Below are 71499 nucleotides of genomic sequence, written 5' to 3'. Positions count from 1 at the left end.
AAAGTGGGCATTGACAGCTGCCAGCATCCATCACCATGGGGAAACACACTCATCCATGGCCATGGGGAAACACACTCATCCATGGCCATGGGGAAACACATTCATTTCGTGATGAGATTAAGATGCATTCAGAGCTGTGATAAGGTATATATTTCAACCACAGCTACATCGCCAGCCACATGGCCCACCCTCAATACTGCACCACCTCCACCTGGACATGCTCCTGTACGAAACCAGAGTCCATCTTACACATGTAAACAGTAAATGTGCATGTGGGAAACAGTGGAACTACTGTACACAATATCTCAGCAGACAATATTTTATATTGACCGCTACATACACAAATATACAACAAAGAAATTCTGAACATGGTTAGAGGTAGGGATGCACAGATACCCAGAGTTCATCAGAATTGCCCAATAATATATCGGTATTTACATCTAAAAGACTCTTATTAAATGGATCAATATTAGCCAACATTACCATTCCACATCTGATACAGTTATATATTTCTAGCCACTGTACACCTTTCTATGGTATAATATTGTAGTTTATTTCTTACTAAGGGAGTTTACTGCTTACTAAGCTTTATACTGCAGACTACCAGCAGAACAGTCAACACTTCGTTGGGTAGAAGCAGCAGGGTAAAATATCTTATCAAAAATTTTAATCAGGAACCTTCAGAGGCATCACATGAAAGAACATGAGAAGCTTGTAAAAGTCAAGCAAAAAAGATTAGTTAAAGCAGCACGGATATACGCATTTCAAATACACAACAACATTCTAAAAAGGTAGAGAGAACATAAAAGCTACTCAACAAAACATGGGATTTTACCGCCTGATTACACATCTGCTGCTACAAGACACCAGATGCTTTAACTCTACAAACTACAGATTGAGTATATGCACTCACATTGCAAAGGAGTTAAAAAGCTGCAGATTTATTACAAATTGCAAGAAAATGTTTAGCTGAACAAAATGCATGTAACTGTGAAGGCACAATGCAAGAAAAAAAATAATGTGAGAGTCACACATTCACTGTAGCTTGTGGTCGCCGCAGGCCTGTTACAAAGCAGTGTGAGTGATGCCATTTTAAGTGGAAGAAACATTGTTGGGAATTTCAGTAATTCAAGTGCATGAGCTGCCATAAAAGATAATGACATTTAATACCAATAGGCTCATGATAATGCATCCATGAAAGAATGAACCCCATAAATTCTAAATATTTACGTACACAGATTTTAAATAGCCACTGGTTGTCAAGTTCGGGTATCAGAATCCGTATTGTGAGAGAAAAAGCCCGATCTATGCATATAGTTTCCATTACATCTGTAACAGCTGGCATGAAGAGTACCTGTCTGGTCAAGCTCTCCAGGCCAGCTGAGGCGGACTTGCCTTTAGAGCTCCGCTCTACCAGCAGCTGGAACAGAACAGAAAGCTGGCCTGACAGGGTATCGAGTTACAGAAGGGTGATCCTGTCAGGCTGTATGGAAATTGTAGCTCCATCAGATCCTCTTCAAGCTGAAGGAGGCATGTGGATGCTGAGAGGAGGAGAGAAGATGGAGTCAGAGTGGTTGGAGCAGGAGAGTGGAACACCTCCATCATGAGCACCAGTGCCAGTGTCTGTGCACTCACTCAAGTGTGCACGTCTGCACTCAGGGGACGATGTAGGAAGCAAGCAGAGGAAAGCGCTAGGGATGTGGAGGAGAGAGGGCTTCTGATACTTAACTAGACAATCGGCACACTATTACAAGAGCGAGGACCTACCGGCAGAGCTGTTTAAAGGATTTTGTTGCTCAGATTTTGAAATTAGTGCATATGATACAGAACAACCTTGCTTTTCAAGGGAAAGTAGATTTCTAAGCACTGTTAACTGCACTTTGCAGGTTGATCACACACAGACGCATGCATGCACACCCATCCACACACAAGTATCTGCGGACACACCAGGTGTGGGTTAGGATACCGCCAGGCAGCCCAAACCTAGACAGGAGAAACAAAGGGTTAAGGGCCTTGCTCAGGGGCCCAACAATGGCAACCCGGAAGCAGCAGGGCTTGAACCAGCACCCTCCCAACCACAAGTCAAGCACCCCAACCACTGAGCCAGCAACGTCAGACAAAACATTCTAATAAAGAACCAATTTGCCAAATACAAGTGGAGACAAATAACCACATATCCATGACTAACATGCAGATTATTGTGTGTCTGAAGTGTGGCAGAGGTACAGCTCAACAGCCTTCAGTTTGAAAGAGGTCTCACAGCCAGAGAAACTGTTCACCAGCCCACAAACAGTGAAACAGACAGACAGCGTGGGCCACCTCCACAGCTTAAATGCATCTGCTAAAATTCATGATTGTCTGTCTGATGCATGGGATCAGACCATTAAGAGGGCACTGGCTGATCCACTCTGCTGTTCTAAGAGGGCTCTTCTACACTGCTCAGCTGTTTTGCTATAAAGCTGGTAGAGCTGCAGATATCTGTGTGTGCTGCTGCCTGTTGACACCATGTACCACTGCTCCTTTTTTGAATACTCATAATCTCCCTCACCACACATTCATAGAGTTTGCACTCCATGTGGAAAGTGTGATTGGTGCTCTTCAAATCTGCCTCTCTCTCCGTCCCCCTTCGCTCTCTCTTTCCCTCCCTTTCTCTGTTTCTCTCTCGCTCCCTCTCTCTATCCATCCCTCTCACTCTATCTCTTAAGTCTTTGTCCCTCTGCTTGGCTCAGAGGATGCTGATACAGAGATCTTGCTGTGCAGATCCTCGAATGCAGAAGCACTGGGTGAGCTGTTCCCACACACGGGTGAGTGCGCACCTCCACACCCCTCCCCCATGGAGCTCGACATGTCCCATCATCCCCTGGGGCAGGAAGTGAAGCATAAGCCAAGCACATCACTGCTCAAGCTCTCAGAGTCAAGCAATGTTCCAAAGAAAAATAAAGAAAATGGAAAAACAAACAAAACAAACAAAAGCATACATACCACACAAACCCAGAGCTTTAAGGTCCATACACTACACACTCATAGCACTGCAGCACACGCACATACACAAACAGACAGCTTTTAGCAGAGAGAGAGGGATTGTGGCGTGAGGGAGACAGGAAAGAGAGGCAGAAAGGCAGGGATGCTTGATGTATAGAGCTGGTCTTTTTCAGTCAGTAGTGCTTCCTGCTCATTCTTCAGTCCCTGTAGAAGTGTTTAATCACAGAACATGGCCCGACTACCACCCTCACTAATCAAATCCACCTCTACTCAGACTGCTCCCACTTGCACTTAGCATACGCATCTCATGGAGCACACATGCCATGTCAGAGGGTGAGTGAGTGGATGGATGGGTGTGTGTGTGTGTGTGTGTGTGTGTGTGTGTGTGTGTGTGTGTGTGTGTGTGTGTGCGTGCACTCTGCAATGTAAACATGCATATTCCAGACACCGTACTGCATGCGAGAGCCGCGTCTGGGGACTGCTTTCCTTGATCCATACAGCATGCACAGAGATGGAGTGTCACAGAGAAACAGAGAGGGAGACAGAGAGAGAGAGAGACAGAGAGACAGAGAGAGAGAGAGAGAGAGAGAGAGAGAGAGAGAGAGAAAGAAAACAGAGAGGCAGACAGAGAATCTAAGCTAATACTATCATCTTCTTACCTTATTTCAGTCACTGTGTGCAGGATGCAGCTCACCTGTGTGCCTTTTGAGAGCAGACGCAATGCATTCAGGCCAACGAGAACCACTCAAAACATCTCCCTCCCTCAGCAGGCTGGAAGCCCACAGACCATACTAAGTGAAAGGCAAGGAGAGGAGGGAAGGGGGAATTTCAACAGAGATGCCTTACCCTCTCTCTCAACAACGTGTGAGAGTAAGGGGTGTGTGTGTTTGTGGGTCGTCAAGGAAGGTAAACACATCACAACAAAGTACGTAGTTACTTAATGCATCCCTCCTCCAGGCTGGATGAAATGGGTCTCCTTTACTGGCAGCCCCTACAAGTGCAAATGGTATAATCCGGAGGAGTTTGAGGAAGCAGTGTCTGCAGCAGCAGAACAGCCCAAGAATGTGTGTACTAGGGCCACTCACAAATCATATATATGCATGTGCGTGCACACACACACACACACACACACACACACAGTTATTAGTTCTTCCAGTAATGTGCAGCTTCAGTGAAATATAACCCACACTCCTGCAGAGCATCATTAGGCCTTATTGAGGGACTGACGATAGCAACAATAAAACAGCACAGGAAAAGACTCATTACCATCTCCATATTCTCTCTCTCTCTCACACACACACACACACACACACACTCGCTCGAAAAAATTCACGCACCTCCATTACATGAGGAATTAAGATGGTTGTAATCAGAAACAGATCTTCCTTTCTGGAAATCACTGTTTCTGCTGATAACACAAAAATCCATATTTGGGTTACTCAATCCTGGCCTACATTACAAGTAGTAGTAGAAGCAGCTTGAACATGTAACATTTTGATTAGGCAGTTTGGATGCAAGTGTTGGTAGTGCACTGTAATTTGTGCCAGTAATGTAACATTATTACATTTCAGAGCAATCAGGCAATAAATACTAGATTGCGTAATATTGGTAGTATTGCTACACTGTAGTATTGGTGAACAAAAATGTGAATTCAAAAAGAGTGAATGCAGGGAGTCACAAAATACAGTAGTTTCCATACCATATGTGACCAGAGGTCGTTTTTACTATAACCTACTACTATTCCAACTTATGCCTAAATGTAAAAAATCAAAAAATGGGCTAATTCTGAAACGTCATTGTAGAAGAATGATAGTACGTTATATGGGGAACGTCAGTGATACCACAAAAACAAAGCAGTTCCACAAAAGATAATCGAGGTATTACTACAACAATCCCATTACAATAGCAAACAACATATTACATAACCCCACTACAGTACAACTACATGAGACAGAATTACAATAGACACAGTTAGTACATTTACATTTTTGGTGTTTAGCAGATGCTCTTACCACAGCAATTTAAAAAAGTGCTTTGTATTTTACTCATAGAATGTATCCTAGCCAATACAGTAGGGTAGAGTTCAAGATACCATTGAATTAGAATACAGTTGAAATACAGGGATCATTGCTGATGCCTAGAATTGCAAAACAAGTATAAGCTCAGACAACTACAAGTGCAAAAACAAAATCTATCAAACTATACGTACTAGAGTTTCTTTTATCCAACATCAAACATTATTACTAAATAAAACACTTTACCACAAGTCACCATTTCCCAACATTACCACAATATACAACATATTAGAACAACAGGAACATTATGACAAAAGCAAATTACTACAAATACAATACTGCAATAAATGCCACGGTATTACAACAATAACACAATACTACTACCTAACATTCAAAACCCAACTTCAACCTACAAAAAACAAAACACAGTCGTCAGTACTGTTACATTAAACTTCCATCCACTGATTCAGGCTGAGGGCAAAAATGTGCACTGGCTTGGGAAACTGACCAGTTAAAAAAGGACATTTCAAACCAAAACTGTAGATGCAACACTACTTTCAAATGTTACATAATTAGGATGTCAGCTGTCCACCACCAAACCCCTCCTACACCAGAAAGTGCTGCGTCCAAACCCTACACCCTGCTCTCTGGATGGAGCAATGCTAAGCTCAGACCAGCCTCCTCACCAGATCCCTCTAAATTATATCCATGTTTGAGGACAGAGCTACATGACATGTATAGCTACACCGCTTTACATGTTGCGAGGACCTATTTGTATATTCGGCTCTCTGTGACATCAACATTGCAAAGGCCAACGATTAGCAAATTATATAATGGGTATCCAGAAAAAGCAGCTAATTTAGGAAAACTGCAAAAAAGCACAAGAGGCAAAACCTAAAATGGCTTTAATGTGGCTCCAGAACATTGGGTTGAGAAAGTGGCAGATATTGGCAAAATCAGTAGCTGTGTGCATCTGGACACCACTGTCTCTGTCTCCTTACTCCACTGCTCAAACAGGAAAACCATCTGCTGCTCACGCGTACACACGCACGCGCACACACGCGAGAGAGAGAGAGAGAGAGAGATAACTAATCCATGCACTCTGTCAAAGCCTAAACAACTTAAGACTGATACACACCCGCACACACATTCCCGCAATTTGACCAAAGGCACAACTGTGTGGGCATGGATTGTGAAAGGAAGAGGGTTGGGAGTCAATAAGGGCTGGAGATCCACCAACCCCCCCACCATGAGTCTACCCACAGCACTAACCACCTCTGTAGTCACTATACTCTACCTCCAATTGCCTTAGCCCCTTCCAACATTACTGAACAATACTGCAGTAACCCCCTCCACCATTACTGTACGCTACTGCACAAACCCCTACACCATTACACAACCCTAGTACAGTAGCCCCTCCACCATTTCTGCCATTACCCTGCCTGACTCCTCACCAGATTATTTACTTTGACAGGCCACTTCCTACCATTATCCATGCTATTACACTGGTTTTGTACGCCCTCCCACCCCCGAATCTAATACGGTTATCTCCGTGCTCTTCTAGTGTTTCAGAGCTTGAGTGGACAGCTTCATTTCTCATGTTACAGGTTTAGAACAGGGCAGTTCCTCATCTCTCTCCCTTTCCCTCCTCGCTCTCTCTCTCGCTCTCGCTCTCTCTCTCGCTCTCTCCCCATATCTCCATAACTGTGTTTTTGCTTTTTTTGTCTTTACTCTCGGTGGGTGGCCGTCATGTCAAGAAGCTCAGGATCCATCGCCTCCATCTGACAGGTGTCAGCAGATACATTTTAGGACATTTTGAGAAATGTCGAATTTCTTTGTCCTTACAAAGCACAGCTGCAGGCTGGTGTTTTCCACCGAGTGGCTGCCTAGTGCGATTGAGAGTGAACACAGGGTAACCCATTCCACTACCCTGCTAACTTCTGCCTGACTGACGAGTCAATCCACTTCTCCTGAAGGCTGAATGGAGCAAGAGCCCAAATCAAAATAAATCAGCTCATTCTGGCTCACTTGCCTGCTGGAGAACAGGCTATTCAGTTGCAAATGACCTCAGTTCACATCATAATAAGCCTCATTCATCACTGCAAGCAATGAGAGGGCTCATTACCAGCCATTCTGCTGTCTGTTCAACTGGCCACTAGACCAGACACTCACACATCAGCAAACAGAGCAAGTTAATGGTGAACAAAAAGCACACTCACAGCATCAGTCCTGACGTATCAGGTTTAACGCTTCATGCATTTCAAATTGCTATAGATGAAAGAATGTTTGGGTAATGTCTTTGTTTACAAAAAGAAAGCACTCAGCATCTTCAAATCAGCATTTGGGTTCTGCTTCATACACAGCAATACCACTTCTCTGTCTGATTAAGTGGGTGAAGTGTAAACAGGAAGTGAGGGTGAAGTGAGCGCAAATTCACACTGCATCCCAATACTGGAAATGTGCACTGGGAATCTATCGGTTTTGCTGGATGAAAACTCAAGGACACACTGCACCTGCAGAACCCAGGCCACCACAAACACTTACCTTTTAAACATGAAGCAAGCCAGCTGCACAGCTGCTGTGGAGGAGGGCCCAGCTGTTCATGGAAAGGGTGTGTGTAGGAATAGTGGAGACAGGGAGGACGTAAGAGAGATTCACAGGTGGACAGGGAAATTCATACCCTTTGCAAAAGCCCACAAATCCTCCTAGTGACCCCCTGACACATCTGTGCTGCCGTCAACCCCCACCACCTCTCATCCATGGTCTGCCTCCCAAAATGATACCGTCTACCTCCCTCCGGCACCCAATCTGTCCACCACAGTCTCCATATCCCCAACTCCTTACCCTCTGTGGAGACTTCTTGTCTACACCCTTAAGATGCTCCCTGTTTAAGGCCCCTCCCACCCTTCTGTCACTCAACTCATGCTTCTGCCTCAATGCTTTGCCATTTACTCATCATGTACAGTATAAGTTCCTTGTAATAAAGGAGCTGTCATCGACAGGGGAGGAGACATTCAACCTGCAGCTAACTATACCATAGTGCTATTAATCACATTAAAATTTAAATCTCGATATGGACCCGTGCAATTATCTAATCGTAAATGGCTACGATTATTACTGCAATTAATATGCCTGTGCATTGTTCACGTGTAAATCTCGTGCTAAAACACTCCACCAGTGCATTGTTTTGATCTAGCGGAGTGCATGTGGCTTGACAAAGAACGGTGCCAAATGATGAAAGGAAGTCTTCCGTTTTTGCTAATATGAATATGAATACAGCAGAGGAGAGGGAAGATAGTGAGTTGGTGCCGACATAAAAAAAAAGTCCTCAGTACTTAGGATTTAAAAACAGCGACACTCGTCCTATGGAGGTGTTGTGCAAGATATGCGAGGTGAAAGTGAATTTAATTTATACCAACATCTCAGATAACACCCAGAACTTTACAACGAATGTCCTGCTTAACAGGGAAATGCAAGTACAAATGACCCTTACGAAAGTTTGACTGGGCCATCACATAATTACCAATGTGTCATGTCGTATGAGAAGACGTCGAAGAGACAATCCTGGATGCAGTCACATATTATTTAGCGAAGGACATGGTGCCCGTGTATTCTGTGAGCAAGGAAGGATCTCAGAAACTAATACACTTGACCGAAGATATAAGTTGCCTTAGCGCAACTACTTTTCACAAACAGCCGTCCATGAACTATAAAAGCAAACGCAAAGCTGAAGTTCAAACTGACGTGGCTTAAGCAGAATACTATGCAGCCGCCACAAATGTGCGGTCAAGCAGGAAACTGAGCCTTATGAGTTTAACTGTTGATTCATTAGTGACGAATGTGAACTAAAAGGTCGCTTCTTGATAACATCGTATTTGCTTTATTGTGAAGGCTGACAATTTAGTTAGTTTATTTATGATTATGTTTTAACATTTGTTAAATACGTCCTACAGAGAAAGTGGATCCATTTGTTCCCTGGCATACAATCGATAGTTTGTTTGTTTTTTAAATGACCTTTGCGTCGCTAAATAAAATGTTGGTAAATATTTGATTAATTATATATTTGATTTTAGCTTTAATTAATACTAAATTGAACATTTCATAATGCAGTTCAAATCGCAACCGCAATGTGTGTCAGTGTGTTAATGTGATTTTTTTATTTATTTTTTTTTATTTATTTTTTTTTAAAACTGGGCAGCCCTAATTCACCCCACAATCATCGAATTAATTCTGCATGTAGGAGCCTCCTGGCTCTCTCACACACACACACACACACACACACACACACACACACACACACACACACACACACACACACACACACACACACACACACACACACACACACACACACAGATGCTCCTTCAGTAGTTTCACAGCTATGACTTAGAACCTATTCCTCACTAGGTGCTCTCACACCAGCCCAGAAGACCTACAACTCAAACATACAAGGATGTTATTAAAATGTATATATTTCATCTATACAATTTTCTAGGATGTATTAAAATGACCTCAAAATTCTTTGCGTCCATTGTAATTAAACTGGGCATCCACAAGGGGGAGGTGTAATGTCCTGTAATAACTAACCTCCAGAATCCCTCACTTCTCATAAATATATTTGGGGAAAGGGAAAACAAAACGATGCTTGGATGCACACAACAAATATATCCACAAATCAAAACTATACATAAGCCACACAGTTTGCTCAGCACAGACCAAATTCCTTTACATGAGGATTTGTTGGAATTATAGCTGTTTTTGAAGGTAATTATGTATTGCTATATTATTACTACTTACTATAGGCTGCAGCTAGTATTTCCTTTAAAAAGAATAATCAGAAACATTTCCCAGTCACTTATCCAGTCATGAGAAGGGCATTGGCATCAAATTGAACACACACACACACACACACACACACACACACACACACACACACACACACAGAGTTTCCACAGTAATGACCAGCAGGCGGCAATGCTTGGCATGTAAGTGGGGCAGGTGTACCCTGAGGAGAGTTGTATCAGATGTGAGTATGACACAAGAAACAGAACAGCACCAACAGCAGTGCCATCCCACAAATTGAGGTGGGGCACACTTCACAGCAGCCAATCACACTATACAGGCACAGGATGAGGAGGAGAGAACTTAAACCACAAGCAATGTTTAAATGCACACATTAATTCCCCTGCCCCACTGGCTGCCCCCCACCCCCCTGGATCCTGTGTCCTGTGTCCTTCACATACTGAAGCCTGCTTAACAATTTAAAGAAAAACCCTTGCCAGAAGTAATATGGGGAGGAGAGGCAACACAAAAAACTCCCACCCATAGGACAGCCTGGGCCTAGGGACAGCTAGCGAACCAGAATCAGAGAATCTTAGTTTACGAGACAGGACATATGGAAGTAGTAGTTCAGAAGGCCATGCAGTGCTTTGGAGCCTAACAGGTAACTAGTGTAATTGGTAAAGAATGGGGTTTATGTGAGAAGTACAAGGTAATGTGCAAAATGACTCTGGCTACAAAATTTTGAATGTACTGTGGAGAGAGAAAAATCTTTTAAGGTAAACCATAAAACAGAATTACAGTCATCTAACCTACATGTAATGCATGTAACTCAATCGGTATTTTTAAAACAGTGTGGGAGGTGGATATTATTCTGTGGGATACATGTTAAGACAATTTGAATATCATCAGCATAGCAATGAAATTTAAAGGCCACGATGAAAGATGATATTTCAGAGGGGTGGGATGTAAATGATAAATAACAGAGGGCTGAGAACAGAGCCTCGAGGAACACTTTGAGCAACGCAAGTAATGTTAGGTTTGTGCCTCCGAATGGATACAAACTGATACTGATCTGTTATAAATAGAATGTAAATCAGAACGGCACCTTCTAAGGTCAATAGTGGATAGTAGAGGAACATTATGATTGACCATATCGAAGGCTGCACTAAGGTCAAGAATAATAATATATACAGAATTAGAAGAGAGGGGGGGGGGAATCATCTAGAGCACAGAAAAAAGCTGATGCTGTGATAGAAGCAAAAAAAACCAGTCTGAAACATTTTGGAAAGGTTATTAGAATAATGAGGTGGGGGCAGGGTCAAGCTGACAGGATGAAGGATTAGATTTGAAAATTCTCTCAACAGGACAAAAGCCAGATAGGATGTTTCTACAGGGACTTGGGAGTGAGGCACAAAAACCTGAAGGGGGCATCCAAGGGAAATCATGTTAAAAAATAGTACTAATTTTATCCTGAAAAGAAATGGGAAAAGCAGTACATTTCTCAGGAGAGATTGAGGGTTCTTGAGTGGGAAGCTGAAGTCTGCTGATGGTAGACAAGTGTCACTTGAGTTTGTGACCCAAGCCATTAACAATATTAGAGAATAGGAAGAAAATCAGCATTTAAAATATCTTTATATTTAAGAATATGATCCAAAAACATGAGGGAATGCATGTGTAATCTAGTTGTTGTTTTTTTTCATAAAGATGCTCAACTCATGCCAGTGGTTTTCATCGCACAGAGCTCAGGAGTAAACCAAGAAAAGGAGTGAGTGGAGGGCACACTACTAGTTTTCAGGTTAGCCAGAGCCATGGACATCAGAGACCAAAATTTCTTTTCTAGTAGCAAAATCATGGCTAATCACCTAGTGTGCACCCAGCATTAGCCTTATCTAGTTCTCACTCATCATCTCAGTGATGGAGGTTCAGCACTGCATAATATGAGCAATACATCATACTATACAAATACTGTACTAGAATTACAATAATTAGCTACTGTCATCATTGCTACATTATGATTGATTTGTCTTGCAACATATTATAACATGTAATGTGACATTATTAACAGTGGTTAAAGATTACATTCTCCTCAAAGGGTTTGTTCTTGTAGTTTTCACAGTCTTTGTCAAGGGTAACCTAAGTGTATGGAACCTCTCATTAATAAAAGGGCATTTGCTCACCAGGTGCTACAATTATTTACATTTGCTGGATAATGTAAATGCTGTGATTCAGTAGAACACTCAAGAGTGCCTAAGATTGGTCAGGATGCCTGCAGCACAGCACAAAAAAATGATTTTATATATATATATATATATATATATAAAAATGAGAGTGAGAGCGCATCTTACTTATTGCATCTTAAATTGTGTCCTATAGAATGCATGGTCAGTTTTAAAGACAAATACTGACTAATGACTAACTTAAGCTTACAGCATATCCCAAGCAATCTTTTTGCATTTTAATGGAAGCCCATCTTCATTCAAATCCAATTTGTGTAATGCAAAATTAGGTTATCGGTCTAGTCTGCTCACAGTTAGAGTGTTGGTACTGCAGAGCGATTAGTAACAGATCTGGGTGCATCCACAGAGCTTCTCTGCATACATGTAATGGCTGAATCTCACAATTCTGCTATACACATGGTTTTGCATTTTAATGTCTCACTAAAGTCATCACACAGCCCTGGTCGGCCATTAGGGGAGGTTAATTAAGACATAGATTATACAACTCATATGCTTTAATGAGACAGTCAGACTGAGCCCCTTCTAAAACAAACACACACATACACACACACACACACACACAGGTTTTTAGAGGTCAGCACTGCAGGCCAGACCACACATACCAACACAAGCACACAGTCCCTATTCCCTGTTTTACACACATGGCCTGTTCTGAGAGGCAGCTGCTTACAGCCAATTAACACTCTCAGATTAGCCCGCCCACTTGTCAGATAAATGTCTGACCTCAGAAACGCACAGCTGGTGCCAGAACACTCACTCACACTCCACTCAGTCATGGCAAAGGCGTGAGCTGAGCAGCCCAGCATGGAGAAAGCACTGAAGCACTGATGGAATTTATTCTCAGTGAACATGACTGGGAAACAGCAGGGAAAGTATTTGAGAGAGTATACAAAAATAAAACCAGAGGTGACACACACACATATATTACCCATAAAAGGATAAAGGAGGAATGTTGGAATTTTTTTTATCTTTCTAAAGGGGTGTGCCCCTAGAGAGAGAAAGATGAAAGGGAAAGAGATGTAGAAAAAGAGAGGATGGTGATTTATGTAACATTCCTTTAGAAGGCTAACATTGGGTTCTTTATTTAAGGGTGAGAAACATAAGGGGCGGCATTGTAAAAAGTGACATCCTGGATATTGAGAGGGTCAGCGAAGATTTCTTGTGCCCATTACCTAGTTCTGCTGGTAAACAGGTCATCAAGACTGGGCAGGTTTGTATTATAATATTTTCTGCACACCTAACGATACCCTGGATTGTGTTTCCAGGAACATAAAGGACTCCACAGACCCCCAACCCCCAACCATGTCCAGTAGTCTTTTTTTTTTTAATAATTCTGCTTTAAATTTTTCTGACTGCTCCACAGGATATGCAGGTCATATCAACCTGTGAATATGCAGGCTCATCATCAACTTGTACAAGACCAGTGACAGTGTCAGACACAAACTTCTGGGATTTGAAAGCTGGGATTGCAGAAGTGCAGTCATTATTGTACAATGGGAAAAGCAGCAGGGAGAGTACACTACCTTTAGGGCGTTCCCCAGCCCCACCTACTGAGCCCTACCTGTGAGGAAGTTGATAATCCACTGGCAAATGGACACGGAACACAGAGCTCGGTGTATTTGACTTGGAGCATCTCTGGAAGCATCATACTGAAGTCCAAAATCAGAATTCTAGTGTAGGTCTTTAAGCAGTCAAGGTGTTAAGGGATAAAGCATAGTCCCAAACTGACTGCATCAACAACAGGTCCACTGGTTGGATATACAGACAGCAGGAAGCCCAGCAGGCAGGGGGCTTATGATATTTTAACCAAAAGACCATTGTCATTTTTCTTCTTGCAATAGATTAAGATACTCCAGTTTCTGGGTAATGCACTCCAGTAAAAAGTCACGTTATAAAAAAGGTCTCAGGCCAAATTCTGCCAATATAGCCAAATAATTTAATTATTACATTTTTTCTGACCTTTTAATTGTACAAAAGTAGAATTTACAGATTAGTGGATGACAAAGGCCTTCCCAGAAGATTCTTAGGATTCAGATTAGTGAACAATGGAGTCAGAGGACACAGCTGAGAGCTGGAAGGCGCTGTTTGGAAGCTCACTGATAAAGAACACATTTGTAAGTAAAGATGTCTGCAGTGGGTGAGAAGTGATCCTGACATTTTGACCGAAGTTGATTCTTCAGTGTACATATAAACAAGTCCTCTGTGTATGATAGCAAGCGTGATTTGCAGGGATGTGAAGGGCCTTGGAATATATGAAACTTCAATTATTTCTTACCCAGCAATGTCTGCCATGCGCAGAGTCTGCTTTAGTTACCCACCAACGTCCACTCCAACAACAACAAAAAAATAAAAGGAAGCCAAATAAATTAAGATGCTGTGGTACCTTTCAGCTGTACTCCAATTCAGAGCAGAGTTACAAAGGAGAAGGAGAAGAAAATGAGGTGCAGGTCAGTCAGAACCCCCTTTTTCCCCCATCGCTTTCTAAAGAGGAATCATGACTGTGTGCTACAACGATAACTCATAGTTGAGATTGGCAAAAAGAACCTCGGAGTTGTTGGAAAACAGCCTTAAAAAGCTGGTTTTGTCTGTGTAGCAACACAGAGATTAAGATATCGAGGAAAATGGTACTATTATGCAAAAAAAAAAAGCTGAAGTCTTGTAGATCACTCCTTGGGGGCTGAATTCATTCGGAACAGTATAGTCACTGGGTTTATTCTGAATTCAACAATGTATTCATTACGTAGTCATGGTGAAGGGGACAAAAGCAGCCGTTGCAGCTGGTATAATCTTAACTGCTCAACAAATGTGCATGACCACCACCCACTTAGTCCGTGAGGAGTTGTGTGTGTGTGTGAGAGGGAGACCAAGTTGCAGAGAAAAGCAGAGCCAGTGAATGAAAGTGAGAGAGAGTGTAAAAGAGACCAAGAGGGCATGGAACATGCTGCTGTTGTAAGCGTGACGCTGCCGAGTGCAGACAGCGTTCTGGCGAGGAGTGTGAGGCAGCCCTGTGCCGAGGGCACTCTGTTGAGGAGCGTGACGCTGCAGTGTGCCGAGAGACTGTTAGCTCTCAGAGGCAGAGCTGCTGTGGTGGGTTTCATGCTGCTCCAGCACCCACACCCTCAGCTATGCACATAGTGACATAGTGATAAACGATTTAAAAGCAGAGTAGGAAGTTTGATCTTTACTGTTCTTAAGAATGCAGCTCTGTCCCCACAAACCCTGAGAAAAGCCTGAGATCTGAGTGACCTACCCCGTTGTTTATAACTTCACCCCTTGCTGCAAGTATCTTTCCAGCTTAAACCTTGATTAATCACTTCAGAAGGTATTAATAGAGTCAAGTAGCTTATCTAGAAGCAGCACAGGACAGTGTGTGTGCAGTTTTGGATAAATTTAAAATCTCCCTCTTACAGCCTTCCTGACACTGACACACAAATGCACACACACAAATGCACACACAAACAAGTGAGCTGTTTGCTGTCTGCTTAAACCATCAGAAATGGATCCCAGCTTCATGTTCTGCAGTTGATGGGGGGGGGGGGGGGGTGTTCAGCCTCCTACCCATCTACCATGGCAAACCAAAACTGCTGCCAACATGATGTACTGATACTTTTATTGGTGTTCTGTTATGGAACACAGCAACAGGGCACAGCAGCCTGCAAGGGGGGGGGGGGGGGGGGGGTCTAAGAGAGGGGCCACGGGAGGGGCTGTAAAGATTCCTCGAGAAACACGAGTAACTCGATTACCACAAAAAATATCTTCGATATTTGTACCCCCTTTCAATATCTGAGTACTAGGCTCGATAACAACAAAAATGTGGTTGCATACCAAAATAACATTACAGCGATCTGATATTGTATTTCTTATACCGTAGCAGGGAGAGTATAATATATAGAATTCAAATGTGTTTTTGAAGTATTGCTGTGTATTTCTTAATCGTTTGCAAACAGAGAGGCTATGAATAAGCTCCCAGTATAATCCAGCATTTTCATAGCAGTAAGGTCGAGCGGGTTCTAGTGAAGACGATTGACAAATGTTTACTTAAAAGCAGACATCGAGCCTAGCCAGAGTCCGAACAGTACGAACCACCATGCTTGGTTTATCATTGGAGAGGTTCACACATCAGGCTGCTCGTCCATGCAGTTATGATGCTGCTATTGTATGGAAAGTTATTAACTGGCAAAGTCGCTAGTTCGTTAGCCAAGAACGTCAGATTGTTGAATTGTACCGGAGCCATTTGTCGTCATGCTTATTAGCAGAGACGTCGAAGTGTACATTTTTGGATCTATGAGTTACAGTAAATGGACTGGAGTAAGTTACATATAATTGTATTTGAAACGAATGAATCAACTGAATGAATGAACAAACACTGTGTTAAGGAATCACTTTCCGTACACTGGGGAAGTAAAAACTTCTGTGTTCTGGTAAATCTAACGTTAGCCAGCGTTATCTAGCTAACCACTGTTTTCCAAAACTATTTTCACACAAATGTTGAGGCCAAATCAGAGGGGTAAAGGGGAACAAACTCCCCAGTATCAGCATCAGCAAGAAAAGGAACGTCATCCAGACAAGCCATACACCAGCCACTCAGAGTTCTTCAGTATCTCCTCTCTGTTTCCTACCACCATTTTAAAGTGATTTTATCTGCTCCTATTACTCAAAACAATACCACAGTTCTACATGCCAACAGATTATTGAAGCAATCACAAACAAAACATCTGGATGGATACCTGCCAACTTCTGTGCACAAACAAACACACATGCACACACTGGAGCACAACAGTGTGACAGTATGATTGTGTGAAGATCAATTCACATTTTATTATGAGATGAGCCTGTGGGCAGAAAGCAGATGACAAACCATTCAATTTGTGACTAGCAATAGAACATTTTAAAAACCACCTCACACATGCAACATTGACCTTGATTCAGGCATGCATTCCATGTACAATGTGCTGCGTGAGGTTTAAAAGTCAATTACAGAATAGCAGCTGAGCACTATGTGTAGGAATAAATATGTTGTCATGATCGGTGAGATTTCATTCCAGCATCTCTCTCACACACACACACACACACACACACCTCCCCACTCTCTGTGTTCGACTGCTGCACCCTGCCACTATAGATGGCTGACCTCTGACCTCTCCACACTATTACTGGTCCCTTGTCTCACTTTACTGTGGGGTAACATACAGACTCTTCAAGGTCTTAAACACTATGTGCCAGACAGGGCCTTCCATTTTCAAACAATCACAAAGGAGTGAATGCCGGCCATTTTGTGTTGGGTTTATATTGAACTTGCCCCAAATTTAGCAGCTATGACTTCACTTGTATCATTACATTTTTAAGGAAAAGGAAACTATTGGAAATGTATATAAGCAAGTTAAGCAATTGCAATATCTTAATATTTTCTGTATATAAAACCAGTGCAAATTCCAGTATTTTACCTTTGTGATAATTAAGTGTAAATATGGAAGATGGAAGTAAACATAAAAGAATATACACAATAATAAAACTGATGAACAGATAAAATATACATTTTGTCCTCACTGCAGATTAATCAGACATAAGATAGTTACTTCCAACATTTAACCACCTCCAGTCAGTCAAACCTTAATAGGAACAAATATGATGATTATTCACTGATATGAACATGGAAAGTATTTGGTTATAAGTGGTTACACAGTGCCACATAAAAAAAAAAATGAAATAACTAAAATCCATGATCATAGCTGTGTGGTTTAGGAGATATGACCACAAGCCAGGGCTCAATACTGATGACTCAGTACTGATGACCCAATTCTTCCTTTCCATAATCTGATGTCTTAGTGAAAAGTATTGAAATATTGTATTGAAATAAATACAATAATCTATTGTACTCAGAACATAAGAAAATGGAAGAACAGTTATTTAATGCTTTAAACTGACTGCTTACAAATAACAAGGGAGTATTTAAGATGATGAAAGAGTATATTTATTAATTTAATTCAAGCCTGTGACACCAAACAAATGAAACTGGAAAATGTGCCAGACTGCAAGTCAGCTGAGAATAGATAATGAAGTTCTGAAGCATGAAAAGCACAACAGAGGAGCGGCAAGATTTATGATTTAAGAGTAAAATCATTACCTAAGGGGACAACTGCGTGATTCCACTCACACTAGGGAGTTCCCAGCCGAGCTCATTTCCATGTATTTCACAATGAAGAAATCAGTGCATATCACTCAGGAATGCGCAACATGGCATGGAAGTATGACTTATCAGCGAAACTGAATATGGTGTGTGTGTGTGTGTGTGTGTGTGTGTGTGTGTGTGTGTGTTCTCTAAAAGTGTCAGCTGAGCCTAATCCTACAAAATGGTTCATAAATGCATTAATTGTATGTTCAATGAATGAATGTTATGTTCTTATGACGATCTTCTCTGTCTCTCTGTCACTCAGACGCACGCACGCACGCACGCACGCGCACACGCGCACACACAATTATTTAAAAAAAAAAAAAACAACTCTCACATGAGCCCCTTATTACAAGGTACCACAGCTCATGGGTATTTTGTGAAGTGGAAAACATTTTGGTGAGGTAGTGTCAGTAGGGAGATTAAAGTGGGTGGGACAGAATGAGAAGGAGGGAGTAACGCAGAGTGGGGGAAGGGAGATTGAAGAAAGGTTGGGGGGCTTTGTTAAGGGGAACTGTATGAGGTAGAGTGGGGGGAAATGTCTGAGGCAGGGTGGGACAGGAGGGTGAGTGAGGCAGGTGAGGTTGTGTGCAGGGGGGCACATAAGGCAATGTAGAGATAAGAAAGAGTGTGAAATTCTCAAGATAGTGTGAAACAGAGTGGAGAAAGATTATGAGGCAGTGTGTGTGTGTGTTTGTTTTGGTGGACAGGTCAGAAGACAGAGCACTGTGGCCTCAATGAAAATTTTCAGCAGCACTCACATTCACTAGCAGGAAGTGAGTAACATAAGTGGAGGGAGAGATGGAGGTTGATTGGGACAAATAGCAAATTCGCCACAGGTCAGCCATATAGAATGCAGTTCGTTATGAGAAAACCTCCACTGTTTCATCCATCACCAAGACCAGTCAAAAGAATTATTGCAACTATTACAAAATAATTCTGGTGGAAAAACGTCACATGAGATGGCCTGTTGTAGTTCAGGATTGCTGAAATGATGTCTCCATTACCTACATGTGCGGTAGCCATGCCCTAACCTCCATCCGAACAAGACAGTCTGCAGTCAAGTCATTTCACACACAATGAGCCTTTCTATTCTCCAAATACACCAACACCCACACACACAGTTCTGTTCTGACTAGACAGACTGAATCAGAACAGCAGTCACATGGACCACCACATCCTGTCGAGTCACTCTCTTCCCTGATCATTAATGCTTCATGAAACACATAGAACCCAATATTATTCTCCAAAGTCTGAATCTAAAATCTGAATCTCTGTGTCCCTGGCAGTAGTAGAATCTCAATGGTTCAACACTTACTCTCTATAATCACAATTTAATACAGCTCTTTTTACACACTTTGCATTACAAGATTTCCCCACTACTGTCACTCACACACACACAAAAAAAAATATTACATATATATATATATATATATATATATATATATATATATATATATATATATATATATAAAATCATGCAGTTTCAGCAGGTCAAACGCTTGCTGCTCTCTGTGAGACAATTTGTCCTGAACAGGAAATGTCTCTTTTCCTTTCCAGATTCTTCACATTTTTTTCTCTGCTGGCTGACACACACAGACACACGCCTGCATGCACATACTTATCAAACTGACAACACTCAAAGCCAGTGGTCCGAACCTTTGGCCAAGGCTGCAAATGATCTAGTTCACCTCATTTTAGCTCAGTCACACCAGAGGTCATCCTCATTGAACAGGCATGACAGACTGATATTAATACAGGTAAATACCACCATAACAAACTATATATTGCTATAAACACAGAACTATATAAATGCATAAAACACAGCTACATTCAGCCATAAAAACAGAACTACACTTCTTCATTAAATTGAACTACATATAGCCATAAAACACAACTGCTTAGAGCCATAAGAACACAGCTACATTCTGTCCTAAAGTGCATACTGCTATTTTAATCACTCTGCAAAGCACTTTGTTAAATTTATTTTTTTAAGTATTATATATCCTGGAAAAAGAGAACTGTGATGATCTGCAGATCTCAGAAACTGAGCTGTCTGCCCCTACACCACTCTGCTGAAATCATGAAAAATAGAGAGAAATGGAAAACTCTGTGCAAGTGTTTATGTATGTGTTTGTGTTTGTGTTGGGGACAGGCTTAGAAAAGTAAAAGGCTGATGAGTGAGCACAGCTTTCTACATCCCTCCTCTTCATTAGGCTGGAGAGGCCCAGAAACTCAGACAGCTCAAACCAAAAGTGCAAGCTACCAACAGCATCAAGCTGATGAACACTGAAAGATACAGAGAATCATTCACAAACAAATTCAGGAATTAGCAATTAGCTTGAATATCTTTGTGCTGGAATGGGCTGTTACTGATTAGGTGCACAAACCATGGACAATTCTCAAAGCCTATAGCCAGCCTGAACACACAGAGACCCACATGGAGGAGTGGCACTGTCCCTCACACAACTACACTACAACAATCCAGCATTTTATATGATAAATGTACACACATGAATATCAAAAAGCATGGATGTGTGTACACACACAAACACACATGCATTCCCTCTCCTCCCATCCAACAAAAGGTCAAGAACAAAGAGCAAGAGCTATTGTGTGTGTGTGTGTGTGTATGTATGTGTATATATACATTCTGGTCAGATTTTTCTTTCCTTTAATATCACTTCCAGCTCTGTTTAGAACACTAATGAAATAATCAATTGAGTTTAAGAACAAACGCCCAGCCAAGCAGATCACACAAGCTCTGAAACACACAGAGTGCAGCCAATATTTATAGCTGCTTCACACAGTGATATCTAAACAACTCAATCCAGCTGTCTGTACAACACACACACAGATGCAGCCCATAGCTGTTATTATTGTGCACAAAGCTCTATGAGAATCACACACTGTAAGCTGTGATGGGCTTGGGAGGGCTGCACCTTCCTCACACCTTCTTATCACTTCTCCAGTACTAACCACCATCTCTGCACCACTGAACACACTGTAGCCCTCACAGAAACACACTTGTTTTCACTTACCTCATCAAATCCACTGTCTTCCTTCTTGAAGGCTTGAAAGGAAAAAGAGAGTAGACATCAATTATTCAATTACAGACAGCAGCAGATCGAGCACCAAACACACTGTAATTGTGAGACTGTTATTCTCCATGTTCTATTGCTTGGAGTTGGTCAGAAAAAGGCACCGATACTATCAGATAAAGACAAAAAAAAAATAGTAGACAAAAACATTAATGGAAATACTGAATGCAAAATGATGGACTTTGGGTTTAAATACAGATATAGCATGAAAGATGAAAATGTCAGTCAGAACAACTATGGCAACATACTCCATCTAATGCTTTTATTTGGTTGGATCATCTAATTACAACACAATCATGCCAACAATCACCAATCAACCCAAAACAGATGCACTGGTAAAAACCAAACCTGTATCAAAAGGAGCAGCTTTGTTTCAAATCATTTGTGAAACAATTTACTCATGTCTGCTTTACTGGTTTAAACTGGCTACTGTCGCAGTCACTGAGCCACAAAAATGATTCACACTATACACAAAGACAAACTGAACAGGTTCTCTTTAAATTTAAACTACTTAAATTCTTCTGTTTGATATCAGACATCACATAAATGCAATCAAACAAGATAACAAAAACTCTAATGAGCACTTAAAGTGTACTGCAAAATATTTAATGGGGGAAAAACCCTATTCCATCAGGGCAATTATAATACAGACCAGCACAGATCAAAAAAAAACTGACCAAGTGTGTTACAGTGGCAAAACCCTCCTCAGACTCACATACACACATAGCCTGCACAAGGGTGGCAGGCTCTGAAAGCTACACACACACAAACACGCACACGCACACGCACGCGCACATGCGCGCACGCACACACACACAGCACAAAGCAGGTGCTAGATGAAAAGATAAAAGGTTCTTATGCAGATGTATAAAACAAGTCTGCTTTAAACAGAGGAACCACACACAGAGAAAACCACAACTGAATCCACCACTTATAAACACTGCCTGATTGTGTCTCTGCACAAACACACACCAGTAGCCATGTCCACTCTATCAGCCTGTTTGCTGTAGAGTCTGGGATGTGCAACTAGCTCCTCTGATGGGGAGACGTCTCCAGCCTGCATCCCTCCAGCATATCCATGCCAAAGAGAGTGGCTTTACTCCAGATCCCCCTCTCTGCAGGGGTCTCTTCCAATCCGATATAGGCAATTGGCAGGGTCCAGAGGGCACTTTAGAGAGAAAGATTATCTGTTTTCCTGTTCACTAATTATAAATTATCATTATAATTCATGTGTACATCACAAGACGATGCAGCACATGTGCTGTACTTTGACACAACACTAATACAGCGGGCTTTTTGTGTTGTGAAGGCGGGTGTGCCAAACCTTTTCTTACCGTCCCAAACTCGACGCTCTATGAAGTCAGATATTGGAAGGGCACGATTACAAAGTTCTCCCAGTAACATTAGATATTGAGCCTACGGCCGTGCCCGCGAGGACAAAACTTCTGAAGTTAAGATGATGACGAACCAACGGGAGAAAACCGGTGTACAATTTCTATTCGAATCATCCATTGTCCAGTTTTACGCGAAACACCGCGCTTTATCATCACGAAGGAACGATCATATCAGTGACTGCTAAATATTTTATCAATATTGTTCTGTGCACAAAATAACAACGATTGTATCCTTACATTATTGCAGTTAACACTCAAAACTGCGTCTAGTTCACCTCTTTATTGTCCTAAACGTGCATCTAATGCACAGTGAGCAAATTTTCCGAGCGGGCACCCTAGCAATAGCCACTTTTCTTTTTTACACCATTGTCTGTCACAACGCTTCTAAATACGACCCGAAAGGTAACATCTGCGGCAACCACAAGAGAACCATTCTATTCTTCATCCTTATAAATAATGTAGGTCAAATTACATTTTACTACCGTTACAATCAACTTTATGTTCATCTATGCATCTAATACCCTGACCAGAAATAAGAAGTTATTTACCAATGCGACTGAAGCTTTCCGACAAAGTTCTTCTCAACTTTTTCATTTTTCCGATTTTTTCGGCGGGTTGCGACGCTGGCATTAAATCACACATTTCAAGCGAGAATCGGATGTGCAGCCGCGCGTGTCCTTAAAACTGTAGGTTTGTGGGGTAGGCAGTTCAAATGGGGCTCTCCTGTCAAATGCGAAATAAAACTGCTCTCTGAAGCGAGGTTTTAAATCTCAAATACACATTGCATTGTTTATCCGTAAATGAGTGGTGCCTTAGACTACATATCTGGAAATAAAACAACTCGTTACAGTACAATAAACAAAAAACTTCAGGACAATCAATTTATTTGCTAAGTGCTGACACACTGCGGTTTTCTCCATGAACAGAGCGATAGTTCCCTCCCTCTCCGATCCCTCGAAGTCTGGATGTCATTTTAGGGATTCTCCCTGGTTGGCGAAAGCAACCAAAACGTGGTATAAATAAACTCCGCCTATTCTGGGGGATCATTGGTCGAGCGGGGGCAAACTCAGTCATAAGATTCGCAGGTCCCCTTTTCAATCAACGATTGACGCCCACTCCGATCGATTAGGAAACGAAAGGGTTTGAAAATTTGAAACATAATAACAATTATAATTAACATTAACAATAATAACTAAAATCCCACAAATTTTTAAACACGTGCAACAGCTGCTCCCAACCGTAGTAAGCCTATTTTATCCACAGTTGTACACTAATGATTAGGCTACGTGTGTGGAGAAAATACACAAATCCTGTGCTTGAATGAATAGGAGATATCCTTGGTAAAATATTAGGCTACTTGTGTAAAACTAGATTTCCTCTTTTCATATTTGTACTCTGAAGTACTGAGGTACTTTTCAACCAGTATAAGTAGTAAAAGTACAGTGTGATATTATATGTTATATTTTTAACTATTTATTCAAAGGAGACCTTAAAAATAAATTGTTCATTATTTTGCACTAGTGTTTCAAACATATATTTTAGATAAGGCCAATAGTTCTGCAAAGCTCCAACCTCATCAGGCCCTGCAAAATTAAAGCTGTTTGACATTTTTATATGTTTATAGATGTACTCCTAACTTGTTGTCAGCTGTTCTCAAAGCACAGTAACTGTTGTGGTGCAGGTTGCAAGTTTTTAAGTATCTGGTTTTCTATCTCCTATATGAGCATAACATGCCAATCAAATCAGCCAATTAAATGAAGTGCAATAGCTGGTTTGCTTCCATTTGAAACTGCTTCATATTCTTTTGGATAATTTGACAATCCCATTTCCTCTCATTTCAGAGTAACAAGTATCACATGCTGCAGGAAGTAGCTGTATATTGAAATGTAGTGGAATAAATATGAAAGTTCTCCAAAAATGAAAATACTTCAATAAAGTACCAAGCATAGTTACGCAACTGCAGTCTTCTGTAGTTAAAGATGTAGCTATAGTAAATTGTAGTAAACAGAGAAACAGGATGAGTAGTCTTTGATCAGCTGTGCTATTCAGAAAGTGTTTAGACCCCTTTACTTGTTGCAAACTTTATTGTGTTGTAGATTATTGCCACTGAACACAGAAGACCAGTGTTTGATCCATGGATCAGGCGAATCTAATGCAAGTAAGAATCATTAGGCAAGACTCCATAAGCTACGATACCTTTGAAACATGAACGCATGAAGAAAGAATGCCAGTTTGGAACGTCTCTCAGATTAACAAGATCTGCTTTGAATGTTGAGGAACATTTGAAAGATGACTTGTTTGTAAGTGGAACAAACCATAGACAGATGAACTGGATGCCATGGATGCTGGCTGGGATATAGGTATATTTTTTGGCTTTGAAAGTTTTTGTTTCCTGTTTTTTATAATCAGACATATAACAACCTTTCTCCAAGTATTAGTAGTGAGAAATGAACTGCTGCTTTGCACCCTCACAGAGCACATTAAAATAAGACAATCATTTAGACTTTTAAAAATCGATAGATCGCCTACAAATATGTTTATGTATATTTGGAACAGTACATACAGCTCTCTTAAATGTTCCAGTCCTTTGGGAACTTTGGGAAAAGTCATGGCAGGAGGGCCATCTCTGAAAGTGCTGACAGAGGTGCTCCAAAGGCTCACAGAGAGCTTGGAATAATGGATGTAGTTGGCAGCAGTGCAGCCTGAGAAGAAAGCCAATGAAGGAGCCAGTGCCCCTGACTGCAACTGATAACCCCAAGCACTTGGCCAGCTTCAAACACATTACCAAGTCTGCTACCGGTAGAAGCAAGACTGTGCCAGATCATCTTAGTGGTCAACTTTGCTGTTGTTTTTTAAATACTTTCACATTTTCCTCTATTTTATATTTTGTCACTATATAGCATTAGCCTAGACAGACTGAAGTTTATGGTTTTGAATCAATCAAATAAACATATCTGTAAAACAACTAAATTGCTTTAGAATGCATATGTCATAGGCTGTTTGGACTGTTCCATCTGCCAGCCCCTTTACTTGTATGTAAGTAATGCAAGTTTCAAGTATTGAAGATCAAATAGATTGTGAGTCTCTCTAGGCCACACTAGTGTACAGCAGGCTGTTCTCACTCACTTCTAGGTCTACCATCCCAAATTTTGAAAAGGTTGCCATAAGATGCTCTGTAATTGGCCCTGTTGTTGCTTATGACTGAGATGAGGTTTCCAGGTTGTGTGGGTAATAATCAGATATGACAGGTAGCTCTTCCCCTTGAGTTGCAAATATCCAGCCCAATCAATACACTGCTGTGATCTTTTGGCATAGGCTGTAGCAGCTCTTTCCACTGTGTTCTTTTGTTCTCAAAATAGAAATTGCATATTTCCTCTACATGCTTTATGCCATATTAATATTCTTGGCCCTCAGTCTTGCAGAGATTTTGATAAGCTCCATGATGTCCTTCATGGATACATTTGCATTTCTCCTGTCTAAACAAATTAGGAACAAATCATGCAGTTTACTAGTGTGATCAGTCCCTTGCATAATGAAGCAATTTCTTCTATGGCTGTGTCAACCATCCCTTAGAAATTGAGAAACTAGTTAACTAGTAACTTGTCTCTTTTTGTGGCTAACTTGATCAAACTGGGTTTACACAGAGGCACCAGCAATGTACAGCTTCAACATGACAAGTTAAAGCCCCTTTCTCTGAGCTACCAGTGCATATTTGTTGGCTAAGAGATTTTTAGTACTTGGATTCAATCTCTAACAGTAGCCAAAAATAGCACATAACCCGTCTCCTATATTTTCCCCCTTAGCTCTAGTAAGACACTGGGCAATCCATAACTACTTTCATTGGCCTATATCACTGTCTTTTTATTCGGTGTGCCAAGCACTGTACTGTGGTCAGTGTTTCCTTTAGCCTTCTGATAGCAATTTGCTGTGACTGGTCCTGCATCAACACAGTCTCTTTTCGCAGGAAGTCCTATAGAGGACCTCTGTATGAAGCTAGCTCAGGGACATATTTGTTCATATAATTGATCATTCCCAAAGGCACACTTGTGTTTTTGCATGATAATGGGCTCCTTCAAGTCACAGATGTCACATACCATGTCCAGATCAATACTGATCCAGTGGGCATCAACTACATGGCCAAGGAAGCATATTTATGACTCTCTAAATACAATCTTTTATCTAAATTGGGACCTACTTGATCTATTTTGTTCAGTGCATTTTGTGTGTGATGTGAGCTGTCATGGTTTGCCCATAAGCTATGACTTTGTCCACGGACACCAGACTTTCTAAAGGTACATTCACTTTGCACTAAAATATTTTGGGAGCTATACTGATTCCAAAGGGAAGACATCCAAAACAACAAAGGGCATTAAAATATATTTGCCCCTTCAGCCCTGCAAGAGATATAGGGCTGGAACATCTGATAAAGTAGCAGATTCTTTTTCACGTTGCTGAGAAAGAGTCTTCAGTATAATATATTTTATCAATACATTTGTACATCTCATGGAAAATCATTTTATTGCTAGGTATAAATCACAGAAGAATATATAACTAGCTCTTACTACCTTGAAAAGAAAAATGTGCTTACCTAAACTAAAACCAAACTCTGTGTCATCTTGATGCAGAAAATGAGACACTTCTTCTAAAGGTAATTTAAAAGGAACATTCCTGTGCTAAGCCTGAAAGTGAAGTCATGCATTTGATGGAAGTCTATGGTTGCACCCAAAACCATATACTACTATACTACATGGTATGCCTACGATAGTATGCTTCCAGTGTCTAAAATGTGAACAAGCTATTTTCTCATGCAATAAGTGTACATACTTATAAAATGGCAATGGTGTACATTTGTAGCAAGTCGTTACAAATGTATGTGCTTTTTGATGCAGCTTATAAAACCTTAGCAGTAGTAAAATTGTTAAGGCATTCTCAGTAAAGTGATTGCACTTGATTAGATGGTGAAAACATATGGTGAAAAAAGATTGCTCGTTTAGTGGAACGATTGCTCTTTTAGTATTTGTCTAGCAGCAACCTAAGATATTTAGGGCTCAGTGGTTAAGGTATTTGACAAAGTTGAAGGGTTGCTGGTTCAAGCCCTGCTCATGCCAAGCTGTCACTGTTGGACCCCTGAGCAAGGCCCTTAACCCTCCAGTTGTACTCAGTCATAATTGTAAGTTGCTTTGGATAAAACTGTCAGCTAAATGCCATAAAAAATATGGGTTGTGAATTGTCTTTTAATTTTGGAGCTAAGGAACTCTAAATCTGAATATTTTGTAGAGAATTGTACTTGGGTATTCTAAAAAAAAATTACACATCTGAATTGCACCTAAAAAAGCTTACTTTTGTCTATTCTTTTCAGCCCATTACATATGCATTAACAAATTATGAACCGACCCTTTAACCGAAACTAAAGTCATGTGCTTTTACTGCAGCAGAGTAATGCAGAAGAAGTGGTTTTCCCTCTTTGGAAGCTCTGTTAGTGCAAATGAGGTGTGGTACTTGCATTCCCCAAGTTTCCCCAGTGCTGCATGATTACCAGTTTAGGGCTTAAAGAATAGTTTTAGTAGGATTTTGTCTTAAATATTGCAACATTTTTTAAAAAGGTTTTTTAAAAAAAAAACAAACAAAAAAACAACAACTCAGACAAATTAGTCCTAAATAGTGCTCATTATGGCATTGGCAATATAAAAGGTGCATTTAGAGTAGGATTATAATATAGCTACACATTGTGACTGCAATCTGCAATATAATACAACATACATTGGTGAACCCTTGATGTGACATGGTTAAACCCGATTTAGTTCGGCCAAAAATGATTTACATCTTTTGGATAACCTGAATATTGTGCTTAATCAAACAAGCAAACATTCTTGAATATATGGGGCTATACAGGATCTACACAGTATACATTAAAAATGCATTATGTTAGATGGCTCTTACATAATGCAGCTTTGTGTGATATTAAAGCACAGGCCAATACTTCAATAATAATTATCAAAGAATATAGTGTCTAGCCCCTTTTTGCTTCCCAGTTCTTTAGCAATCATTTGTCTATGCAATACAAATGTTTCAACAGCAGGTTTTATTAACTTGACTAAAGTAAGGTTGTGGATGGTATGCTGTTTTGTTGTTGTTTAATATAAGATTTCTAGTAACTATACCATATAGTTGTTAAACAATGAGCATTTCATACCTAATCTAATCTAACACAACGCACAGAAATCCTTTGTTGTCTCTCTTGCTGACATGAGAAAGCTTTTCAAACTTCCATTTATAATGCTCTGCATCTGAGGGCTTTTCTTGGTGCACCAAAGGAATGTGTTTGATCAGCAATCTCATGACCACACTGGCTGCAACATTGTGCTTATGGCTGGATTAGACCATCAATAAAGTTTATTTGAATTTTTCCAGATGTCATCTTGCAAGATGAGAAGAACTACTCGGTGCAACCAATGATAGTAAATATTTAAATATTTGTCAAAACCTAGTACACCACCATACGCACAAGCAGAGACTGAGAAACATTTTCTGGTATCAATACCTCAAACAGGATCCATTTTCAGTATTAGTGATGCATCAAGTTTAAAAAAAATGGAACTAAAAACAAGAAGTAAAAATAAGAATACAAAAAGTGAATAGCTGCCCTTGCAAAGGTAACTCCAAACGTTCATGTTAAGTCTGCAGGCTCTCATACAGGCAGCTGAAGCCCTAAGCAGTGTTTGGAAGGGTGTTAATATGGAAGAATGTTAATATAGGTGTTTGGGAACAGCTGCATTAAAGATGAAAGCAGCTGTCCATAGGTAAAACAGACACCAGCAGTGTGACAAGAATTTTACCCGAAGACATCAGCACAGGAAAATGCTTAAGTACCTTGGAAAAATGTTTTAGGCTTAGTCAAGTGCTTGAAAACCTCAGCACATGATTTCTTTAAAATGACTTTATTAGGAAACATTTCATAAGATGACATCTTACAGCACAAACAGCTAATCCGGTGAGTGATTTAAAACAATGGTTTCAAGATGTCTAAATTTCACAATCAAATGTAAATTAGGTGTCAGAATACAATAAACATCAGTTCTTCAGAGATTTTCAATGAGTGCAAAAGTGCATTTAACAGAATGAGAGACAGACTATAGAAAGATAGCTCGTATTACATTAGTTCTGAGAAATTGATGAGGCATCATGCATCAAGTCAATTAGACAGATATACAAATCAGTGAAATGCTTGGGATATGATGACATCAACCTTAGGTAACTATCAAACAGCTCTCCCTCACCTAAAGCAGTTGGTTAAAAAAAAATGCTGAAACTTCAACAAGAAAGAACATAGCTAAAGAACTCTGCTCTTGTTCCTGCGTTCTCCAGGAAAGGAACCACCCCCTTTCTGTTTCACTCATTTTCAAACTTGCTGTATGGATGATCCGAGTCAGGAATAAGACCTGCAAATAAGAAAACCAAAATGTAGAATAATGTGACTGCATGTTTGGAGGGTGTGAAGTCATGATCAAATGGTGGATTTGAGAGTCATGAAGGGCAACATATCAGATGAGGGTCTTTGTGTAAATGGCATGGGGAGGAGTGTGTTAACAGTGTTGAGCAGGTGTCTTTGGGCTGTCCTTTTAACTCTGTCTGTGTGTGTGTGTGTGTGTGTGTGTCTGAAAGAGCTCTTCGGTGGACAAAAACATCGACACATCGGCAAGAGCAAAAGGAACAGAAGAGTTCTTCATTCATCATACTGTCACACCGCCTGTACAGATTCACCACTGAACACACACAAACCACAAGACAACATAACTCTCCCCTGCGCATGCCACTAGAGGACACAGATCAGAACACAGACCTACCTAGACTTTGCCCAACTCTATGGGACTGTACTAATTATACTAAACAGAACATCATCCAGCAAAGTACTCAACCGCATACAGCCATTTTCCTCTCAGAAAACACTTTCGCCATCATAACATGCACACATGACTAATAAGACAGATACTCAATACTCTTAATCTCTGAACTAGTCCAGCAAAACAATTGCTCATATAAAACAAAAAACATTGCAACATGCAATTCCCAAATACCAAGGGAGAGTATGACCTCCTCTAGCTTGAACCAATATGTCTATACATATTAAATTATACATGCCTAGATTGCCTCCTTGCAGCAGAATAGCCCCTGCACCAATAGAACAGCCTCTGCCCCAGCACAGTAGTGAAAGTAGTGTCAGCCTGCACAGGCCTTAAAGCTCTCAAAGGCATACTGACTCTCAGGCGTACAAAACAAGAACACAAATACAACTAAACAAGTCAGTCAAACTCCAGTTTATTTATACTGAACTTTTTACAGCTCACATCACAAAGCAGTTTTACAAATGGTTGGGTCCAGATCCCTAATGAACAAGTCAGTGGCAACAGTGCTAAGGAACAGCTCCCTGAGAGGATTAAGAAAGAACACTTAGGAGGACCCAAACTCAAGAGGGAACCCCTACCCCTTGGCCAGAACTAAATTCACTGCGGTAATCTGCAGTGCGGTATATCTCCAGGACTGGGCTTGGAGACCTAGAATCTACAGGACTGACTTAGCCTTGTCCTGCTTCTTCTTCCAAGCAGACAACAATTCACTGAATTCACATTTTGCAAGGTTTAATATTAGAGAGGTTTCTTGTAACCACTAGAAAACAGTAGTCACAATGTGTCCAACACAAATCGACCACAAAAAAAATAAAACAAAAAATAAATAAATAAATAAATCAATGAATTAATCTTCAGTCTCAGACATCAGACAACACACACAGCCATGTAAACATCCACAGGTCATCTTTCTGAGAGCATAACTTCATTTGATCTGTTCCCTTTGTGTAGGCGCTTCAGTAGCTGCTGAAAAATGAAGACCAGCAACATGAACACACCTTTCCCTGACCAGCAGGGTGTGTGCGCACGCAGGACAGCTCCTTGGATTTAGGCAATCTTAGCACTCACTCACAGATCACTCAACACCCCACAGACTCCGGGCTGCATGTGGACCACAGCGGGTGTAAAGCTGCCCTGTTCCCTATTGCACTGCTCATCCCTGACTTCCAGGGCCCCTCTGTTTCTCCCATTCTCCCTCCCTCTCTCAGCGGAGGTCTTCCGTGTCTCCCTAGGAGAGGGTCTCTCAGCTTTGAGATACATTTGCATTTTTCTCCTATCCCCTCTCCTATCCCCTATGGGGGGCAGTCTGGGCCTGCCACCCGGCCTCACTGAATCTATAAATCATCCAGCGCTTTGCCAACACTAATTAGCTCTGATGATTTATCATCAAGAAGAGGCTAGCTGGGTGTGCCATGACCTATTCACCCTGGTGGGATGTGGGTGGGTTTTTCCCCTTATTATGCTGTAAGGGAATCCAGAGATCATCTACAGGAGAATTATCAGTTTCCAGCCTAGATTATAGCAACAGTCACCTTACACAAGCAATATTGGAAAGGAAACGGGTCAATATTAAGATCTAATACTCAGCAGTATACAAGACTACAACAGGAAAACACATTGCTGACTAAGAGTAAGGCACTAGAGTGGCACAGGTCAGCAAAGACATTCATTAAGTATGGTCCAAAGATACCCTTGTTCTATCTTATACACATGAACATGTATACACACCAGTGACTGGTGTTATCACTCCTCATTTATGCTTCCCTTTTCTGAAAAATATACTCAGGAAAGAGTATGGTGTGTGATTGGGGTTACTTTCACTCTGAAAATGTGTAGGTGGAGTTATTGCAACTATAAAAGGTAAACGGGCATTTCATTCATAACAGAGATCCAAGTCAGCAATATACTAGATAAGCCACATACATGTTATCACCACATAATTGAATACCTGTATATTATTTATTTTACAATAATTACTTTATCAAAGGACATCAAACATTAATTTATATTTCTGCTTTACTTCATACATTTAATTAACATACAAAAAATACTTACTAAAATGTATGGAACAAAGCCATAATATAGAACCAAATAATCTAAAAACATAACTCACCATATTTCTTACGGATTTCATCATGTCTTGTCTTCCTTTCTGCCTTCCTGCAGCAAAAAAGAGGTTAAAAAACTTTAATCATCAATCAGCATTACATTCACACAGCAACAGTTCACATAGGCTATAATTTCCCTTCATTTAAGATGAAGGCTGCACTTCCTTCTCCATTCTTTAAGTCTTGTCTTTTCACATGGTTCCAGTTAGCGATGTTATTGTTGGATAAATCTTCTAACCATATTGCAAACCCTATGAATACAAAATGATAGCTTCATCCTTTTTGCTGTTTTGTTACAATTGGTGTGCTGTGGCCTTTGTCTGCACCAGTGTGCAGCCACAGACGGGCTGCAGGGGGCACTGTTTGATGGTTCCAGGTGTTTGGTGTGCATAAGGAGAACCTCTTACCTCTCGTCCGAACGCTGCCTGATCTGCTCTCTCTTCCGAGTATACTCTTCCTCATACAGGTCCTGCCTGCACACACGTACCAACACACACAGGACAACACACATCTGCACAAGTGCACATACACTCAAAAATCCAAGACCTAACTGCTAGATCATTATAAGAACTAATGAAATATAAAAGGGTGCACTCCATTTCGAGCAGACCACATGCTGTTGACTATTATTGATGGTAAATCTGATTGGTCAGCTTAGTCAGTATATCACGAACACAATACAAGTGCAGACACACACCCTTACACAACATCATCTAATTACATGTGTATACTATACCCCAAAAGATTAGAAAAACCTGCATGAGTGTTTTATCACCTTCCAATGTCCTTCACACACAATCTACACACAAATCTGCAATGAGAGACCCCCAATACTCGTGTCTTCAGCTGACAATTGGATATTTAGCACTTCTTAGAAAAACATAGAATTAAGAATTAGTGTTACAATTACTATTAGAATTAGTTCTAATTAACACATGGAAAGGTTTAGAAGGAGCTTCTGCAGATACTACTACTGCAGTGGCTTAATGGAAACAGGCACATGTCAGCGACAGCCATCCCTTCAGCTCCGCCCACACTGATGACTGACAGGACAGACTAGGGCTTAATGACTGACAGCTTGATATTGATGTAATTTTCAAACCCCCCCCCACACACACACGAAAATGAAAGAGTCCTATACAGTTCTAGAGAAGAAGCGTGGTTAGACATGCTAGACATGACTGAATAAGCTAGAAGCCAATTTGACGCCACAAAACAAAAGGGCTGGAGATCAGGAGTCAGGCGGTTGCACACCGCCAGATGCAGACACAGGAGTGCCAGCGTGCGAGACGCTGCATTACCGTGACAAGCGTCTAGAGCGTCCACAACGGTAGCAGCACCAGCAGCAGCACACAGTAACTACCAGCAGCACAACTCCACCCACCACCGCCATGGCAATGATCAGGGCCTCAAAATTCACTGTCACAGGATGAACACAGATTAAAACACACATTACTAACGCATACAAATTTATCACACTGTCGCCAGTTACAAACATTTATTACTGCTTATAATAAAACTGGCCGCTATTTTTTATACAGTCAAGATGAGGTTTAAACAGTGATGGGCTAGAAGATTCAGTGAAAATCATCTATGTAATGGGGGAAAAATACTTGGTGTGTTAATACCTTTCCATAGTTTGTGAGAAATTATATTTATTATTAGGATTAGTGCTGCCACCTGCAGTCTCTTTAGTGAAAATATTTGTACATAGTGTTTACTGGTACATTTATATTCATTTCTGAACAGATGTTTTCCAGATGACCTTGCCATATAACAGATGAGCTGTGATCTGGCCTTTAATATGGCCTGACATTGGTGCAGTCTGTCTTGATGGACAATAGGCTCAATGAGGTATGTAAGCTAAATGGGTTCCATATGAATTATTGATAATTGCTCTACTGCCTGGGGAAAATAGGGAGTATATTTAGACTTTGTTGCAAATAAATGTCTGACTTCAACTGTGTCTTATTGCATTTCAGAAACAGAAGTTTCTCAAATAAAGGCAAAACACAGTCTGCCAAGTTATTCTTGATTCCAATGCAGTACCAGAGCCAAAATAACCTGCATGTTTCCTAAGAACTCTGATTATTTTGCTTTAAAATATGTTCCTTTACATTTCCTTTGTTGAACTGAGAGGCTAAACTAATTTTGATCAGAAGATTGATTTACCGGGCTCTAGAGGGACTCTCAGGTCTCAATTACAAGGGAAATATTTCCTATTATAATTTTAGCTCCGACTTTTATGGCATTTTGTGGTTTTGGATCCTTTTATACTTAATTTACTCTTTTATGCTACTAGAACTTGAGTTGGTCCAAAGCTGAGTGAAGGTTATGACCATCTGAGATCTCAGCATGTTATAAAATGGCAGATCCTGGCCGTTCTTTTTTTCCCCTTTTCCTTTGGCTCCAGTATTTGTGACAAGTGCTATCAGTACCTTCTCTCTTCAGGTGGTCTGACATGGAGTGACATATGAACAATCTTGTCTGCGTGTAAAACGTTATTGTTCAATTTCTAGTTTTTTAGATGTTCCAATTTGACATTTTTCTTCACAAAACTGACAAAATTTGCAAATCTCTAATTCCTGTATTTTCATTGGAATATATGCATCAATACCACATTTTACAGAGTAAAGATGTTTCTGTTGAAGGTAATGCATTTTCATATATTGCTCATGACACCAGTCAGATTAATAGGAGTAAAGATTTGAACTATTCCGAGACCTATTTCCTTTCTGTTCCTCTTCTGATCTTAGCCCAAATGCAGATATAAAACCCAATATAATATGCATTGTGGTCAGCTGATGGAGAACTGAATTTGTTACCAACAGTGATGGATAACTATTGGGCTAAAACCCCTAGCCAGTTATACAACCATAACTCTTCACTGGAGTGTGGCATGGCTCTCTATCACTCCCTACTCTGATGAAGGCCAGAAACAGGTCCTCTCATAAGTGGGAGTCCTAGGCCTGTAGTCTATAGGACTGCAAATTATGCAGCACATCAAGGACAGAATGCGAATATGATGTCTACCAATACCAATCGTCTACCAATGAGAATATGATGTCCCAAAAGCAGACCCCTAACTGCCAGCACATGACACATCCACAGTTTGAATCAGAATGTCTTGGTTGTGAACAGAGTGGCACCACTGGGTAGTGTTTTTATTAGTAGTGCCATGATATTATGTCTAAAGCCATCACTACATTACGGGACTCAAGAGAGGTTGTGTTGTGGAAGTGGATGAGCTACTTACCCCAGCAGACACCCCAACGGGCCTTAGAGAGTTTACACACAGAAGATGGGGGGATGACATAAGACACTGGATAATCCATGCACGTGGCATTGGTCTGACACCACAGACACTATAAAATAAAACACACTAAGCCGTCTGGCAGTAGAATAACAGATTATAAATAATTATAGATGTAAACAGGGCTTACTTTATTTGTTGCTTCTGCACGAAACTGCTATGGTACACAGCATGATTGTCTACTGTATTACTTACCGACACGTTCGTGAGACAAGTCTCACAGCTTGTTTGAGCGGCGCATGCTGCGATAGAAAAGCATAGCTGTGAGTGATAATGAAGCACTATCCACCTACCTATCTAGCTTCATAAGACCACGGTGTTTAACATTGCTTAAAACTTTGCAGGAACTTTTAAACAGTGATCGTATTTCATAAACTTTGAAAGGCACAACTGAGGTGACAGCTCATTAAAAAGCCAAACAAAAACGCCACGAGAAAGTACGTCTGCCGTTGATCGCTAGTTTAGCTAGTTAACCCTGGATATCTATCAATATATTAATAAAATAGCCTACTTTGATTTCACTTCCTACTCTTGTTACGGAACGTTAGCTAACTGTTAGCTAACCTAGCTTGCTGTAAGATACGAAGACTAGACTATATCACCGGAAGCAATAGTTCACGCAAATTAGCCAACTAGTTCATTTTCTGTAGTCAAATTTCCTAGCTAAACATTGTTAACTAGTTTGCTACTTAGTTATTAACTTACGTTTAGGAGGAGTAGGAGTAGAATGAGTTGTGGTTATTGAACCCCGAGTAACGACGACACAGATCACCAGAATAATAAACATCGACTCAATTTTGTTAAGGTTTTCCATGGTGACACTCGTTAACTCCCAATGCACCTAGCACAGAAGGTTCCGTTGAAAGATGGGCTGAATATACTTCAATTACGTTAGCTAGCTAGAAATGTAACTAGTTTTAAGTTATTAACTAGCTAGCTAAGTTAGTTTACCAGCTGGACACTGCCACAAAAACGCAAGTGAAATAATCAACATGGCCGACATAAGCGTCATAAAAAGAATATATTTTCAAAATAAAAGTGTTGCAGTTTGTGTTAGTGGAAGCTAAATAAACCGCATCGTGGATTAGTCGCCTTTATTTGTAACTGCAAAAATGTTTTCATTTTCATGGAATCAGATTAATATAGAACAGTTAAAGTTGTATATCTACGTCACACTCAGGCCTTCATTTTGTAATCATGTTCATTTATTAAAAAATACTTATGAAAAAACGGGTACTTTTTGGCCTTTGAACCTAAATGTTAGTGCGGTTTCAATGTTTATAGAGCAGACTCTCAGAGCGGGGCAGCTGAGGCTTAAAGCATCTCATATGTAAAAAGAAATATGCCTGTCCCTCGATGCGTCACTCACTGTAGAGTTCCAAACTGCTTCTAAAAATAACATCAAGACTAGAACTGTGGATCAGGAGCTTCAAGAAATGGGTATCAGTGGCCAAGAGGCTGTGCAGAATCCCAACAACATCACTATGCGCAATGTCATGCATCGGTTAAAGTGGTATAAAAGCACACGGCCATTGGAATCTGGAAGAGTGTTCTCTGGAGTGATGAATCACACTTCACCATCTTTCCGTCTGATGGACAAATCTCGATTTTGTGGATGCTAGGAGAATGCTATCTACCCGGAATAGTGGAAAAGTAAAGTTTGGTTGAGGAGGGCTAATCGTCATGGTATAATGGCACAATACCAATTTTGTACCAATATAGATAAAATAATTAAAAAACCATAAAAACTTGGCTTTGTTCATCACCTGCTTAGATCCTAGCACACACACACAGACACATACTTACACTTTCTGTCTTTCTGCTCAGTATGCCTCACTCACTGACTCTTGAAATTTACGTTATAATTTACCTGCATTTTCTTCTCATTACTGAATGCAACTGTAACTCCATATCATCTTCATATTGCCCTTGTAGTTCTTCTTCTTGTGAATTTCAGCAGTAAATTGCTGTTCTACCCACTACAACACACACACTGAGTGACCAGAGAGGGGCTATTTGTACTATAAGTCTCTTCACTTGACCTCTGCTTACTAATAGAAATGTAATCTAACAATGATTACAAGATCTTTCTATGCAAAAAATCTATGAACAGAATTATCTTAAGGTATCTTATTCTCCAACTTTTTCATATTTTCCAACTCACAATAAAACTCAGCAGGCTAATGGCAACTCTGCTTTTTTCACACTTTCATGCAGCACGAATTTACTAAAGCCATAGAGTAATTAACATCATGAATTTAGAGAAGTAGAGTGCTTTACTTTTTTTTTCTCCTTTCCGGCTCTGTTTCTGTTCATTTTGTACTGCACTTTTTTTTTTCCAGGTTGTGTGAATAGCTTAGTGAATTAGTTTATATTTACCAGTAGTTAGTACATGCTTCATGTATTTTTCTGCTTGATACTTTGTGTTTACATCTACTGCCGCTGGCTAGTCCCCTTCATAGGAGCCGAAATAAGGAGCTGAGAATTTCTTCCAAGCCTCTGCAGAGCCTTTTCAGTGTCTATACTCCTGCAGTGCCTCCTTGTGGCCATAGATGATAACTGGGTACTTTCCTGGTTAAATTGCAGGGACCAGAATATATTTACATTTACGGCATTTAGCAGACGCTCCTATCCAGAGCGACTTACAAAAGTGCGTTGTCATTTCATTTAGTCCTAAAATACATCCTAGGCAGGACAGCAGGTTAGAGTCCACTATACAAATGATCTAGAATACTGTAGAAATACATGGATCACTGCTGATCCCTAGAAGTACAAAATACATAAGCTCCATCTTAAACAATAAGTGCTAGAGTTTGTTAAACAAGATCATTGTAGGGTATTGTTTTACACTAAGTACTAATTTAGTCAGTCAATATAGGAGCAGGGTCAGCCGTCATAAATATTCCACGAATAGATGGGTCTTCAGTTTGTGTTTAAAGACTAAGGGACTCTGCTGTCCGGACAGCAAGTGGAAGCTCCTTTCACCATCTGGGAGTCAGGACAGAAAATGGTCTCGATGATGGTCTTCCATGAGACTTGAAGCCGAGCATTTCAAGCCGAGCCGTAATTGAGGTTTGAAGTACTCAAGCTACGGATCGGGCTTTGACCACTGATATGTACGGAGGGGCTGGTCCATTTTTGGCTTTGTAGGCAAGCATCAAGGTTTTAAAACTGATGCGTACAGCTACTGGAAGCCAATGAAGGGAGTGCGGCGGTGGAGCAACATGTGAACTACGAAAGACTGAAGAACAGTCGTGCTGCTGCATTCTGGACAAGTTGTAGAGGTCTGATGGCTCCTAGAGGAAGACCAGAAAGTTGCAGTAGTCTAGTTGAGATCACAAGACGCTGCACAAGCACCTGGGTAGCTTCCTGCGAGAGAAAGGGCCGAATCCTTCGTATGTTATAAAGGATAAATCTGCAAAGCCGGCTTAGATTTGAAACATGAGTTGAGAACGACCCCTGGTTGTCCAAAGTTATGGCCAGGCTACGGGCAGCTTCAGATGGTGATACCAGGGAGTTCTTTGAAGGAACCATCAAGTCTTTTTGTAAAGATAAACAAGTAATTGGTTTTACATCCTGATGTAACGGTGAGCTGTAGGGAGGCGGACACGTGCGGAGAAGAGCGAGATTTATTAGGAGCAAATCCAGATTCAGAGTCACTACGACGGTCCAGGGTAAATTTACCAATACGGAGATTACGAGGATACATGATAAACAAATTAAAAGCACACGAAGGCAAACAGGAGAAGCAGGTTATAAGACACGAAGCTAACAATAAGCAAACGGATATAATAACGCACGGATAACAAACGAAGGCTTCGAAAAACAGATAGGCTTTCAAACATAGCCAGGTTTACCTACAAACTTACATACAAACATTCAATGAACAGAAAAATACAAGGCCTCAGAGAGGATTTAAAAACATTAACTAATGAACATTAAACAAGGCACATGTGCAAATCATGAACGGTGAAAACCATAACAAGGATTGGAACGGAATGGAGAAAGGAACATGACCGGGAAACCATGGAACATGGACGATATGAGAGACCAACCGTGACACCTGACAACTGTCATTTGCATTTTTTTTTATAGGTAGGCTACAGTATCATGTGTTATATAAACGCAATTGTTTTATGTACAACACTAAAGCCATATGGTCAAGTAATAAATAAATTATTTATTGAAAATGTAATAGCTTATTTTACCAGTCAATTGCAAACAGACTTTTAAACACAAAAGAAAAAGATGCGCTACTAGAAGGGTACTTTACAACATAACATTCAGTTTCTGGTGGCTTCTGCCATTTAAGACTCTTCTTTTAACTGTGGTGTGCCCTCTTCTCATCAAACACCAGCAGGTGCCAATCAAGCCAACAACCAGAAAACCTTGTTGAGGAAGAATACTGGAATAGTTAACAAAAACAAATTGGTCAAGCAGCCTGGCTGTAATATACAAATGGCCTTTGATAGATTAATGTGTTTAAAAGACTGCTGTATTCGTCACGATCTTTGAACAGCTTTAACAAACTAATATCTGAATAATAAGCAGTTGAACATGTACCATGCTATTAACTCTCATTTTTTATGGTCTGACAACTGTCACTGACATTTACATTTTAAAATTCTTCTTTAAGAAGATGAATATGTTGACATTCTCCAGAGAGAGGGCTACTCTTTGAGTTGTCACAGTGTCTCCTGCCATTAAGAACACTCCCTAACTTGCCACACTTGTTGCTTGTACAATGAGAGTATGGTACATTTGGAGAGCTTGGAGAAATGTGGGACTAGATGCTCATTTTCTTTCCACCAGTTCAGTGGATGTGAATTCAGCAGGATGGCTTTTCCCGTGTTGTAGAATTGCATCTCGTATTCCATATCATGGAATGCATATTGACAGCATAGTTTGGGTTGTACTGATGAAATTGCCAAACAGTTCACAATTGATTCGGCAGGGCTCTGGTCCCTTCAGAGGCCTGAGTCTAAAAAGGCCTTCCAAAACAGCTGTTTTAATGTAAGTGAGGTGTACATTTAACATTTAGGTTCTGATTTAAGACATACATCAGTTCCATCAGCAGTGGGCAAGTCTTGGTTATGTTTCTATATTTTGTCAATACATCATGGCCCCTGACAATGATGGAAACATTAGCCGGCACCGTGGACAACAAGGTTCTTCAGAATGTGCAGTGTAGTGGGATCTTCAGTGTAGTCACCTCAGATGTTTTCCTTATAAATTCTATCAATATGAGTAAATAGATAAAGAAAATTATACATGTTCTGTTCATTTAATATAATAATAATAATAATAATAATAATAATAATTCAAAAATTAGTTTTTATGTAAAACTGTAAACTCATTAACTACATAAGTTCTAAGGCATTGTTACCAGGTTACACTATAGACTCATAATTCACTAATGGAGGAATGAATGCAGTGTAAAATTGCAAGAATATCTACAGTGGAAGTATTGAGAAACTACTTTAACTTTCTCTGCAACTTTCCTTGTATGCTCATGTTGTCTTGTAAAATATACCAAACAACACACACTGGTGGTGTGTCTTCACTACTATGGTGATCTCCCATTTTTGAAGTGTCTGGGCTTTTTCTCTGCTTTTGGGCTTTTCATTAAAACAATTCTCTGTTGCATTCACTTGCATCTTGCTCTGTGCCTGCAACATGTCATGTTAAATAGTAATTTTTTAGTTCACTCAGACTTATGTTTTACTTAGCCCATTTTCAATCGACTTCAAACTAACTGAATTCCCAGCAACTCTTACCCACAGTACTGAAAACCTCTAGCTATTTTTTGGAATGGCAATACCAATAATGAATTTGTCATCAATGATGATTTATATTTTAATAAGTAAACACTTTGAATGGTCAGTAGGGTTGCAGTCATATATACGAGTTAGTGAGGGGCAATTAGGAGGAAGTTGGATGAGGCACAAGGCTGATTCAGTCATACTCACATGCAACCTTATCCAAGCCTCAGACCAGAATATATCAGCACTTTAGGTTTGCTGAGAGGATTAGTCATCTTGAAATCCTTTTGAAAATAATGATATTGATAGTAGGGAGCTAAGCCCAGATTACATTTCTCTCTATTGCACCTTATTCACATGAGCCCTGATTCTGCTCACTATAGAGGACCATGGGATAAAATACAGAGATATTTTTTATCAGTGTTATCTGCTGCAGTTATTCATCAATCTCTGTCTGACAAAGCTATCTGTTACTAGCTTAATTTAACTAAATGTTATTTATCAAAATGGTAATGTGGCAATATTCAAAGTTTTTGACTCTAGTGTGATTGTGGTTGACACTGTCTTCACGTTACTCGTCCTCTATAGGAACGAGGTCTGGGTGGGTAGTACTGCGTAGGTGGGACATATGTATGAGGAAACAGGCATGGTTTTTTAAATGGAGTTCCTCTTTACACCAGAGTTGGAAAGGATCTTCCATTACTGCTCTGCTGTGTGTTTAATCACCACTGTCTGGCATCCAGCTGTCTCTCTCCAGACTGCACAGAGACATGGCTCTCAGGTTCACCATCCTCATCTCTGCCATTATGTTTTGTAAGTCCTTTTTTCTTATGACATTATCACATGTTCTTTCTTTCTTATGACATAAAACTGGAAGGTTGGACATCCACTCTGGGATAGGATAGAAAATAGTGATTTTTATATTTTTTTCCAGGCACTGGTATTTTATACTATGCACGGACTCTCTGTGTGTGTGTGTGTATATGTGTATATATATGTGTATATATATATATATATATATATATATATATATATATATATATATATATATATATATATATATACAGTTATGTGCAACATCACTTATGTATTTAATTACTGATTTTGGCGGAAAAGATAATGCAACATGGGGGAAAAATTCATGACTAGGTGTAGCCAAGTAATGGCCAACCAACAGAATCAACAGTCATGACATGCATGCTGCTAATTGGGTGTAATTTACTCATTTAATGAAAGGGGCGTGTTCAAATTAATAGCAGTGTGGAGTTCAATTAGTGAGGTCATTCATTCTATGAAGAAACAGGTGTCAATTATGGTCCTTATTTAATGAAGGAGGGCAGCAAATGTTGTACCTGCTGGTTTTAACCCTTGCTCAGTGAATAAAATAGGTCATTACAGACATTGTACCGAAGGAGAAAGAACTTTGATCAAGAAGTTGATTGGAGAGGGGAAAACATATAAAGAAGTGCAGAAAATAATTGGCTGCTCAGCTAAAATGATCTCAAATGCTTTAAAATGGCAAACAAAATCCGAAACATGTGGTAGGAAAAGAAAAACTACCTTCCGTGTAGATCATAGAATAACAAGAATGGCAAAGAAGCATCCAATGATCAGCTATAGGGTCTAAAGGCCACAGACAGTTTCTGAGACGACCCATAAACACTGAATTCAAGCCACAGTACACTGTGAAGACTGTAAAACATGGAGGTATAATGGTTTGGGGATGTTTCTCATACTTTGGAGTCGGACCCATTTATCGCATACCAGGCACCATGGACCAGTTTGAATAGAAGAAATGCCCTTGAAATTGGTGTTTCAGCAGGACAACGATCCCAAACACACTAGCAAGCAGGCAACATCCTGGTTCCAGACCAACAAGATGTTGATGTTATGAAGTGGCCAGCCCAATCCCCAGACCTCAATCTGATTGAGAATTTGTGGAGTGACATCAAAAATGCTGTTTTTGATGCAAATTCAAGAACTGTGGAATGTAGTCCAATCATCTTGGGCTGGAATATCTGTTCACAGGTGTCAGATATTAGTTGACTCCATGCCACACAGATTTAAAGCAATAACAGAAATAAAGCTTATACAACTAAATATTAGTTCAATGATCAACAGAAAAGCTAAATCTGTAAACAACTTTCAGTTTATATTGTAAATATTTGAATTTGTAAATGAAAATGAAGATACTGCTATTTTTTTGAACAGCCCATTATTCTTTTTTCTTCATTTTCAGTATAAAAATTGATATTTCGTTCATTTTTTCATTTGGAATTGAATGTGCAGTGCTCCCAGTGCCTTTGTGTATATGGAAATAAATGCTATTATGAGGATTGAGCTTTTTCTCAGTTGTTTTAAACACACTGCTATTATTTTGCACATAACTGTGTGTGTGTGTGTGTGTGTGTGTGTGTGTGTGTATATATATATATATATATATATATATATATATATATAAAAGGTATTTTTGTTGTGCATTAATTTTAATATTAGTTTAGCAACACGAAGACATCCTGTAGATTTTCAAAGGTTTGCATACATGTGAAGATGTAGTGCTTTGTTTCTTGCTTCCACTTGTTCCTGTTTTACTGGTGTTGTGAAATCCCTTTGTCAGAGAGTCACTGTAACTGACGCATGCTGATCTGCTGAGATTTCCATTTCTCATCCTTGAGCCTCCCAGATCTGCTGAAGTGCAGTCTGGTAGTTTCCATCACACCACCCTGCCTTTGCAGCTGCTCTGTGAACCATGATGTTTGTGTGTGCCTCCAGTGTGCGTGTGGAGTAGGCCCCCTGCTCTCTTGCCCTCTGCCCCAGACAGAGTGTCTGCCCAGCTGGGTTCCTGTGCTCTCCTCCCCTGCTCCTTCCAGCCACACTCCACTGCAGGGCAGGTGGACATCAGGCTGAGGTACCGCTCCTCCATCATGAGCCTGAGGAGCACGGCCTTCAGCAGTGATGCAGGAGAGCCCCTGTGGAGTAGACAGAATCATTTTGCAGGGCGAGTGGCTCTTGTAGGGACCCTGAGCAAGGGAGACTGCTCTCTCACCATCACTAATGTCAGCACGAAAGACCCAGACATGTACGAGATACAGCTCAAAGAGCAAGGAGGATCATGGGGCAGAGCCAAGACCGTGCATCTGACCATGACCAGTGAGTTTCTCTCTACTATATGTCACCACTGTACTCTTACCTCTTTAATTCAGACCTGTACTACATATTAACACTTTTCAGTTTACTCAAATTCACACTAATAAAACACCATGTTATTACTTTAAAATACCACATGTAAGACATTAGCACCACACCATAGACACCAACATTTGTTCCATGCATACACTATTGTGTCTCTTCACCAGAGGTCCCAGAGCAGCCAGAACTCTTAGCCCCAAAGGTAGTGGTTGCTGGGAAGGTATCTGTACTGAACTGTTCAGTGAAGGTGAGCTGCCCCTCCCAGCCCCCCAGGTTACAGTGGGTGTGGGAGAGAGGAGGGCTGCAGGGCAACAGCGTGCACGGAGAGACGGAGAGAGTCCAGGTACAGAGCCAGCTACCCATGCTCCTCTCCTCTCTATCTTTCACTGCCTCTCACCTGGTCAAGCCCAGGGTGAGATGTGAGGCTGTGTATCCAGGCAACAGGAAAAGATCCACAACCAAAGAGTTTCATGTGAACTGTAAGTCTTGCTCTGAACTTGTCTATTCAGAGTTCACACTAAATGCGTACATGCTCTATATAATAAATGGTAACTAAAGGGAATTTGCTTGATGTGCCCTAGAGTAGAGCGTGGGACTGACTGCACTGCACTGTTTTGTGCACTTCCTGCTCTAACACACCTAATTCAATTTATCAGGTAATGGTCAAGGTCTTCATGAGGTGAATTAGGTGTCTTAAAGCAGTGGCGCATAAATATGCAGAGCATGGGAGCCCCAGTTCTGGGACTGAAATCCTTGTGCAGCTGATTGACTCAAGGGTCATGGCACCAGATTCCTAAAAGGGGGATTATTTAAGAACTTGCAGTGTAAGGGCTGTGGGTTTGAGGATTCCTGTTTCAGTAATATACAACACACTAGAGTAAGGCTCAGTATTTCTGGCTTTTTTTGCAGTCCCACCCACTGACGTCTCCATAGAGATCCATACTCTCTCTGTGAGGGAAGGAGGAAGTGCCCAGCTGGCTTGTGTATGTAAGGCTGAGCCACCAGTGACTGGGTACCACTGGTCTTACACTCAGTCAGGTGACAGAGTGACCCTGATGAATGGCACACCCACCATCCGCATCCTGAATGTCACCCGGGATATGAAAGTACAGTGTTCTGTGTGGAATACGCTGGGCAGGGCAACTTCCCGTCCCACCCCCCTAAATGTGCAGTGTGAGTGATGCACACCACTTCTCTCACTTACCACCTGCTGCACAATGGAGACAGAGAGTAGACTTCACACACACATACTGTTTACTAGTTTACTTACACACACGTTTTGTTCACAGAACTTTTATGTACTTTCATTTTTTTACTGGTATATAAATGCATATCACACGATTTTATTTCCGAATGGATTTTTATATTTAGCTCCTAGAGAGTATTCATTTTATTTACATGATGTGTACATATTTGTTTTAACCTTATTCCAGCTTTCTAACACACCATAATCCAAGCCAAGATTCATGCTGAAAAATACTTAATTTATATCAGACTAGACAGACAAGACACTTGTATCAAACTAGACAGATTATATTCAAATGAGAATTCTAGAATTGCAGAATTCTAATTCTAGAATAAGAAAACACAACAGAATAGGTGGGCTGTAGATTCTGTGTCTGCAAATGATAATGTGTGTGTGCATAGCCCCAGACACCCCTGCGATCTCTAATGAGTGTGTGTAACCTCAGACACCCCAATGATTGTACATAACTCCTCCTCCTGTGAGTGGGACGGGCAGCGGCTGACATGCGAGTGTATGGTGGACTCGAACCCTCGCCCAGCTGTCACCTGGAGTGTGAACGGCAGCGTTCCACCCAGGGACTACAACGTCTCTTCGTCATACTCAGAGCACACCCTGCAGGAGGTGCTCCAGGGGCTGGCTCTTGCCCCTCTGCCCGTCATCTGCTACGCCATCAACAGCCTCGGCAATGACTCCTACATACTGATGCAGGACATGAAAGGTGTGTGGGTGTGGGTGGCTTTCTGTCTGTGTACTGTATGTTTTAAATGGAAGGGCATTATATGCACCAGTCTGTTTATAGAGAGTAGGTATTTTATTGTGAACTGACTGTATATTATTTGCTTTGGAATATTTTAGTAACAATGATTCTGTTAAGATGTGCTTTGTTTATCATATGGTACTGTATGTACAGTATAGTAAGAAAATGTGTGTGTGTGTGTGTGTGTGTGTGTGTGTGTGTGTGTATTGTTTTTGGGTACTGGGGCATGTATATTTTGCCCTGTAGACAGTCTGCTGTGGTCTCCAATGCCTGTAGGATTTGGCATGTTATCCTTCCTCTTCTTCCTTTCCATTCTGCTCCTGTGTGGTTGTAGGAGGGCAGGAAGAAGGTAAGTGCCATCTAGGCAGTCTGGAACTCTTCTGTGGTTTAATACCCAGGTGGAGTGAATTAGGCTGGAGAAAATATATCTTCCTGATCAGAAAAACCCAAAACAGCACTGACCAAGTGTCTCTTATGATCCCCATTAGAAGAAGTCGGGTGGTAGCCTGCAGATCTCCTGTATTCCCAGACAGTGTTAATATCTACCAGGACCACATACCCCTCTATATCAACTGCTCTGAGGTCACGCATATCTACACCAACGGCAGCTACCAACTCATCTACCAAAACTGTACACCGTGTTTTGTCCACAGCAAACAGGTGCAGACACACATTCATCCATAAAAACATATATGGAGGATCACAATTAAAGCAACTTAGCTCCTGTAACAGAGGAATGCAATAAGCATCTGTATGGAAGGCAGTAGAAGCAGTTTATCCGGGGGTGAAGGACAGCTTGGACAGTCTGTCTTCCTTTCAGATCCATAAGAGACAGAGGAGAGGAGCCAGACGTCAGAGACCTCACCAGGAGAGAGACCGAGCCATCCCTGCAGATGAGAGAGAGAGGGACAGGCAGCAGCCTTCAGCTACAGACATAGACACTGCTGTCTATGTGGAAGTCATCTGAATAGCTGGTCAGCAGTCAGCACTCTGCCATCATTCAGCATTACAAGACATGCTGTTGCTTCATGTTCTTCATGTGTTTTTTTTACTTTTTAAATTGTACTTTTTATATCTCCAGTTAAATTGGTATGACAATTACAAAAAGAGAAAAACTTTGTTAAAGTACTTGCATGGTATGGCATAATTTGCATGTCAGGTAAAATATATTAAGTTAAATCTTTTGTTCACAATAATTGACGAAACATTCTATTAATATGCATTAGGAACACTGATGTGGTTGCAGTTTTAAATTTCAAAACGTCAGCCTTATGCTAATGTGGGGTATCACTGGAGTATCACTGATATTCAAAAGTATGGTTTGTCATACAATTGAGACATTTGATTCAGTCTTAATTCAGAGCTTTCATTTTAGTTGTCTTTTTCAGTGCTGGTTTTAGCCTTGGCCTCATTTGACCAACTCTTCCTGTCTCCTCTTTGTAACTGAACACCTTCCTCTTGGGCTTGAGTTTAAAGAAATGTCAAAAGAAATAAATCTTCTCTTAACAATAAAAATCTCTTCTAATAGTCTTCACTATATACTATAAACCCTTAAGGTAGCTCTAATCAAGCCCCTTATCAGGAAATCTAATCTTGACCCCATGACCTGTCAAATTATAGACCTATTTCAAATATTCCCTTTATATCTAACATGTTGTAGAAAGCTGTTGCACAACAGCTAAGCTCACACTTGTATAGGAAATCACATGCATTAACATTTTCAGTTGGGATATAGGCTGCCACAGTACAGAGATGACTTTAGTAAAGATAAATTGTCTTTTATTATCTCAGCAAAACCAGATTACATTTCTGTAACAGTGAGTGGTAAGGAGGCGGACGCATTTGCAGAGAAGAGCAAAATTTATCAAGGGCAAATCAAAATTCAGAGTCGTTAGGGTAGTCCAGGGTCAAGTTACCAACACGGAGAGTTTAAGAATACATAACACAAAAATAAGGGCTAGGATATTAAACAGAGGCCAGGCTAAACGACGGCTAGGAAACATGAACAACTAAAAATAGCAAACGGCGGCTAAACTGACATACAGACTTACAAATCACATAAACGGAGGCTCAACTTACATGCACTACTTAGACTTTCAATGAGCAGATACGGGCTTTCAATGAGCAGCCCTGAAACATGGCAAACACAAGGCTTAAATACTAAACATAACAAAGCTAGAAATGAGGAACAGGTGAAAGTAATGAAAATCTAACTAGGGGAGGAGAAAACAAAACTAAGAAACGGATGCAAAACAATAACCCGAGACAGGAAAACCATAGAAACATGGGTGCTAGGAGGTACCAACTGTGATAAAATCAACATAATATTATTAAACAATATGTAAAGGACATCAGACAATGGATGTTGGGAAACTTTCTCTTACTTAATTATGGTTTTTAAAAATAGGCCCACAGGCAGCCATGAGTAAGATTTTTGTAATTATTATATAATAATTAGGATTGTAATGATTATGTAATAATTATGTAATAATCCTTGATGGTCTTTCAGTTACATCAATTAAACAATTAAAGATCATGGTGTAACTATGGATTCCAGTCTCTCTTTTGAAGCTCATAATATTTCTAGGACAGTCTTTTTACACCTTAAAACATTGCAAAGATTAGAGATATACTATCATTACATGATGGAGGAAGGTTGGTCCATGTGTTTATTACTTTTACACTTTACTCTAATGCCTTACTATCTGGTTATACCAGAAGTTCATAAACAAGCCCTTGTTAGTTCAAAATGCAGTAGCTGGAGTTTTTACTAGAACTAGAAAGTTTAATCACATCACTCCTATCTTACCTACATTAGATTGGCTGCCAGTAAAATATTGTATTGATTATAAAATACTGTGGTGACTGGTTTAGAGAGAGAGAGGGAGAGAGAGAGAGAGAGAGCGAGCAGGGAGGAGCACAGTGAGTATTCACAGGATACTGTGCACCTCCCTGCAGCTTGTAACTAGTTTACATTTAATGTTAAAATGTTGATTTGTGTGCGTTTGTGTTTATTTAATTAGTCACATGCTTTTTCCAGTTTGTTGGCTTTAGAGTAGCCATTACCATCATTGTGGAGTCTGTGTTTTAGTTACCTGTCCCTTTTGCCCATTTAGTCAGTGCCATTATATATGTTAACTAAAGAGCCTTTAAAATAAAACAGGGCCCAACAGGTTTGAATTGGGCTGAATGGTTTTTCCAAAGCACTTACCACAATGCCACTGTGGGAGGAGCATGGTTATTGCAGTCAGACCCATCATGGGACCCCACAGTCCCAAGGTGGGGCCAGTATCAGATAGGACAAATGCATTCAATGTGGCTGTGGAGAGGATATAGGACACTACATTCAGACAGAGACAATATACTGTACACCAGCCACAGATTCAGACTCAAAAGAAATTCAAACTAAGCTAATAATAAAGTATTTGACAGTGTATAGTTAGCTTGCTATTAGATAATATAAAAAGCATTTAATAATGAAAAGTTAGCTCACTAATAGCTAAGAATGTAAATAGAATTTAACTGTGTGAAGTTAGCTCACTGTTGAGAGTCAGTGTGAAGGCTTTAGTGGTGGATGACAAGCTATTTTCAGCCATGCACAGTATGACTAGCTCTTTTGCTGTGCTGTTCCACAGTACTGAAGTATTGAGGCTTACTACAGCTTTATGGCCTCCTGACTGAGACGAGTCCACTTGACCTAGAAATACAAGTGGACGCTTTATTTTTCAAATACATTCATAAAAGAAATCTCAGGCAGTGTATTGATGCTATACTCTGCTATAGGAGTGTAGCTTTTTCCTTATTTACATTATCATTAATAATTTACATCATTGTTATTATCAAGAGTGTCAGACCTGCCACTGCATTTGTTCATCCTCACACAGTTCATTCTCACCATTTATTGGCTCATGTGAATGCATGAAAGTCCAATTGATAGAGGGTTTTGGATTGCCATGGGCAATGCATACACAGTTCAGCTCCAGCTCCTGCTCAGAGATAACTGAGCAGCAGCTCTCATTCATGATCTCAGGCTGGTCTGAAACAGAAAAGATCAGCTTCATACTACCAAACACTATCAAATTCTCAATGCAGTGTTTAAAGCTACCAAACACACAAGGAGGACCACACACTACATCACACTTAGAAACACCCTTTACAGAATGAAAGCAACTCATTAAACAATGAATTAATATTACATGAACTCACATAGCACATCCAGGAGGAGGGGTTGAGAGTGAGCAATGCCCATAGTGTTTTCCGCTTGGCACCAGTACTGGCCGGGCTCCCTAATTATCTTGTTTATGTAGAGCTCGTGCCCCCTCTGGGCTGTCAAAAGTTGTTCCCTACCTGCAGCCCACTGGAACCAGGAGAATGTGTGCGGTGCTGGGTGACTGTCTGCCTGGCAGGACAGAATCACAGTGTTCCCTTCTAAGACTGAGTCCAGTGGGGATGACACATTTACTGTCACATTTTTGGGAGCATCTGACACAAAGACATAGTAAATCAGCACGTCTGATTAGAAGGGTGTGGAAAGAAAGTAAAACTCACTATTCACACTCTTAATTAATTAAGCTCAATTTAACTTACAGTCGACCACCAGCCTGCACTCGGGCCCAAACTGACTCAGACCGCTGGGAAACACAGCAGAGCAGCGCAGCACTTCCCCATGGCTTCCAGAAGAGGGCAGCAGATTGAGCACAACTCTCTCCTCCCAGCCATTTTGGAGCAGGCGTCGGCTCTGCGGCTGAGCAATCGTCTGCTCAGCCCGGATGGAGCTCCAGTGCAGGGCAGGTGCTGCCTCAGGACAGGAGTGCACTACCGCACACACAAGCGAGACAGCAATGCCTTCAGCCAGGATGCCAGGACACTGCATGGAGGGAGCTGAAGGAGCATCTGCCATGAAGAAAACCAGTGAACGAAGTGATTTTATCACATACATGCAACTGCCTTCAAATGTACAAAGTAAACAAATAAATGTCCTAAACTTTAGACCAGGTGGCAGGCTGACCGATAATGCTGACTGTTGTGGATTGTTGCAAGTATGAATATTTGTCTAGGTCCGGTATCTCAATTCGAAACGTGTAGATCTTGGCGTCCGAAGACCTCAGTGGGCCTATTTTCAGGGAGCACTCATTTCTGGCCAAAGAGCCAACGAGTCTGGTTCTGTTCAGATACAGAGCGTTTACCACCTCCGAATTCATGCTGTTGTATATCTGAAAATTTGTACTGCCCTGGAACCAGATCCCTGTGAGTTTGCCAGCTGGTTGTCTCGGCCCAGGATAGGAGAAGTTGCATGGGATGTAAATGCACAGACCTGACAGACCAGAAACAGAGGCAGGAATGCTCGCGGACCACTCACTGCCCTGAACTCCTATAAACAAGATTGATGAATATAAGACCTCTAAGACATTTAGGGCTGCAACTCATATCAACTTTGTTGTGCAAGTATCTGTATATAAAACATTAGATTGTCTGGAAAATAGTCTGAATACTGAATACATTTGGTACTCACCCAATATGCTGATGAAAGCCATGCAGCAAAAACAGAGCTTCATTACTCCTAAATGGCGAGGGAAACAGATCATCTTGATGATAGTCCTTTAAAAAAGAGGAGATCCAGGTGCATACACACACAAACACATTTACATTCACAGCTCACACACACACACACACACACACACACACACACACACACACAAACACAAGGATTTGCCAAGTGAACAATAAAGAAGACAATAACTGCTTTTAACAGCTGACTGAAGCGGAAATATACCCAAAGACAATATATTAAGAAGCTACTCACTTTTATGTAAATGTATTTTCTTCGAGTATAGAGCTACCCACATATATGTGAAAGCATGAATGAGTTGACAATGTATCAACTCAGCTTTTATACAAGCTTGTGTTTTATTTCACTGGAAAAGGTAATGGAAAGGGGAAGAGAAAGATATAGAAAGAGGCTAGTCAGCTAAAAGACGTCTTAAGATTTTTTTTTGTTCATTTGGAGAAACAAAACTGATCCTTCAAATCATATTAGTAATATGAATTTAAGTAGAAATTGAAAGTTTAAAAAAAGTAGAAATTTGAATCCTCTCCTTATTTGAGGCTACACTATTTTGAAAATATTTTTTTAGGACAATATTTTGTTTTATTTTTTTTAGTATATTGTCAGTATATTCTCACCCTTTCGGAGGGTGGGCATATCTTTTTCCTCAAGCTCAGGCCAATCAGGTGTGGGTCAGTATACACTGTTCCCAGAATTGTTCTTTTTGACTGGGATTGATGTTGTTAGTTCTGGGATCTGTTGGAGACACTCCGTCCTCCTCCAGCCTCCAGTTTAGCAGTCAAAGCCCAAGGTGCCTCTATCACCACTGAGACAACCTTGGAATTAACCTTCCAAATTATTTCAGTCTCTGGTATTTTTGCAGCTTTACATATTCCTTTCTTTGAAGGTTAACATCACTCTGCATGTCTGCACAGTGTTATATATTCAGGGTTGGTGTGGCCTATGATGGTGTGGTGGTGGTGCCAATGTGATATCTGTTCATTGGGCCCAAAATCCCTGTATATGTCTATAAATGTATAGATAAATTTATATGAACTATAGGCCGATTAGCTTGACTATTGTCAAGCTAATGGAGGGGATCGTTCGTGAGCAGATGGGGGATTATCTAACTAGGCACCATCTACTTCAGCATGGTTTTCAGAAGGGATATTCCTGCCTGACAAACTTGCTGTCTGCCAAGGAGATGTGGGCTGACATGGTTGAGCAGGGCCATGCTGTGGATGTAGTCTTTATAGACTTCTGCAAGGTGTTTGATAAGATCAAATACTTTGTTTCAAATTGAGAACCTTTGGAATATGTGGCAGGTTGTTGGACCTGACCTAACTTGGCTATTTACACCACCTCCCCTACCAGCCCTTCCGGGATATTCTATGAAACTGACTAAGCCCAGGTCAGACCGCATCAGACCTGAGGCTCCGTTCTCTGGGAAGGTTATAGACTCGTGGAACTCCCTCCCTGAAGACGTTGTCATGGCACCCACAACTGCAGCTTTCAAGAGATGATTGGATGCCCTTTCCCTGCATCTACGCATGGTCCCGCATGCGTAGTCCCTCTCGTCCTCCTTTACTTCGGAGCACAATTTTTTTAACGTTTTCTTTTGGCTTTGCCTTCATTTTACTAATTACCCGTCTTTCCCCTGGCCACTTAATTACTTTCCCTATATTGTCACGTGATTGGTGCCAGTGGGGACAGCTGTCGCTGGTCGCGTGGGTCTTACTGGTTGAGATGGAGTTGACTGTGCGTGCTACCTTTGTTCCCAGGTACCGGATATCGGCACTATGCCAGCCCCAACGACGCGCAACTGGAGGAACAATCACGGGATTTCTTTCCTAACGTTCCGGTCCCCATCTGAAATATGGTAATTAAACGAATCTGGTGTCCTTAAACACGGAAACCAACAAACTGGGCTGCAGTCTGGCCCTCGAGCAAGGTTTGCCACAAACTACACGCACTACATTTCTCTGTACTTACCGCTAGAGGCCCCATGAATTTCAGCAAATATATTGACAAATCGGAAGTTACGTCATTATTCATGAAAGGGAGTTGCTACTGCTTTTTGTGTGTTGCCGCGTAAACCGTATATACAGTTTTGGATGAGGAGAGCTGCTCACTCAGCTGTTGTGTCAGATCTGTGGAGCGCATTGGTCTTGTATGTCCAAAGACATTTTAACTGCTTAATATTAATTTTCTTCATTTAAAACTCAAACAATACATGGACTGTATTGTTAGCTAGGTAAGACTTGTTAGCTATTGCTCCTTTATGCTAGCGAGCTAACGTTCCCTTGTGTGTGCGCTTTGTAAGTTAGCCAGTTAGCATGACAAGCAATCGTATTGTCTTATATAGCGTTACCATTAGAATAAAGTCCGTCACTAAGGGGGATTATTTACGTCTATGTTGTATCTTGTAAACTCATATTTCATCCGTATATAATTGGCTAGCTAGCTATACTAATTGGTTGGCTAGCAAATTAGTATAAGAAACTTAATTGCCCTCTTGATTTGTTTACTGCGTATAAAATTGCAGTGTCCTTTTGACACCTAGCTACAGCAAGTTAGAGCTAGCTAGCTAACTAGCTAGCTAACTAAACAGCAAATGGTCATCCCATGTTTGCATGTTCAGTTGTTGAATTTAACTGCTTGAATACACCATATCTAGCTACCTGATTAGTTTAGCTCAGCTATTAGATTGTTGTTTAATCTCTTTGCTAATGCAGCAATGCCTATTTTGTTGCATTTAAGGTTTGATAATCGCATATGCAAGTTAATCATCTGAATACTAGCTAGCTAGTATGCCTGAAATCAAACTCAAGCACGTCGTTTCCTGCAGCAGTGAGGACACTGTGAGTATATTGACATTATCAAGTGCATAATTAAGATATTTTTGCCCTAATTTCAACTATAGACTTTAGTAATTCAACCTCAACGAGTAATTTAGTAATTCAATTCAACCAGTAATTCAACCTCTGACTTTAGTAATTTGGGAAACTCTTGTTTTCATGCATAGACTCACAAAGCAGACAATCTGCTGAGCTCTGACACTTATAGGAAGTGGAAAGCTGCAAGGCCAGGAGAGAAACAAACTTCAATCATTTTACAAGTATGGGGAGACTTTACTGCTGAATGCCATCGTGTAACAAACTTATTTCATTTTATTTCTGTAAGTGTTTAATGCTAATCTAGTTTTCCCTTGTGTTTAATTGCTGAATTCATTAGTTTGACAAAGAGGAGCAAGTGCACAGTATAGATATTGGAAATGAGGGTTCTGCCTTCATTGAGGTGCTTGTCGGACACTCAACATCTGTCAAAGATCAAGATTTTGAGGTATTGCCCCCCCCCCCCAAACCCCAGACACACAAAAGGGAAAGGCTTGTCGGTACCCTCATCCTGACAGTAATGCTTCCTGTGTAACCCCTGAAGGTGTTGCTGGTGACATCATCGTTCATGTCCCCCACTGAGAGTCGGGCAGGCAACAACACAAACCGAGTGCGATTCTTTGGTCCCCAGCAGCTGGTGAAGGCCACCGCTCAGGAGAAATGGGACCGGGTAAAGATTGTATGCAGCCAGCCATATAGCAAGGTCAGCCTCCTCTCTCACTTTCAAGAGGTCAGGCCATTTGGAGCCCTGGGGATCTGAATTCTGTGGATACAAGTAATGTGACTAGATTCAAGTTTTGGTTTTCTTTTTCTGAATCCTAGACCATAGCATATGGAGTCGCCTTTATAAAGTTCCACTCGCCGCCTGACAACAGTGATACCCCTGCAGATACTCCACCTGTGAGTCCCTCTGTCACGCTGATGACACTTAAAGATTTAACTTGAATAAAAGATCTACTACATGGAGTCTACGTTAAAGGCTCACTAAGTGTAATTATGGTACATGTGAAGTAATTAGGTGAAAGTTCATGCCAATTTAAGACCCTGGCAGGTGGCACTGCAGCACCTACTTGTGACAGTATGAAGAGACATTTCCTACATACAGTGGCCCTTTAATTCATTGATTAATAGTTTTGACAAACTACCTTTTTCATGTGAGCAACACATTTTGGTTCACAGTATGCTTTTTCTGCTGCATTTAATTTTAGCATAATACACGATACAGGGGAATCTATTAAGGCTTTTCATTTACGGTTTTCCCTTTGCTCTTTTACTTTTAATGAAGCATAAAGCTTTTTATTGAACATGGCAATGATAGCCCAGTGCTGAATATCCAGGAATCTGCTTGTGTTGTGAGCCCAGTCTCTTGCCTGCTCTGTGCATATGGTAGAAGCTGACTAAACTGGGCCAGTTCCGGGTGAAGGACGACTCTCCATTGTCAGGCTCTAGCCTTCAGCCTGGCAGCCTCTTCTTAAACAGAGATGCTGCAGCCAAAGATGGTGCAGGACTCAAAGGTAGGGCACCCATCATGTGCTGCAACCACGAATAAATAAATAAACAAACAAGGTACATATGTGATATGGCACAGTGGTGATTATTGCAGTCGTATGGCCATTCAAGCTACTAAGAAAGTATTAAATTGTATTTAGTGCTACTAAGTAATATGTTGGTTAATCATGTTGATTTATGAATGAACATCCTAAGTAATGTAAAATCCTATTACCATTTGACTGGAGGAGGATAAGCAGGATGTCATAGGAAACAGAAACATACATTTATTCAAACACTTAACAAAGAACACGTGGCATGCAGGCTAACACGGGTCAAACATCGACAACATCCACAATGGATGTTGTCTCCAAGACAAGAGACTTGTATACACGTACGATAATGACACAAAATAAGGATCAGGTGAGAAACACGAGAGGGCCTGACCATGCAGGCGAACGAACACACGCACACGGAGATGTTTGTTTGTGTGTGTGTGGGGGGGATGTCGTGTGTGTGGGGGGGGATGTCGTAACGTGACTGAGCCCCTCCCCAATGGCGCGACTCTCGGCGAGCTCTGAAACCAACACCAAACGGCAAGGCTGGAGGACCGAGCGACCCAGCGCAGGCCAGCATGAGCAAGACAGCGGGGGAAAGGACAGGGACCAGGACGACGAGAGACACAGGGATGCACACACTAACTGGGACGGGCACAGACACAAAGGGGGACAAAGTGATTAAGTTTAATAGGGACAGGCACGTGAACACCACACAGAGGGTTGGAATACAGTCCGGGAAACAGAGAAGGAACCCCAGCCAGTCCCCCATTCGTCAGCTGGGTCGGAGTCCGACTAGCTTGGGGGTGTGTTGTCCTTTGCTGGCTTGGGTAGCGGCAGCTACTTTGGGGTCCCCAAAATCCTCCAGTGGCACTCCCCTGTTGTGGGTGTCTGGAGTGTGCCCAAGAGTATGGAGGGTTCTCCTGCGAGGGCTGTGGGAGGGCGTTTACATCTTTTCTTCCCCTTCCATTTTTTCATTTTGTCCCAGGCATTCTTCAGTGGTCAGTGTTTCTGTGACGGGAGGAAGCTAAGCAGATGCGGGGATGAGTCGTAGGAAACATACGTTTATTCAAACACTTAACAAAGAACACGTGCACGTAGGCTAACACAGTTCAAATATCGACAACATCCACTATAAGACAAGACATAGAACGCACGATAATGACACAAAAGAAGGATCGGGTGAGAAATCAAGAGGGCATGGCCATGCAGACGACGCCACACACTCACTCGCTCATTCACGATTATGACACAAAAGAAGGATCGGGTGAGAAATCCGAGAGGGCATGACCATGCAGATGACACCACACACTCACTCATTCACGTTTGTGGGGGGGGGGGGGGGTGCGTACCATGACACTATAGGTGTAATGTGGTGTTTAAAGTTCACACAACTCACTGCAGCAGTCATGTGGTGTTTAAAGATGACATGACTCACTGTAACAGTAATGTGGTGCTTTAACCTAATATGACTCTCTGGTTTGTGCCAGTTTCTCCCCAGAGTGCCAAACTGAGCTATGCAGCAGCCGCACTGCAGTCAGAGTCCTCCGTTCCGAGCCCCTCAAAGGCCAGCTCACCACAGGTACCCACCAATCACTGCCATGCTTCACTGCTGCTACCCACCTACAGCTCAATCATTGCCCTGTTCTGGGGAGATGAATACGCAAATGGAGTGTGATTTTTGCCCTTTTCCACTTTACCACTGTTTGCCATTTTTTACGTTTACACTGGTTTAAAACGGTGATGGCAGCTAATGTAAAGGAATACCTTTTTGTTCTAAATCTTGTAGTATAACTCATTAGTAAGGGTTTGCTCTTCTGCAAAAGATCAGCAGGACCAGACCCAATGTACTGTTTGCCCTCCTTGTAGGCTGCTGTTAAAAGGAAGTTTGAGTTCACTAAAGAGCGCCAGGAGGCTCCAGGACCCCCAGCCAAGAAGCCAAGTCCAGTGGGATCCCCACAAGCCAGTTCTGTTAAGGCCAAGCTCAGTGCTGCTCATACACACATCCCCAGCACAGCTAAGGGCAAAGCAGGTCTATCTCAACACAGGGGGGGATGTGATGGGAGTGATTCATTTGGGGGGGTTAAGTTACAGGTCACTAGTTATATGGAGAGTGTAGTTCTCTTGCTTCATCTGTGTTTGTTCTGCCCTCTTCTAGCTGCTTCTGCCCAGAAGACCCCAGAGAAGAAGCCTGAGAGTGTCGCTAAACCCAAAGCCAGGCCCAAGAGTGAGGAGAATGTCCCGTTCAACAAGATCATGGAGGGAGTCGTGTTTGTGTTGAGTGGCTTCCAGAACCCGTTCCGTGGGGAGCTGAGAGACAAGGCGCTGGCCATGGGGGCACGTTACCGCCCTGACTGGACCCCTGACTCCACACATCTCATGTAGGACATGTCACACACACAGCCTCATTGAACCCTGTAGGCCTTCATGGGGACCCTTCTGTACTGTAGGCAGGACTGTGAGTCGCCTGCGGAATATGGGACATTTACTTTCCAAAAAAACGTAAAAGATTTCCCAACAAACCAGGCAAATTAACAAGAAATTAGTGTTTCCCATTCTACTATGGTCATGACGACTAAATGCTCACTGTGACAGTGCTGTATGTGGTAATGTTTGTGTTGTGTTGCATCTATAGGGCTGTGATTGATGTGCTGTGTTTGAAGAGCTCTGGGAGTTCTTGATGCTGATGCATCTGCTTTCTCTCTGCTTCCCCCTGTAGCTGTGCCTTTGCGAACACCCCCAAGTACAGCCAGGTGAAGGCTGCTGGGGGTCTGATTGTCCATAAAGAGTGGGTGCTGGATTGCCACAAACGGAAGCAGAAGATCTCCTACAGACGGTGGGTGAGGAGCCAAGTTTTTTTCAAAAGTTGTATGTTTTACTAAACTCTTGCAATACCAAGGCTTTTTTCCCCATTAGTCAGAAGTTCCACATTAACCCAAGTTATCACAAATTCACATTAATCCAATTCAGTTTTCTATTAAGCAAAACGATGTATTTTTTTTCCTAGTTATTTGACTTGTTAATCCGTAAGAGTTGTTAAGTCAGGGAATTTTGTAACTGAAGAGAGGGAATGGTAAATGTTTTAAATTTCACCAATTTCCTCCCTAAGTGCACGGCTTTTTCAGGGCGCTCAAACTAAACCTAAAGAGATTGTTATAATGAATGATTGATTTCCAAGTCAGCAAGAGAAGTAGGAGACTGAAGTTAGCATTTCTGACTGTATCTGATTCAGAGTTTTCATTGATCATTTATAGATATCCAGACAGTAAATAATTACTTGCCCCCAAGCTCCATTATTTTGTATAGTGCATTTAGGATTGCATTTGCATCAGTCATAGGATAAGGGCCTTTTCACCATCTTTGCATAAAAATTAATAATTATACATATCACTGACATTTATTTAGTATAGTAATGTTTATTTACTCAGTACAGATTAGAACACACCATCTAAAATTTTTGAAAATCACTAATTTCATTGTTTAACAAAATCACTCGATGTTTCTTAAATATCAGGATATTGTAATACTTTTGAAATTTTTGCTTTCTTCTTGCAATTTTCATCTGTCTTTCACTCTTTCTCCCTTCTCTCACCTCCCTCTCCCTCTGTTAGAGACATGCTATTGTGTTGAATGAGAGTGGCTCTGATGTATTCTGTATTTAAAAGCTGCATCTGCAATGAGTAATTAAAGCAACCACTTCCTTTGAAGACAAGGATGGTGTATTCAGTCATGCACATGTCTGTCTCTGCAAACGTACACACACACTGACACACATACACACAGATGATGGGCACTCTGATGAAGCTAGCTGTGCGTTTTTACATTCTTTTCCAAATAGCACCCCAAACACTCCTATTAGAATTCATGTTTGCATACATACGCACACAATCGAGCAACAGAGATCTGTATTCTGAGAGTATACTCTTATACTTTGAGTGCTATTGATATTTCCCAGAGGCTGAGCTGAGTGAGATGAATCTATGAATGGTTCTGGATGATATGCTAATGAAAGGGAATGTTCACATGGCTGTTGAACTGTTTCCCACTGGTTACACTCTGTCTCACATAACGATTGTAGCTATATCACATCAGCTAGGAGAATAGTTACGACCACAGTGAATGACTGACAGACTCTTGCCCATTGGATTGCCGGTGCTGGATGTTTTTGAATATTTGCAAATAGAGAATCGGCACTGTCTCTGTGCTGTGATATAGGAGCAGACCATTTCTGTGTAATTGCACTAATTTCCTGTAAACATTTGCGTTAAAATGTTCTTTTCAAGGTATCTGATGGATGGAGCAGAGTCCAGCTCAGAGGAGAGTACCCCAGAGAAAAATGGAAGAAGTGAAGAGAAGAAAAAGGTAATTAATGTCATAAGATTAAAAAAGGATACATGAGTAAACAGCCATGGAGCATTTGGTGTGACTGACCACGTGCTTAAAACACCACGATCAATGCTCACGCTCATGTGGGTCTGCCACTGCAGCTGCCTGAGTGCACCCAGCAGTCCTCTTGCACTAGTGCAGCCCCTCCTCTTCCTCACTGGCCTCTTCAGCGACTGATTAAAACCACTAACATGACCTTTGGAAGCATAATGTTGTCTTAGAAATATCGTGATTATGGCTATTGCCTTTTTGTGCCAGCACGGACTGTCCTCTGCTTTGTGGCAGGCAAACGTGTGCGTACGTGCATGTGGGGCTTTGTTGTGTGGGTCATTGTGACTCCAGTCCTTTTTCCTCCTAGTCATTCACTCTCCTCCTCCTCCCCACCACCCTGGTGCAATTCTCAGAAAATCGCTGAGATGAGGCAGAGTACCCTCGAGAAGCATCAGGAGGAAGTTTCAGCAAAGACGGAGGAACCTTTCAGGGGATCTACCAAAGATGGAGGTGAAGATGTCACACTTCCAATGCAGGGTGGGTAGGTGGGATCAGGAGGAATGATAGTGTGACAGATTTTCCTTAAGAATGTGGAGAGGGAGGGATGAAGAAGAGAGGAGCCTTTGGTCTGACTGTGTTCTATGGTTCTTCATTTGGCAATGATCTGATGCACCATAACATTTTTCACTTGACTGGTTTCATCTGATGCTGCTGTTCATCTGTGCAGTGTTGCAGAATTAACTTGTCTAAGCAAAAATAAAAGCTTACAGCTCAAACACAATAATTTTTGATTTTCCATAATTTAAGTGTAATTTTAATTAATTTATCTCATTTAACTGATAACCATTAAAGACCCATTTAGAATATGGCAATGGAATATGGCAAATGGATGGCAATTAAACATTTTCCTAAAGTACACCTTAACTAAATTCTTGCACCTTTTTGGGACAAATAAGCATCTCGGACCTCATGCCTCCAAAGGTGACAGTAATGGCCGGTCAGGAAGAGGTTTACCTCTGCTTGGTTTTTGGAGGCACGTGGGGATGGATAGATGTTTTGAGGAAGAGGGTGAACATGAGCATGGTGAAGTGCAAAGCTGCTAGCGAAGAGGCTAGTGGAGGGGTTGGACAGCGAAGCTGCATGTAGCTAGGAAGACGCTTGGTTATGTTTCTCATTTATGCGTGTGTGTGTGTGCGCGTGCGTGTGTCTCCATCCTATCAGCTACTATTCAACCCCCCAAACATACTGTCTGAGAGGATGGATGGGCCAGGGATTAACATCAGTAGAATGCTATTCTCCAATTTAGCTTTTGTCAGGTTACATTTAGAAAGGAAAGAACAGTTATACACTTTGTTTGATCAGAGCAATATGATGTGGACAGAAGTGTGGAGGGTATTCCTCTGCATATGTTGATCATAGTGATAGTTGATGAATCTGCAGGGGGTTTTTTTTTTTTGGTTCAATCATGTCTCAGAATAGATGCAGCAATAGCAATAAGATATTTATTTAAAGAAAAATAGATTAATGGGTTAAACAACTTAAAGAATAGGTATTCAGACAGGGCTGGATCCTGTACTATGTTGGTGTAATGGGATCATTCCTCTGTGTCTGGTTTCTCCACAGATGAAGATGAGGAAGACTCTGGCATGGACACTGAGGATGAACTCAGGAGGTAATGAGCATTGTAGTGCACTCCAGAACGGGGTTTGGAATTGGCACTGTTTGGTAGCTTTGCATCCCTGAAAATGTACATCTCCACATATGGGTTAAACTGGTTCCAGGTCTATGAAGAGAAGCTTTATGAAAACCCAGAACAACTGACCTGTTGATTACAGCTCAGACTGATTTCCTCTGATTGATGATTGACTGGAACAGACAGCCGTGTTTTGAGAGTGACACTATCTTGTCCACAGTGTAATTATTTCCTGTTTTGTCCTCAGTAATGCAACCCAGAAATGTGGGGACCAGTCTGGAAGGTTCCATGCCACTGTTATATTATTGCTCATATCATTGAGGCACAATGACGTACTCCCACTTCATACACGATCACTTAGTGGCAATATCTCCAGTGACCCGACACTCCCACACAGCACACCGCAAACATATTCTGGCCCTCAGGACCCGAAAGCACTGGCTTTTGGTTTCTTGCTTACAGTTTACGTGGTAGCGGTTGTCGGAGTGCAACGTTGGCTTTTCCTCAGGGTAGAGGCACAGAGGAAGGAGAGAGAAGAGAAGGTAGTAAGAGAGGAGTCCAGGAGGAGCGCAAGAGAGCGGGAGACGGAGGACGATCCATATGGAGGCTCCACGGATGAGAACACGGATGCTGAGGAGGAGGTGGATAAACCCATTCCAGAACTGCCAGGTGGGTCCCTGAGCTCTGCTCTATGCTCTTCTTCTCATCCTGAAAAGGAGATAGAAGTGTCGGTCACCATCATTCTTTCTTCTGTCTCACTCACACTGGCTGCATTGCCATCCTTTCTGTCTCGTTTAATCTCGTTTAACCTAGTGGCACTTTTGGGGAACACATTTGGGGTATTGCTAGAGCAAATAAGGATAATTGAGTTTAGGGATAATTGAACTTATTTCACAAATGTAACTTTTGGACGTATATAAAAAATAACTTGGACAGTCAATCTTACTCATAGACACCTTGCATTTACGGTGTGTACTTTTTAAATAAAAACAGTTAATGTACTTAGGATGGAGGAGGGATGGAGATATGTTTGTACTAGTATAGGTTATTCATTTGTGTTTGTTTTTCAGACTTCTTGACAGGGAAGCGGTTTTATCTGTATGGCAAGTTTGCAGAGAACCAGAGGCGTCTGCTCCAGCGGTACATCGTTGCCTTTAATGGGTAAGAGAACAGGAGCTAGGAGGCAGCGAGGGAACTGGGATCTGTAGGACACTGGCACTTTTAACCTAAATAAACTGCAGGGATACATTAGGCCTTTAGATGGAGAATCTCAGGGAGAATAGCACCAACTAATGACCAGCTGCACCTCATCTGAACACGAGTTCACTGTTCTCTCATTTCTCAGTTCAGAATGTGCTTTATTGACAAAAAAAGATCATTAACAAATTGACTGATCAGCAATGAAATTAAATAAGTTAAAGCAAAAAAGTAAAAAAAAAATTGCACAATTTAGACAGCATCTCCATATAATGCACATTTAATTAAAAATGTATTAAAGTGGATTTTTAAAACACTGGGTATGTTTTGGTGTTTTATTTATTTATATATATATATTTATATATATTTATTTATATATATATATATATTTCTATATATATATATTTATTTATTTATTTATATATATTTATATATATATTTTTTATATATATATATTTATATATATATTTATTTATATATATATTTATTTATATATATATTTATATGTATTTATATATTTATATATTTATATATATATATATTTATTTATATATATATATATATATATATATATATATATATATATATATATATATATATATATATATATATATATATATATATATATATATTTATTTAGTTACATTGCTTAGTGTTTGGATGGCAAAAGCTCACATTGCTTGCAGGCTTTGGTTCCTTGGATGGTTATTATTCAAATGATGTATTCTTATTTTTAGCATTGTGGTTATCCACTCTTGCAGTGTTAAGCCGTGGAACCATGCACTTGGGAACCTTGTTAGGCTAAGTTAGTTTGTTAATGTTGATGGATGTAATTGATGTATTTATGCTTTAATTCCTCTGTGTTTCTTATGTTCTTTCAGGTCGGTGGAGGACTACATGAATGAGAAGGTTCAGTTTGTCATCACCAGTCAAGGTTGGGATGATGCTTTTGAAGAAGTAAGTGCCCTTTGTTTTATTTTTTGTTTTATGCTCCATGTTCAGACAATAGTCATTTTTATCTTTGCCCACTGATGTTTTGTTTCCTGTTGACTTCTAAAGTATTTTGTTTTGACCCAAGACATTAACTGTAACCCAGCAGATTTTGTTGCAAAGTTACAGTACATCATGAAGATTCTAGTGACAGTTTTGTTTTGTTTTTTAAATAAAAGCCCCTGAGAAGAGAATTTTTTTTTCACTCACACACATTCATACTCTCCTCATCAGGCTCTCCTGGAGAATGAGAACCTCAGCTTTGTGAAGCCCTCGTGGATCTTTGCTATTAACGATCGGCAGAAGATGTTGCCCTATCAGCCTTACACTGTGGTGCCCTAGCTTTGGGACGCAAGGCAGCAAGGCAGCAAGCCTTCAACTGAACATCAGCGGAGCTCCTCTCCTCAACACGCTTTTTTGGCCTTTCACCTATTTTACAGTCGGGACCAGTCATGTGTATGGACTCTGCCTGTTACCACTCTTCAGAGTAAAGTTCTGGTGGGCTGCTGAGGAGGGTGTGTGTGTTGGTGGTGGTGTTTTTTAAACCATCACAGAGCTTTGCGCAACTACACTTGGCTCTGCTCTGGAGCGCAAGCAGGCAGACTGGTCCTGTTCAGTTGTTCAGTAGCAGTGACAGGTGAGCAGCTGCTGTTCTTCTCTTCCCTCCCTGCATTCCAGGCCACCCACGCAGCTGGCTGGCTGGCTGGCCTGTGCACATCCAATATTTAATTAGGTTCGTTACACCTGTTAGCATACTGAAACGGAGTAGGAACAAGCTGCCATGCAGCTCTGCCTGCTTCTGTATCATCATTTATTCATCTGATCCATATTTATCTGATTTTCATGACTTTTTCTGGGTTAAGTGGGATGTTGTGGTGCAGCTGAGCCTTTTTTTGTGGTTTGGTGAGAGGTCTGTGGGAGGACTATTCAAGGTGGATTTGTCCCACCACACTTTCCGTCATGGTGTGTTATATGAAATGCTGCTCCGCGATGAAGGCCTAGAGCTTAATGCAGCTATTTCAGTAAAATGCAAATTTAAATGGTTTAAAATGGTTTAAAATGGTTGTTTTCATTCTCGCTTAATCTCCAGCTGACCCTTTAAAAAGGCATATGGTGCAAGTAGGTGTATTTTTATTATAATTGTAGATTTCAACTTGAAAGTATTGTTCTTTCTTCTTTTTTGCATTTTTTTTGTCCTGCTGGTATATTTTTGTATGGTGTAGACTTTTCTACTATTAATTAGTGATTAAAAGGAGGCTTTTTAGACCATAGAGGTTTGTTGTGGTCTTTTATCCCCTAACTCCTTGTTTTATAACACACACACACACCCTCTTGCTGTAATTAATCTGTGCTTTGGGTAATGTAATGACTTCAGTATGTTCTACAAAACTGCAGATGCAGTGGACATTCCAATCGGCTGCACTGCCAACATGCTATAGGGATGAATGTGATTATATTTAGCCATTTGACATTTGTATAAACTAATTTTATTACTACTTGTATGTACTGCAGTATTTTGGTACTGTATTACTGCTGAGTTGGAGAGCCTGTATTTACAATATAAACTGTTGAATTAGAGCCTGGAGATTCATAAGAAAATACTGGCAATAATCACTGAGAAAAGTATAGGCTATATGTATTATATGCTTATGCAGGCTTCTTGCAAAATGGCTAGAACCCTCAAATTTCTCAATTTTTATTGGGTATCTTCCAGGCGCAAATGTCCTCCATCTGAGAGTTTAACTCAATTGTCAGTCCTTCTTCAGGCTCGGTGAACGGGTAATCGCAGTTAGCTAATCAGTCATTACTGTTGCGGATCTGAGAGCCAATTCGTGGCGGAGGTGCAGGGGCGCAAACGGGAGGTGCGCGAAAATCTGACAGCAGTCGGCTGAAAAAGAACTACACTCGCTATACGTAGAGGGCATTGCTTTACTACATCGAGGCCAGCGGTCATTCCGAAATCTGTACGTGTTTAGGTTGTTGTTTACCGGCAGGATTTGAACCTTAAAGCATCTACAAAAGTAAGTGAGTTTCGTATCACTTTACTGGCAGGTGGGAATGGATTCATTTTGTGTCCTTTTAATAAACTATTGTTCTGCTTGCTGTAATGGCATACTTTAATATATTTTTAGATTTCTGCTGCTACATGAGCTTTTTGATGTATTTATTGCAGCTTGCGGCGTTATCAAAAACTCACTGAAATCTGAAATCCAACCGATCATATTTAAATCGGTGTTTTTTTAAAGTCTATTTTTAATGTGTTCGTGTTCTGTCTCAAATAAAAATAAGCGAGTGTGAAGGTTTTCTTTTAGCCTACTCTGAACATTTTACTTATGTTGACAGATCGCCACCTTCGGACTGATTCGCATCGCTTGAATAAAAGGTTTTTAAAAAATAATAGATTTTATTGACGGCTCATACAAAGGACATGTATTTGACCCACAATTACTGAATTGTTTCAGTAATCTCATCTATTTTTCATTAGCTTTATAGGGGAAAAAAAAGAATGGCAGTTGTCACACTGGTTCTCCTGAGCACTTGTCTGGTGCGTTAATATTATTTGTAGAGGTGTTTGTGGCTCACCATGTCTTTAAGGCCCCGATCGAATGAGTCGTCAAAACAAAAGCTTTCACATCAAATTAGTCCAGCGGGACTTCCCAGAAAGGGCAGTTCATTTAGTATGCCCAGTCTGAACACGGTGTATAACTGAACCATCGGCTTTTATTTCTGCTGGTAATCGTCTAGAAAAGGTGTGCGCGCGCACGAGGACCATGTTATTACTGGTCTGCGAATGACCTGCCAATCCAAAACATGGATGGGCGAACTGATAATGAAAATTATTTCAAAGATTTATAAAGAACTTTTATCCCAACCTGCGCATGAACCAAATAAATCTAGAACTGAAGAAATATGGGAGTGACAATAGATACGAAATTGTGGAGTGATCTGTGTAGGGATGTCGTAACCTCTAACTTAAACTCCAGGCATGTATTAATTCAATTTAACGTTTTACACCAACTTTATTTCACCCATCTAAAATGCACAAATTTAAACCGACTATATCACTCATTTGTTTTAGATGTGGTTCAGCCGAAGGAATGCTCTTGCATTGCACTTGATCATGACTAAGAGTGCACAGCTTTTGGCAAGGAGTCATATCCAAGATTCATGACATCCCTTTTCCAGTAGATATCAGTGATTGCCAAAAAATGCATTGCGTTAAGATGGAAATAATACACTCCCATTCCTATTAAAACCTGTAAGTCTAAAATCAGACACTCTCATTCCTATTAGAATGTGTATATCTGAAATAATAAACTAAAAACAATAGTAGGGTATTCTACAAAATCTGGAAACCATTTTTATTTTTATTGATTATTTGAAAAATGTACGATCAGACCAGATCGACTGCTAAAAGTATACTTTGTGTCTTTTTTCCCCCAAAATATGTCCTTATGTAATTTGTAATAAGTTTTTTTCTTGTATCTTTGAAAAGTAAAACTAAAACATGTCACAGTCAGTCAGCTTTCAGGATAATCAGGATAATAAAGTGTCCACATTGATCTGTATTACCAAAGAAAGCATAAATAAATAGGATTGATACTGTACAAAGTTCAGGTATGAATACATTGGATTACTTATGTTTGCGCTCTTCATAAATTGTTGGGTTCACAACTCATTATGACTTAAGAGTCAGAAAGGTAATTTAACAAATAAGGCATATAATTGATGTGATCTTAAAAAATAAGTGGAAGTCATATTACAATTTGAGGATTTAAAATGGCTCTACAAGTGTCTAACTGTAGCATTAAATCTATCTACGTTTCATATCTCAAACTTCATTTTCACAAATAACTGATCAATACTGTAATTTTTTTCAGTGACGTCCATGAATGCTATGACTCCCAATTATCGACAAGATTCTCCAACTTTAACTGTTCAGCTCCTTTCCTGTGTTGGTCCTCCCATTGTATTCTGAACTGGCTCAGTGGTGCAAACAGAGCAGAATAAACTCATGCCAGAGTGAATGTATTACATTTACTTTAAATGTCAAAGAGGCTTACAAATGTAAATGAGTACAGAGCACAAATCCTGTGCATGAGATGATGCATGAGATGATGCATGTCTAGTGACCATGAGAGGTGTGCTCATGGTAGAGTGCTACTGCCTCTCCAAGAAAGCCTCATGAGTGAGTGGTAAGCGGTGCTGGGCTGTCTGTGACAATTCGATTAGACCACATCTAAACACAAAACACATGAGGAAGGAGCAGAAATGCGCCAGATTGCATTTGCAGAGGGCTATGTGTGCTTAGCCCAAACGTGTTTGAAAGGATGGAATATATATCAGCAATATATTTGCTATAATTCAATATTATTGAATGCATGCTAATAGGTACTATTGATCAGAAGGATTTTCTGGAGTGAACACTACAATAGATTGCATGGGCTAAGGTAGCTGGAGCTTTAATATAATCTGATATGTAGTTTAAACTCTGATCTGTTATATAATCTGCAAGCAGTAACACTGTGTATTTCAGAAAATTACAAAAACATCATATAGAGTGTTTTTGCTTAGAAATTGTTTTAGCCATTTAAGATTTTCTGTTAATGTATCTACTACAGTTCTGTATGTGAGATTTTATTCTGTAGAGGATTCAATGATAATGCTATAGTTGGCCCCAAAAGAACCTACCCCCCTCCCCTCATTAGGAGCATCTGTCAGTATGTGGGTTTTTAGTTTAGTGCCATGTTTAGGCCAAACATGACCTGGCACCTTACTCTCATGCTTGTCACCAGACCAAAAGGCACACACTCAAATGCAAGCATTTTATTTTAACTGATCCATTTCTTAGCAGGTTTAAGTTTGCCCCCCCCCCCCCCCAAATAAAATTAACCAATTATAGAAACTACTTTGAATATACAAAATTACATACAATATATATAATGTACAAAATTGAAGAAATGAAATTAATAACCATAATGCAAAACAGTAGACAGGGGAACAATAAGCAGGGTCTCATTCACCTTGTGGCCTTACAAATATTGATATATACAAAGGCAATAAATAACTGCACCTTTAATAAATAAACCAATATGTAACCAATATGCACTGTCACAGGGCTTCATCAACTGCAGTGTTGCAGGTTTCATATTAAGTACATACACTGAGAATTCAGCTGTTATTGATTTCACCAGTGTCTCCACCAATTATTTGTCCTTGTGGCAGACAGGTGTGATCAGGAGGGTGGAAGCAACTTGCAGAAAAAAAATGCTTTCTCATAGACTTGGCAAGTGTGCTACATCTCTTTGTAAAATTCCATAATGCTCACCATGTAGTTTTAGTTGCCTTTAGCTGTCTCCTTGCCTTGTTCACTTCCAGATGAGGAATGTTACTGTGGAGGCAGCCTAAATGCTTTAGTATAGGTGTGACCTCAAGTTAAGCCCTCTTCATTTTGGCTACCCATGCACAGGGGCAGCAAATGGATGGAGCTATATTTCACACATGACATGTAATTAAATATCCATGGCTCACACCAATCATTTTTCTTATAAATTAGTGAATACCAGAATCCCAAGACAGATGGTTTCTTCCCTATGAAGCATCATAGAACTTCAGTGATTTTACCACTGATAAAAGACACCCACACTGGACAGATTAGAGCTGTAAGGTGCTCTAGAATGTCTGATGGGAATCATAATAGACATGGGAATTACCTAATGAGTTCAGGTTTGTAGGGTGTGCTGCTGTCAGCACGGATCTCCCTGCAGTGTGGCTCCATGCTCCAAAAACCAGATCAAAATGCCCTCACCCTGCTCCTCTGATTGGATCGTAGAGGAGAGGGGAGGGGAGAATGTTCAGTTTTCTGTATTCTATGTATATATTGCACAGTGACCTTGAACATGGGAAAGGTGCTGCTGTATAAATTCAAGAAAGGACATATAGAAAGAACTTACTGCTCAGCCTCAGCTGCACCTCAGCATCCATCCTGAGAAGAGGGGCAAGTACAATTAGCCAAGGATAATGAAGTTCCACTGGAAATGAACTCTTATACATAAGGAATTTTTACAGAAATAGACAAGTCAGTTATCAGAGGTTTATTTGGTTTGGTTTGTACATTACTTCACTGTTTTCACATGACATGCAGATTATGACCCTAAATTAAGCCATGCTGTTAGTAAAGAGTGTCGAGATTCGTTTTATTTATTTTAATCTGACTAAATCCTAGACTCATCTCTCCTCTCATCAATCCCAGCCCACCCAAGTGTCTGGAGCATCTTCTCCTCTCATCAATCCCAGTCC

General features: G+C 40.7%; 5 protein-coding genes across 20 annotated transcripts in view; 2 read left to right on the top strand and 3 right to left on the bottom strand.

The window, feature by feature from the left end:
• cdk14 (cyclin-dependent kinase 14) overlaps nucleotides 1–23638 on the bottom strand; it is a 100307-nt gene extending 76669 nt beyond the window's left edge. The window contains exons 1-2 of one of the 7 annotated variants that reach the window (XM_035525925.1): nucleotides 23229–23638; nucleotides 21227–21258 (exon numbers count right to left, since the gene is read on the bottom strand). In XM_035525925.1, coding sequence (XP_035381818.1) covers nucleotides 21227–21258; nucleotides 23229–23322 — 126 coding nt within the window. In that variant the 5' untranslated portion in view covers nucleotides 23323–23638. Of the gene's footprint in view, nucleotides 1–1354; nucleotides 1542–3641; nucleotides 3764–21226; nucleotides 21259–23228 lie in introns of those variants that run through there. The other 6 variants (XM_035525929.1, XM_035525926.1, XM_035525927.1 and 3 more) reach the window with 6 other exon arrangements.
• Nucleotides 23639–29599: 5961 nt separating this feature from the next.
• Nucleotides 29600–36989, bottom strand: LOC113574452 (pituitary tumor-transforming gene 1 protein-interacting protein). The gene is made up of 7 exons (XM_027005395.2): nucleotides 36711–36989; nucleotides 36201–36247; nucleotides 35949–36057; nucleotides 33994–34111; nucleotides 33100–33165; nucleotides 32698–32744; nucleotides 29600–30119 (listed from the first exon to the last, which is right to left on the bottom strand). Exons 1-7 carry the CDS (start codon nucleotides 36817–36819, stop codon nucleotides 30070–30072), a joined length of 546 nt encoding a protein of 181 aa, XP_026861196.2. The 5' UTR covers nucleotides 36820–36989; the 3' UTR covers nucleotides 29600–30069.
• A 5473-nt stretch (nucleotides 36990–42462) lies between these two features.
• Nucleotides 42463–48468, top strand: LOC113574422 (kin of IRRE-like protein 2). The gene is made up of 8 exons (XM_027005345.2): nucleotides 42463–42580; nucleotides 44540–44917; nucleotides 45124–45435; nucleotides 45866–46129; nucleotides 46648–46920; nucleotides 47206–47308; nucleotides 47448–47619; nucleotides 47780–48468. Exons 1-8 carry the CDS (start codon nucleotides 42538–42540, stop codon nucleotides 47924–47926), a joined length of 1692 nt encoding a protein of 563 aa, XP_026861146.2. The 5' UTR covers nucleotides 42463–42537; the 3' UTR covers nucleotides 47927–48468.
• Nucleotides 47645–52847, bottom strand: LOC113574423 (myelin-associated glycoprotein-like). 5 transcript variants are annotated; one of them, XM_035525823.1, is made up of 10 exons: nucleotides 52763–52809; nucleotides 52472–52519; nucleotides 51968–52330; nucleotides 51547–51852; nucleotides 51166–51441; nucleotides 50855–50995; nucleotides 50501–50656; nucleotides 50171–50278; nucleotides 49039–49089; nucleotides 47645–47846 (listed from the first exon to the last, which is right to left on the bottom strand). In XM_035525823.1, the coding sequence occupies exons 1-10, from the start codon at nucleotides 52803–52805 to the stop codon at nucleotides 47821–47823; spliced, it is 1518 nt and encodes a 505-aa protein (XP_035381716.1). In that variant the 5' UTR covers nucleotides 52806–52809; the 3' UTR covers nucleotides 47645–47820. The 5 variants fall into 5 exon arrangements, with proteins under 5 accessions (XP_035381716.1, XP_035381718.1, XP_035381717.1 ...); XM_035525825.1 differs by lacking the exon at nucleotides 49039–49089; XM_035525824.1 differs by lacking the exon at nucleotides 47645–47846 and having other exon boundaries at nucleotides 48704–49089; nucleotides 52472–52557; nucleotides 52763–52847.
• Nucleotides 52848–54569: 1722 nt separating this feature from the next.
• Nucleotides 54570–66468, top strand: xrcc1 (X-ray repair complementing defective repair in Chinese hamster cells 1). Of its 6 annotated transcripts, none has more exons than XM_035526634.1 (18): nucleotides 54570–54674; nucleotides 55265–55365; nucleotides 55530–55622; nucleotides 55739–55846; nucleotides 55943–56101; nucleotides 56221–56298; nucleotides 56789–56912; nucleotides 58433–58524; nucleotides 58812–58974; nucleotides 59101–59323; nucleotides 59662–59778; nucleotides 61226–61304; nucleotides 61733–61856; nucleotides 62943–62991; nucleotides 63521–63681; nucleotides 64083–64173; nucleotides 65091–65166; nucleotides 65434–66468. In XM_035526634.1, exons 2-18 carry the CDS (start codon nucleotides 55315–55317, stop codon nucleotides 65539–65541), a joined length of 1896 nt encoding a protein of 631 aa, XP_035382527.1. In that variant the 5' UTR covers nucleotides 54570–54674; nucleotides 55265–55314; the 3' UTR covers nucleotides 65542–66468. The 6 variants fall into 6 exon arrangements, 4 of the variants coding, with proteins under 4 accessions (XP_035382527.1, XP_035382529.1, XP_035382528.1 ...); XM_035526636.1 differs by having other exon boundaries at nucleotides 54570–54758; nucleotides 58812–58908; XM_035526635.1 differs by having other exon boundaries at nucleotides 54570–54758; nucleotides 61733–61829.
• Nucleotides 66469–71499: the final 5031 nt, after the last annotated feature.

Source organism: Electrophorus electricus, chromosome 5, assembly GCF_013358815.1.
Source record: "Electrophorus electricus isolate fEleEle1 chromosome 5, fEleEle1.pri, whole genome shotgun sequence".
In the NCBI taxonomy this organism is placed as follows: domain Eukaryota; kingdom Metazoa; phylum Chordata; class Actinopteri; order Gymnotiformes; family Gymnotidae; genus Electrophorus; species Electrophorus electricus.
This window is presented reverse-complemented; position numbering and strand designations above follow the sequence as displayed.

Excerpts from the sequence above, each read along its gene's own strand:
- LOC113574452 (XM_027005395.2), bottom strand. The coding sequence starts at position 36,819 with ATGGAAAACCTTAACAAAATTGAGTCGATGTTTATTATTCTGGTGATC. Across the intron at positions 36,248-36,710 it reads TACTCCTACTCCTCCTAAAC|CATGCGCCGCTCAAACAAGC; the intron begins GTAAGTTAATAA and ends TTTCTATCGCAG. Across the intron at positions 36,058-36,200 it reads CTTGTCTCACGAACGTGTCG|TGTCTGTGGTGTCAGACCAA; the intron begins GTAAGTAATACA and ends TTTATTTTATAG.
- LOC113574422 (XM_027005345.2), top strand. The coding sequence starts at position 42,538 with ATGGCTCTCAGGTTCACCATCCTCATCTCTGCCATTATGTTTT. Across the intron at positions 42,581-44,539 it reads CATCTCTGCCATTATGTTTT|TGTGCGTGTGGAGTAGGCCC; the intron begins GTAAGTCCTTTT and ends GTGTGCCTCCAG. Across the intron at positions 47,620-47,779 it reads GTTTTGTCCACAGCAAACAG|ATCCATAAGAGACAGAGGAG; the intron begins GTGCAGACACAC and ends TCTTCCTTTCAG.
- LOC113574423 (XM_027005346.2), bottom strand. The coding sequence starts at position 52,805 with ATGTGGGTAGCTCTATACTCGAAGAAAATACATTTACATAAAA. Across the intron at positions 52,331-52,471 it reads GGCTTTCATCAGCATATTGG|GAGTTCAGGGCAGTGAGTGG; the intron begins GTGAGTACCAAA and ends TCTTGTTTATAG. Across the intron at positions 50,279-50,500 it reads CTTCACACTGACTCTCAACA|CCACATTGAATGCATTTGTC; the intron begins GTGAGCTAACTT and ends TCCTCTCCACAG.
- xrcc1 (XM_035526634.1), top strand. The coding sequence starts at position 55,315 with ATGCCTGAAATCAAACTCAAGCACGTCGTTTCCTGCAGCAGTGAGGAC. Across the intron at positions 55,847-55,942 it reads TCAAAGATCAAGATTTTGAG|GTGTTGCTGGTGACATCATC; the intron begins GTATTGCCCCCC and ends TAACCCCTGAAG. Across the intron at positions 64,174-65,090 it reads TACATCGTTGCCTTTAATGG|GTCGGTGGAGGACTACATGA; the intron begins GTAAGAGAACAG and ends ATGTTCTTTCAG.